At 44.2% G+C, this 58,921-nt stretch overlaps 3 protein-coding genes across 4 annotated transcripts; all 3 read left to right on the top strand.

Annotated features, from left to right (window-relative positions):
- Positions 1 to 3,396: 3,396 nt before the first annotated feature.
- On the top strand, positions 3,397 to 15,816 carry LOC117050947 (cyclin-L1-like). Its single transcript, XM_033156916.1, is given in 12 exon segments — positions 3,397 to 3,414; positions 4,529 to 4,603; positions 5,271 to 5,380; positions 5,978 to 6,098; positions 8,206 to 8,270; positions 10,808 to 10,907; positions 11,297 to 11,401; positions 11,772 to 11,913; positions 12,928 to 13,045; positions 13,514 to 13,606; positions 14,429 to 14,513; positions 14,515 to 15,816. Coding segments are annotated over 12 exon segments (1,305 nt in total). The 3' UTR covers positions 14,788 to 15,816.
- Positions 15,817 to 35,854: 20,038 nt separating this feature from the next.
- LOC117050625 (C-factor-like) lies at positions 35,855 to 48,303 on the top strand. The gene is made up of 6 exons (XM_033156331.1): positions 35,855 to 36,002; positions 40,006 to 40,057; positions 41,291 to 41,478; positions 42,743 to 42,898; positions 45,535 to 45,645; positions 46,963 to 48,303. Exons 1-6 carry the CDS (start codon positions 35,862 to 35,864, stop codon positions 47,074 to 47,076), a joined length of 762 nt encoding a protein of 253 aa, XP_033012222.1. The 5' UTR covers positions 35,855 to 35,861; the 3' UTR covers positions 47,077 to 48,303.
- Positions 48,304 to 50,403: 2,100 nt separating this feature from the next.
- Positions 50,404 to 54,436, top strand: AURKAIP1 (aurora kinase A interacting protein 1). Of its 2 annotated transcripts, none has more exons than XM_033156329.1 (4): positions 50,404 to 50,445; positions 51,752 to 51,817; positions 52,906 to 53,375; positions 54,278 to 54,436. In XM_033156329.1, the coding sequence occupies exons 2-4, from the start codon at positions 51,766 to 51,768 to the stop codon at positions 54,386 to 54,388; spliced, it is 633 nt and encodes a 210-aa protein (XP_033012220.1). In that variant the 5' UTR covers positions 50,404 to 50,445; positions 51,752 to 51,765; the 3' UTR covers positions 54,389 to 54,436. The 2 variants fall into 2 exon arrangements, with proteins under 2 accessions (XP_033012220.1, XP_033012221.1); XM_033156330.1 differs by having other exon boundaries at positions 50,425 to 50,561.
- Positions 54,437 to 58,921: the final 4,485 nt, after the last annotated feature.

The raw sequence follows: 58,921 nt of genomic DNA, 5'->3' as shown, positions 1-58,921 counted from the left end.
CAGTGATTTCATTGAATGGAAATTAGAGCCTGGGTCTTTCTGACCTGGTCCAAGTTTAATACTATACCACCACACTGGATCTCTTTTAGCTAATTATTGCAGCTAGTTTATTTTACAATAAAAGTGCTACCATGCTATATATCTATACAGTCATACCTTGGGATACAATAGCTGTGGGTTGCGTTTTTTTCAGGTTCCGAACGCGTCTGGGTTTCACCGCACGCGCAGAAGCGTTATGCACAGTTCGCGCATGCGCAGAAGCACGATAGCGCGCTTTGGCGCATGCGTGATATTGCCACTTGAGCTGCGGACTTTTCAGGGGTGAACAGCATCCTGGAACAGATCGTGTCCGCAACCTGAGGTACCACTGTATATATGATTAAAAAGCATGACTCCAGTGTCTGAATATATTAATACATATCCAGAAAAAAAGTGGAGAAGCCTGTTTTTATATAGAGAGCAATAAAAGCATGGTGCCAATAAAGTTCAAGCTTGTTTGTTTTTATTCCCCACCCCACTTCTCTTTCTGGTCACCTTAGCTTTTTCTCTGATTATCTGAATTAGCTTTTTTGAGAGGGGTAGCCTTGTTAATAAGCAAGAGAGACCTGTGACACTTCAAAAGAAAGTATTCTAGAACTTCTGGAGTTAGATCCAGAACTTGGTTCCCATTGAAATCTGTTGGAACCTAAGCACAACTAATTTCATCTGGATCTAATATTTACCATTTAAGGTGTTACAATACAATACTTTGTTGTTAAAATTGGTGTTGAAATTCAAAAAAATAGTCATATACCAGGTTGTTCTGTCCATTCTGGACTAGAATAGTACACCATCACACACACACTTTTTGAGTGGCTTATTCAAGAAGGAGAGTGGATTTAAGTGGACCTCTGGCTTGATTCATCAAGGCAATTTTTGACTTTTGGAGGTCTCACTTATCGAATTTTGAATACTTTGTAGCCATCGCAGTAACAGCAGTCTCTTAAGCTAGTTATTTTCTATCCCCCGAGGGGAAAGAGGCAGGCTCCCTTTCCAAGTGTCTCCCAGGTCGTCATCAAAGCGCAAAAACAAATCAAATCCAATACTCACGACACCGGGATTCTTTCGCTCGAACTTTGACAGGTAGAACATTAACGCTCATCGCGGGGGCAACCGCCGCTCCACGTCCCGGTTGGGGCATGTCCCCTGAAGCCCGGCTCCGTTTTCCCTTCACCCCCACTCCCCCTTTACAGGGGGAGCGAGGGAAGGGTACGGAGCCACAGTGGGCATAGCCGGGGAGCCCAGGGTGCGGGACGCTCTTCCCGCACCCCATCGGAGCCCCGCTTTGCGGTAGCGGGGCTCCAACCCCCGGGACGGACTGGGTCGCCTCGCAGCCGAGGCAACCCACGACCGCTCCGCAATGGCGTCGCCGCCGGAAGTCAATTTTTGACTTTTGGAGGATAAGTCTGTCTGTGGTAATTTAACAAGTTATTTTATAGCATTAAGCAACCTTCATTAATTTGCCTGGTATGATGTCTGCATCAAAACACTTAGGTTTGTGGGTGGTATCCAAGTTACAGAAGCAAAATTGGGGCTTTTGCATTCAGAGCAAAGTGGAGCCCCCAGGGGAGAGGACTGTTGCTCTCGTGCCTTGCTTATGTGGTTTCTGGAAGTATTTGATTGGTCACAGTTGGAAACTGGCTACCAAACTAGGTGGATCTTTGGACAGATACAGAAATACTGTTGCCTGTAATGGATTAAATAAAACTATGAAGGCTGGATTCATGAACACATAGCTGTCAACCTTTCCCTTTTTTGCGGGAAATTCCCTTATTATAGCATTGGGAAACAGCAGGGCAGGTTGACAGCTATGTATATAGCAGTGGGGAATAGCAGGGAGGGTTGACAGCTATGATGAACAGGAGAAATGCATGGGCAGCTGGTTGACTGCTGTGTCAAACAGAACATTAGACTAAATGAACCATTGGACTGGCAAAGCAAGGCACATTAGATTTTTTGGCCGGGGGTAGGTGGGTAAGGATTTGGATAGATACATGGTGTGCAGGTCTGTCTTTAGTTCTTAGCACTGAAAGCTTAGTGGAACCCCCATGCCCAGAGGCAGTATAACTCTGGATACTAAGAGCTGGATGCCAATTTACAAATACTGTAATGGTTTTCACTATAAACTGGACTGATACTGTTGGGAGGATAATGCTGTAATACATGGACTGATGCTTTGATCTGGGATTGGGGCAGGATATTCTTAAAGGGAAAGAGTTCTATAGGGAGGAGTATGTGTTTGTGTAATGAGGTAGGATTTGCATTAAAAATTGAACATAGGGCCTTTTTTAAAGCTTGCTGAGAGGTGGTAGAATTGTGTTGTTGGGGCAGGGGTTATAACACACATTTCCCCAAGCAGAAACCATTTTGGAAGAGTAGTTTAGTGGCTTTCTGGAGAAAACAAGTTAGCATTATGTGTGTAATATGTGTGATTTTATATTTAAGCTATAATACACAGATGCGGTAGAAATAATGTACTGTTGTAATTGTGCTTTATGCTGGGGCTCCAGTTGGGAGGGTTCCTAAGAAGCTGCTGTATTTTAAGGGAAAAGGAGAGTAGGTGGTCTTTTCCAAAAGCAAGGAAAACAACTTGGAGAAGCATTGTTTTGAGACTGTCTGACCTGGTCTTGATAAAGGAAAGCCTGCTGACTGGAACTCCATGTTTTGGATGTAAATGTTTGAGGAATAGGAGAAAGGTGGTTGATTGGATTTGCTGTTTTGTTCAGTTTCCCTCACTAGCACTGGAGGGGGGGTGTTCTTCCTCCTGGACAGTTGAGCCCTAGAACTGAGGACCCGAGGCTGCCAAGCATGAGTAGATCTTAAAGATTCCTATAAGGACCCCTTCCTACCCTGACACGGGGATTTCAGGGTCCCAAGAAAAGGAGGAAGGCAGAGAGGGGAAAACCCTGCTTAATCGAGGTTCTCAAGCCCGTAGTTCTATTCCAGGAAATGAGTGATGTAACAGCTCTTGCCCGGAAATGACGCTATCCCCTCCCTTGCTAGTCTTGTATGTTTGCCAAGACATTCCAGCAAGCCTGCTGGTTACCACCCTTTTGAGGAGGATGTGTTGTTGTTTTTTCTGTTCCAACTAGAAGAGTTTTTGGTAACATTTCTCTGACGCTGAAACTGTGACGAGTTCCCTGTGGCTGATTCATCCTGCCTTGTATCTAGCAACTTGTTTTTGTTCTCATGTTTTTAGGGGAATCTGCTCTTGGTTTCTCCTTCCGGGCTGCCTGTGATCAAATGTTTTGTGCTCACTGATTGACTTTTGAAAGGACTGTGTTGCCTTGTTTTGAACTACTATCTCTTTCATTTAGCTCTTAAATTTAACTGCTGGCTCTTTGGGGGGAAGTTTACATGAGCAAAGCAATATGGGTGGGTAAACTTTGTATGGTCTGAAAACTGTATTAACACCAAGCAAATGTTTCAAACTCACTAGTCATGTTAGAGTCATTGGATGAGGATGGTTACAATTTGGCTAGTTTTGTACCAAAAAATACTTGTGACTCCCACCTTCTCATCATACAATTGACAGAGCACCAAGAAGTTCTTTTGAGTTCACTCCGCCCCTTTTTAATTATGTTGCTGTTTCTATTTTATTGTAATTCACTCTGGTATCATGAAATTGATGAAGAGCAAGATAGAAATGGTGTAAACATTGTGGAGGAGGAAGGGTATCTTTTGAGTGTCTTCAATGACAGTTTCTTTCCTCTAGCAAGTGCTTGGCTTCACAGTACTAGGGCAGTCACACATAGAAGGCATATTGTGTGACTAGGATTCTGGATCCATGCTGGAGTATTGGGCTACAATCATAACTCACTTACCTGGGAGTAAGCCGTATTAAATTTAGCTGGACTTATTTCAGAGTAGGCATGGTTAATATTGCAATGTTGAATAGGAAAGATTTGCTAAAACACCTTAGCTCACTGCTGCATTAGTGCAAAGCTAAAAACGCGGGTGGCGCTGGCAGTTCGAATCCCCGCAACGGGGTGAGCTCCCGTTGTTTGGTCCCAGCTCCTGCCCACCTAGCAGTTTGAAAGCACGTCAAGTGCAAGTAGATAAATAGGTACCGCTCTGGTGGGAAGGTAAATGGCGTTTCCATGCACTGCTCTGGTTCGCCAGAAGTGGCTTCATGCTGGCCACATGATCTGGAAGTTGTCTGCGTACAAACGCTGGCTCCCTCGGCCTATAGAGCGAGATGAGCGCCGCAACCCCAGAGTCGTCCGCGACTGGACCTAATGGTCAGGGGTACCTTTACCTTTTACCTTTAAGAAAGAAAGTAAGGTATGGGGATAAAAGGAAATAAATGTGCCTCCCCAACTATATAGTCAACATTTCTTAAATATCCATGGCTTGTAATTGGTCAGGGCTTAAATCATTTATAGTGGTCTTACAGGTGCCGAATCGAATCAGTTGTGGTCTGTTAGCATTCCTTTGAACATCTCTATTTACTGTCATATTAATATAGATTCTCACTTTTCTTTCTTAGGTGGCCATGGCTACGGGGCAGGTGTTATTCCAGCGTTTCTTTTATACAAAATCATTTGTGAAGCATTCCATGGAGGTATGGGATTTGTTCTATGCAATTAATAATTGGTATCCATTTGATTTTATTGATTAAACATGGAAAACTAGTTTGCTGAGCTTTCTGCATGTTAGCCTAGTGTTAGCACACTGATTTGCAAATAATTCCTATTGATCTCAACTGTACTTATTCCAGCAAGTGTTCTGAAGTGTTAGTTTGTCATTGAAATGTATTCTACAAGCTATTCTGCCATCTCTGTAACATAGTGATTCTTAATCCGGAGATTCTAGAAAACTTTTTAAAAATGGTTTTCTGCCATAGTTTGCATTTGAGGCAAAAAGTTCCAGAAATCTATTGGGGGTCTCTTCAAGGATACAAAAAAAAAAATGTGTCATTTGGCTCTCCTTTAGAGGGGAGTTCCACAGTTGGGACTCAGCCATAGAAAAGAAGCTCTCTGAAGGAGCGTCCCTGATAAGGTCAAATCTGAACTGATGGTCTTTCAAGCACCCTGGTCCCAAGCTGTTCAGGGCTTTCAAAGATAATGTATATCCGTTTCTCAATGTGCCCATAAATGCATGGTGAATCTCCTTGTACAAGATGCTTACACTAGTCTAATGGCCATATTCTGCATGTTATTGCTCCTTCAACTGTTGGAGATAGTAAGAGATCAGAATAAAACTTAGCTATGTTCCATATGCTTTTACAGCATGTGTCGATGGCCTGTGTTCACTTGGCATCGAAAATTGAAGAAGCCCCAAGGCGGATAAGAGATGTCATTAATGTGTTCCATAGACTTCGGTATCTGAGAGAGAAAAAGTAAGTCAACTGTTACTCCAACTGTGTGCCTTCACACAGTATCTGTTTCCAGAGATCGTGGTAATTACTCAAGGGCCATTTGTGACTTCCATTACCCCCTGCCAAAACTCTGGAGGATTTCATGCAACCCCAAAGAAGGTCCCTGAATCTCCCCCCCCCCAACAAAAAAACCCTAATTGGAATTAAAGTTTCAGTGAGTTCAAACTCTTCCAGCCCTCGTTGCATCCTCAACTGGTGGCCATAATTCAGTGGCGCCTGGGTGAAATTTTACAATTTCCAACTGTAATAGGATAACTTCAGAGGGTTGAAAGATTGCTTAGGTGGGTGCTTCCTCTCTGAAGGGAAGTTTGGGATTCAAAAAGGAGACCAGTGCCAGTGTTGCCTAGACAGCTACAGACTTGGAAATGTCCACAGTCAATTCTCCAGTTCCTTGGTTAACTTGGTCCAAATTTAATCTTCTCATGCTGTTCCCATGAGACACCAAAGTTGAGGTATGTCCAGTGAGGTATGCCCATTGTTGCTCTACTTTTGTAGGAGGACTTTAAACTGATATTTTTCTATTCTCTTCTCCCCCCCCCCCTTTTTTTTAAATCCCAGGAAGCCTGTACCTTTGATATTGGATCAAGAGTACGTTAACTTGAAGAACCAAATTATAAAGGCTGAGAGGAGAGTTCTGAAGGAGTTAGGATTTTGCGTACACGTGAAGCATCCCCACAAGGTTTGTATTTCTTTTGTATTTTTAAGTTTGCCTTCTGAGCAGTGGATAAGAAATTGGCCTGTTCTTAATGTAGCCAAACCATTTGCAGTCTTTGTTTCTCATTTCAAGAATTGCCTGCTAGTTGATCCTGTCTCATTTGGTGAATGAAGACTGGTTGCTTCAGGTATTAGGTGCTGCTTAGACTTAGCTATGCTTGATTTCTCCATTCCAAGTCCTTGGCATGAAAGCAGCTTATTCTTGTGCAAGCAGGTAACAACACCATTGTGTATCTATTGGGTAGTGTGTGATAAGACTTTGGCGGGTCAGCCCTACGTGTGGCACAGTGCAAAACTACATTTATGTTGCTAAGATGTTCCTACTTCAGAGAGGACTGGTGGCTGCTTCTTTTCCTCCCACTTTGTATGCTTTAGTGTTTGGCTTACTTTTGTCCTGAAAATAATTGAGACAAGTTCTATCACTTTAAAGAAGCAGGGAGACAGTTTTCGTTGGCTGCTTTCAATTTATTTTGTTTCGATTGTGCAGTCATGGCTGGTACGTCACTTACCACATCCTGCTTCATAGGTGGCACCACTCTAGCATCTCTTGATTATGTCTGATTAACTGTGCCAGTAAGCGGGCAGCACTGGAGAGGTAATCAGGTGTATGGACCCAATTCTGTTCCCAATTGAAGCTTACAGGCCTCCCTCGTTCCATTCAGGCATAGCACGATCCCCTTCTCTTCCTCTACCTCAGCTACCCTTGGTGCTCATGTTCTAGCTTTGCCACTTGCATCATTACTTCAGCATTAGTCACTCATAGCTGGCTCCCCCAGGATGCTCAAGAGGTTAAAGCCCAGATGATGTCTTAGGTTTGCTGGATCGTCTTGGACAGGGCATGCTACAAAACCTGACATACCTCACAAGTCTTGATTGTAAGATTGAATTCTGCCCTGTAAAGGAAGGGCAGGATTTAAAAATGGGCAGGATACATTGTAGCATTTTCTAAGGTTAATTAAATCTGGTTTGACACCTGTCAGCTGTGGAAATGTGAGCCCTTCAGTAGTAGGTAGGGTTACCATGAGTAAAAGCTTATGATAACCCTGTAGTGCAGGCTCCCATCTTCTCTGACATTTTCAGTCCTCAGATCTCCACCATCCTTCACGATCTTTTTGCCTTCATTTGTTGTAACATCCTGGTGGTTCTGGGTCTTTTTTAAAAAAATGATTTTTATTATTTCCCATTTAATAATATATAATCACACCCTTATTATCCACTTTACGTCTCTGGCTCTTTAGAGCCCTTCGACTTCTTTCCCTCTTGCCTTGTGGCTTTCATAATTAACCTTTATATTATTGCATTTTGTACATTTTCAAGTTCTAATAAACTCCTTACCAAAAAACTCAAAATTTAAATAAAAAAGGGAGAAAATTTCTCATTAGAAGTCTTCAGACAACCCTGCTAGTGATGTTAATTGCTTACAATAATCTTTTAAATAGCCTATAAATTTACTCCAGTCTTTTTGGAATACTTGATCATGCTGGTTTTGGATTTTTCCTGTTACCTTTGCCAGTTCCACAGAGTCCATCATTTTCATCTGCCACTCTTCTTTCCTTGATACTTTTTGTATTTTCTATTTTTGAAAAAATGAAAAATTGTGGTTCTGAGTCTTGATTCAGTAGATCATTTACTCTTCTCTCTACCTCCCCCCAAAAATCTGACCTGTGTTACTAATACATTGCAACAAATCTTTGTATAGAAGTGCTTCCACCATTTCCCTCTTTGTTGCTCCTATATCTTTGAAGCAAGTACTGAAGAAGGAAAGCTGCCATATAATATTGGGGTAAAATAAGAGACACTTGTGAGCAGATTAAAATTGTACATTTGAGAGCCAGTAGCTGCAGACTTCAGTGCAGAGGAAAGAAGCTTTGTTGCACACATACTCTCATGAGTACCACTTCTCTGACACCCTAAAACATACTCTTAACATTTTATACACACCGTGGAGTCTTATCAGGCCATTGATCCAGAGTAGAATAACCTGCATTGCATGGGTACCCTCCTCTATCTATATGAAAACCTCTTTCCACTACTTGGATCACCTGTATAACTCAATCACCCGTATCTTCCAGATAATCGTTATGTACCTTCAGGTATTAGAATGTGAACGTAACCAACACCTGGTCCAGACCTCATGGTAAGTTGATGTTTCTTGTTTTTATTGAGGCCAGCGGGGCAGTGGCAAAAATATGTCATGTGTGGGTCAGTGCTTTTCTCCTCCACTGCCATGTTCATGGCATGAGTATGGTTCCAGTCTTAGCCTGGAATGCCGCTTCTATCACCCCAAGTTGACGGGCCTCTTTGTTAAAGATTCAGACACTGTCTTAAATGGTAAGAGAGCTTTAAACCCTCACAAATGCACCCTTTGCTCTTTCTTCCTTTTACTCCTGCCCATTCAAGTTATTGCTCAGGAGCAGGGCGTGAAGGCACCCGCCCTCCCCTGTTTGCCCAACAGCATGTATCATTCAGAACTATGCTGCCTCTGAATAAGGTGTTAACTGTAGATATACCCCCTTCATTCCTAATGTGGGGGGTGGTCACTTCTGCCATACCGTCATTTTACTTGAAAATTATTGGAAAAACAACCCTGCTCATACATTTTTCAGCTTCTTGATATTGGTTATGCAATGTATTGTGTCCATATGTAGTCTACCTGCCCCTTTCTTGGAATGGGTATTAAATATCTGCCCCGCCCCACCCCCGTGCTCCCAAGAAAGCATACATTGACAAATGGTAACCTGTGAAAACTGACATGATGTAAAAATTGACCTGAAAGCAAAGTTTGTGTTTCTACTGACTAAAACTGTCTGGCTGTTTTGAAGGAGAACCTCTTTTGACTCTTCTTTTCTGTACTCTTTTGATCAAAGGGTAGCCTCTGAGGGTAAGTGACTAAGACTTCTCCTCTGCTGCCCAAGCGCTATGGTGCAGGGATAACTGCCGTCTTCAGTCAAACCCAAGCAGGCTCCACAGAGAGAAGGCTGGCTCTAGACAGGTGGTATGCGTACACGAGTCGAGTTAAAACTGGCCGACTGCTGCTTGTGATTTTTTTTTTAAACTTGTTAAATTTTATTTGTGCATTTTTCAGATAAGTGTGTTACTGTCAGGATGCTTTGTTCCTATTTTATGTCCTTTAAAAAAAACCACAGACTCTTTTATTAAACTTGGGTTTAAAATCTTTGTGGGGTTGGGTTTTTAAAAACTTAATTCATACTTGAAAGCATAAGCATTGCAATAAGAAGATACATTACTTCATAGCACATCAATTTTTTTCTGTTGTACTTTTTAAACTATGTTTTGGGGTCCTGCTCATATCTACTGCTGTATATCCAGTAAAACTTGAATGTATTTCTGCAGCGGGTTCCTTCCTCCACACATAATAACAAATGCTTTTGGAACTTGGATTATATTGTGAGAAACTGCAGTTCAGTGTGGGGAAATAAATACAGGACCATCCAGGCAGTCCCTTTGGTTGCACCTAAACTAGGACTTTCAAGGTCCCTGAAACACTTTTAAAGAACGATGTAAGCCTTTAAAAGGCTGGCCTACTCTTCAAAATCCCAGCTCATCTGGGTTAGTCTAAATGGCAGTGGAAACATTTTGGATCCAATTAACCACAGTATTTTTTCAAAACCTGCTAATTGAAGACTAAAAATCATTGCTACCCAAAGCCAGAGACCCTGTATTCTTCAGCTGCTTTGGTTTTGAACAAATTATGTAGGAATTATGTGCATAGCCTGATTGGGTATAGTGACATTGGTCACATATTAATTTGCACCTTTATGACAGGCAAAATCCATAGGCCCATTCCATTTTACAACTGTTTAAACTTTGTTCTGGGTTTTGTCCACTGTGCATTTTGGTTTGTTGTAAGGAATTATCCTTCAGATTTCCATTTTAAGGTCACAGAAATGCGTGAAATGTTCTGGCTGGGCTTTGTGCAATATTTTTACAGTGCAATATTTTTTACAGTTGCCTCATTCTATGAACATTTGTGTTGCGAAACCTTGTTACAGTGGGGCAGTCTGGAAGCGGCTCAATGACAACCCAGTGAAGAACCTTTGGTCCTTCAGCAGTGACAATACCAGACACCTGGACTGAATAGCTGTGATGCTCTCTTGCTCTCTAAAAGCGATTTGTGTGTCGGATGCTTTCCTGAGTGGAGACTGGTCCCTCCAAAAGAAGCTTGCGACAGAAGATTCTGAATGCTTGGGAAAAGCCCCATTCCTACGACAAAGAACTTCTAGCCGGACCTGTGACTTCAGACTGTCCGTTTCCAAGTTTGCATGTCGCTTGCGTGACTGGTGAGGATAAAACATAGATTTTGACAGAATTCTTCAAATTATGCTTCAAAAGTTGTGCCTACCATAAAATAAAATGAATTTTGATGTTCTTTTGCATGTGAACAGGCCAGTAGCTCATAGCAGGGAGAAAAGTGAAGTTAAAATTGGTTCTCTTTCATAAAATGCCAACATCCAGTAAATAAATACTTGGCAGTTGTCCTTCCTGTCAGATCTGTGCACTCCAACTTCTTGTCAGGTTTCACAGGATTATCTAGGATTCAAACAGCTGTAGAATGCCCTAGACAGCTAGCTACAGTGTGCCTTAAAACAGCATAGCCAAAGCAGGGGATTTCAGCAGACTTCTGCAACTTTCCCCCTCCTTTTGTCTTCTCAGGAACTACATGAATGACAGCCTGCGGACAGATGTCTTTGTAAGGTTCCACCCTGAGAGCATTGCTTGCGCCTGCATCTACCTTGCTGCTAGGACCCTGGAGGTTGGTGTTAACCTGGCTCATGCTATATAAGATGCTCTTGTTTTCCTTGTGGAGTTTTTACTGCTGCAATGAGTGTGTTTAATGAACAAATATGGAGGATTTAGTAGTGGCTGCCTTTTTATTTTTGCTCTCATGTGCAGAAGGAAAATAGTGACTTAAGTAGACATTTCCCCCTTTCCCAAGTTAGTACCCTCCTTCATACACAGAAGGAAAGTGGGAGCTCAGACCTAAGGAGAAAGGTAGCCTTGATGTAAATCACACAACTTAACTCCCTCACAACCACCTATCTCCTTGGTTATAAACAGTAAAAGGCTGAGAGTGATTAAGGTCTGAGAGTGATGGGTTGGGTTTTTTTGGGTGACTAATGGTGAATGGTGTCTTGCTTACAGATTCCACTTCCAAACCGCCCTCACTGGTTCCTGCTGTTTGGAGCTACGGAAGAGGAAATCCAGGAGATATGCACAAAAATTTTGCAATTATACACACGTAAAAAGGTTGGTCCTGCTTATTCTTTTGAGTTTTTCAAATGGATGGGAAAGCACACTGGCGTGTTTTAAGTCTTCTGGGGACCAGAATCTAAACTTCTTTTTTTCATCTTGAGTACCCGGAGAAATTTGTTCCATCCTCCCTGCCACAGATTTGGGATTTGTGTTGCAGCCCAAATTGTGCACATAACAATAGCAATATTGCTTAATAAAGAAGGTAACCTTGCCAGTAGCACGTCTCATAAAAGTGCCTGGTGTTTTGTTCCCTTCCCTTACCTCGCATTTCCCATTGTAAGGCTGTGGGGGAAAGGCTTCTGTGCAATGCTCTTATGTAGGTGCCAGATCAATATTTTGCTAAAGCACACACCCGTTTCCACAGGTTGATCTAGCTATCCTGGAAAGCCGAGTAGAGAAGAAAAAGCTCGCCATCGAAGAGGCAAAAGCGCAAGCCAAAGGCCTCTTACCAGACGGAACACCCAATTTGGATACTGTTTCAGGGTTTTCTCCTGCTCCCAAAACTGGTTGGTATCCCTGGTCCTGTATGTGTGGTTCCTCACACTATCTCAGAACAGCCAGGAATGTGGGTGCAGTATCATTTTTGAATGCCCTCCCACCTTAATAACAAAACTCCTATCCCTACCCTATCACTGGGAAGGTTCTAGTTCTTTATATGCAGTGCTGGTTTCTCCTTGCAAGGAGTTATTAGGGTAGAGCATTAAGAAATGGACCCCCAAACTAAACCTGTGCATGTCATTCATTGTGCTGCCTACCTGCTCTGTGTTGGCCAGGCCTAATTCTCTAGATATGGGCCGAATCCCCCCATCCTATTAAGGTTTAGGCCTTAATTGTACCAAATTATATGTCTGCCTCACATGTGCTGCCTTTTATAGGAGGAGGATGGCTTTAGTCCTCACTTCAACACAGTAACCCAATTGAAATTGATGGCTGGGCATGTAGGAAGCCGGTACAGCATTCCATCTGGTTGGTGTCTCATTAAATCTGGTTCTCTGCAGCTGCACATGCAAAATGAAATGCTTCCCAGGCTAGAGTAATAATAAACAAATGGGTGGTGGCAACCTAGTTTTAAAGGAGCTGTCAGCCACATGGAATGTCACACAGGTAAATTACACATGCAGGATCACATTTGAAGTTTATCCCATTTAGCATGTACTCTGCACCCTAACATGCTAAGTAAAGTAGGACCTGTTGTCTTGATAGTAGTTGTCAGCCTTTCTGATCAAAGCTCTCGTTATGGTGAATTGCAGATTTGTGTCAGCACTCCTGGGTTCTTCTGGACATGGAATATTGTAATCTGAAGGCCCTGGCTTGTCTCCAATGCTGGCCCTTCGCTGAATATACCCACTGAAGTTACTGGACATGGTTGAACTATGGTCCATTCATTTCAGTGGGTCTACTCTGAGTAGAACTTACTTGGATATGACCCCCTATCTGTAAAAGTGCATTGTGGGTGATGGTACATAGAAGCATGTCATCCCCTAAGTTTTGACTGGACTTTCCTTTTTTCGCATCTCTAGAGTCTCCAAAGAAAATAAAGGCACCAAGCCTTCCCCACTTGCTGTGGCAGGTGGTAAAAAATGCCAAGCGGAAAATGGAAGGGACGAAGCGGGTGAAATCCAACAGTCCCGTCAATGGGTAAGGGCCTTGCACGATAAACTGGTCTCTTTCCCCCCTGTATCAATTTCTTTGAATGCTTTTGTAGCAGTGCAGGTCACTGTTCCATAAGGCCATGAGGGACTATAGGCATGGCTTTGGCATAGTCCAAAGCTTCTTTCCAGGGCTACTGCCTCCTGTCTGACTTAAATTACGTTGTGGGCAAAAGGGTCTCTGAGCCTCTTTGGAGCGATATTTGCACAGGCTAAAGTAGCTTTAAGGATTTGGGACACGCTTTCTGGAAACCCAAGTCACCACATCTCTAGATCATATTGGTTTCAGATAACTGTGACCTGCTTCTGATAACTTTATCCTAGCCTTATTGTGACAGTGTTGCCCCAGAAGTGGGTTATCCTGATTTTTTGCCTTGGGCATATGTGTACCTAGGTTGAGGGGGTGACTAGGCCGTTTTTTGCTTTGACATCAAATTCTCTTGTTTTAACCTTCCAGCGTTCAGAAAGGCCGAGACAGCAGGAGTCGGAGCGGAAGCAGAGACCAGAGTTACTCCAGGTCTCCCTCAAGGTCACCATCTCCAAAGCAGAGGTATGTATTGCAGTGCGCTCTGGAAGTGACTAGAATTCCGACTCTACCAATACCTAAACTGGAAAGAGAGCAACCCCGTACCTCCCTAGAGCAGTGTCTCAGTTGAATGTAGTGGTAGTGATTGGCCACCACTCTGTCTCTGGCATTTCAGATGATTTTGGGGCCTTGTCCTCACAGAGGCTGCAACACTTGACTGTATTCCACCACAGAAAGAGAATCTCTGCATTTAGGGAAAAGCATTCCTGTTAGATGTCCCAAGGGAAAGGGATTTACCCTAGACTTTTCCTTGACCTGCTAGTTTTTCATGTGTTCGATTCAGTCATGTGAGTCCATAGCATTGCTTGCTTCACCCGTTAATGTAGCTATACAAGGAGAAGTTGAAACAGGCATTTTTAATTTCCAGCATGGATTTAAAAGCTGGGAGGGAAGGGAGATTTTGCTGAAATCATGGGGAACGTGTGTGGGGATAGGCACAATTGCTTGGTGATTTGCAGGCCAACCACATTAAGCCCAGAGAGACTCTGCTTCTCTCTTCCCCAAGCCCCACTGTTGCCAGAGCCACAGCAGTATCTCTGCAGCCATTGCAATGTTTCTGCTGCACCTGATGATGATGACAACATCATTAATGTCAAAACGTGCCTGATCTGAGCTACAGCACAGCTCTGTGATAGGACTTGGAGCACCCATCCACAGGTGCCTAGAAATGCTGTTGTCCCTATGGGGTGTACCAGCCTGTTCTTGTTCCACAATTGGAGCCACAAGTGTGTCTTTCTCAAATTTGCTAGCAAACTGAAGCCTTTTCCCCCTTGTCCTCTCGAACAGGAAAAGTGAAAGCTATTCCCCATCGAGCGGCTCCAAATCCACAGCCGCTCAAGGAGCCGAAGTGGACTCTCCCCCGCGGCAGGTTCAACCATGGCAGCTCGAGCTACAAAGCCTCCAAGATGAGGAGCTACAAGAAGGCCAAGGGGTACAAATACACCTCTCCCAAGCAACGGAAATCCCGCAGCAGGAGCTCATCGCGATCCCGGAGCCGCTCACGAGAACGCTCGGATCACTCCGGGAAGTACAAGAAGAAGAGCCACTACTACAGGGATCAGAGGCCCGAACGGCCCCACTCCTATGAGAGGCCGGGCCACCGCTACGAGAGGGAGCATCCAGGCCACAGCCGGCATCGCAGATGAGCAGCACCAGAGAACAGCCAACGCGAGCTCTTGCTCTGTCTTCCAGGGGCTCACAGACTTAAAACTCTTGGTGCCTGCTTGGTGCAAGGAAGGATAGTTAGAAGGACTTAATTGTGACATGTCCCATTTACTATGGTTGGGGTTTTTTTTTTGGAAGGGCGGGTATCTTTTGAGTCTCCTCATAGTGTGGGAGAGCCTCCCTCTCTTCCTGGATCATCTGTCTGCTCGACAGGCGATGCTCCTTTGCTGCTACAGAAGCAGGACTGTTTCCAAATAATATTGGACTCTGTGGAGAGAATTGCCTTATGAGGCTGGTCAGAGTGTTCAAACATTGCCCTTCCCAGCCCCAAAGGATTTTGGACACTCGACCATACAGCATTGCTTGGTGCTAACAGCAGTCCTTGTTCGTTTATTTCGCAGTGGACTTGATTGCGTTGTAGAACACAAGGTGGTTTTTTGTTTTTTTTAAAATCAATGCCTATATTAGGCGGCCTTTTTGTGTGTGTATATATCTGGTGTTGGAACAGTAAGGACAGAGAAAGGCCTTAACCTGTTAAATTTCACCCACAAAGTGCAAATGCATTGAATTAAACTGGGGGTGGGTGGGCTTTGTAACCTGCATACTGAATATTGAGAAATTCGAATTCCTCAACTAAAGACTTCTCCTCACCCCCTTCTTTCTTTTTGCATAAAGAACTCTGTGGAAATGTGAAAGTATTTAGATTCAGTGTGTTGGAAGTGGTCTATTTTTTAAAAAGTGGTGAAATGCCTGGTGCTGGCCACCAGCTCAGGACTTCGGATGCTTTCATATAATATAACGTTTTATGTGGTTTAGATAAACTCTCTACTCAGGATCTTTAAAAACTCTTGAAGAACTGATAGTTTGCCCTCCCGTTGCTTGCTTATAAGAAGGTGTTTATATTAAGAGAGAAATTGTATGCAGTGCAGGAATATCCGTTTTAGTGGTATATCTGAGCTGTCTTCCTGTTCCCAGATTTTCATTAAAGTATTTGATTTTATATTTAAAAACCACCTGCCTCTGTCCTCGCCTAGGATGGTTGTTTAGTATCAGCATTGGAAATGAGACGGCTTTGTTCTTAGCCTGTGCATAACCCCAGGGGGCTTTTTTCCAACACCAAATCTTAACTAAGGAATAGTTAATAAGGATTTCTCCACTGGTGGACAGGTGAAGAATGCAGTACAGTGTTACCTTGGGTTACAAAAGCTTCAGGTTACAAACACTTCGGGTTACAGACTCTGCCAACCTGGAAGTAGTACCTCGGGTTAAATTTTTTACCCCAGGATGAGAACAGAAATTGCGCAACAGCGGGAGGCCCCATTAGCTAAAGTGGTACCTCGGGTTAAGAACGGACTTCAGGAATGAATTAACTACGTAACCAGAGGTGCCACTGTATGGGGTGTTGAACTTGGCTTCCTGTACATCTCTACTCCTTTTAAAGCCTCATTTTATTTTATGTAGCAATGTCTGAGTGCATAGGCAAAAATGCAGTTTCCCGCTCCAAGAAATCAGCAGGGAGGTGTAGAGAAGCAGGGGGCTGTGGTGGGAGTGGCTTGCCTAAGGTCACCAAGTGAGATGAACACTGACCTGAGATCCAAAGTTCTGCAGGACAGTTCATGCCATGTGTGTAAGAGCAGGACTGCAGAACCTCTGGCCTGTGGGCCATTCTTGGCTGGTAAGGTCATTTCTCCCAAAACCATGCCCAGCTGTCCCAAGTGTTGTCAGTTGCTGATGTTGGGATGGGGTTCAATCCTGCTGGGGTCTATTTTGCTAATGGGTTCCCTGAAGGAGTGCCCTGGTGGAACCATTCCCACATGTGAGCTTCGACGGGTGCATGATGGAACTGCCGTCCAGGTTCCATCCTGACATCTGGTCAGGTGATGGGCAGGACTGCTCGCTTGTCAACATTAGCCCATGAGGGAAGATAAAGATCTAGCCTGTGAAGCTAAAGAGGTTCTCCATGCTTGTCTTTAAAATTATTGTGGCATTTGTAAGTTGAGGATTAAGAGGGATAAACCAAAGGCTTTTAAAGGGAGGTGGGAATGGAAGGCAGGTGACACCACATGCACATTTCACAAGTTTCATGCTGGGGAGGGGGGCAGTAAAAGAGAATGGGTGGGGTCATACAATAACATGGGAGAGACTTGAGGGCAGCAGATGGGAGGAATCCTTAGGCATGGAAAGATGGGCCTCTCAGTGAGTGGTGGGTGAGTAACATTGCCAGTAGCGTTGGGAGCTTTCCTTATGCATTACAGGCGGCAGCTTTTCTTGGTGCCAAATTTACAACAGCAGAGTAGAAGTGGATTCTGCTCCTGGTTCCAACTACCATTTTGCTGAAGTGTAGTGGCGAGGGTTTCTAGTTATAGGTGAGGCTTTGGTTTCTGAAATTTTAAGACCATCTGCTTTAATGTGAGACTCCCCCACTTTAGCTTCTGCCTCCTAAAGTTCTGCTGAAAGGTGGAAGCTCAAAGAAATTTCTGAAAACGAAGTCTCGCCTACTCTAGAAGCCCTCGCCACAACACTTCCCTGTTTGACCTACTTTAGAGGGCAAGCTGCGGCTCTAGCATGCCTTGAAATGCATGCTGACCCATTTGGCAGCTGAGCTAGTCACTGCTTAGGCTATATATTTAGCAAAGAGTCCTTTATGGATAGCTTTGTTTGTATATTTAAAATAAGACACCTGGCTAAAAATAACCACAAATGTTTCTAGCTATATCCGTGGAATATTTGGGTTCTACAATCCAATGCTAGTCGTCTTCAGATTAGACCCGTTCAAATTAAAAGGCATGACTAACTTAGGTCTATTAATTTGAACGGGTGTACGCTTAAAAAAAAAAACTTAGTTGGCTCCAACCCTCTGTTTGCAACTGGAAGAACTTAACCAGGTTCACCTGCCAGGTGAAGCACTGGTAGGTCCTGGCTGCCAGCTTAACAGGTGGAGCAGCGTTTCAACTGCTCTACAACCACAGCATTGAGATGAGCAATCGGGGAATGAGCACTAGTGGCTGCTGTTGAGCTTCTAAACTGTCTACAGTGGATCTTGATGCTGCTGCAAGGAGCAGATTGGAAAGGGAGCCTGACATGGACAAGCTGGGATGTAGTAGTGGCTGTTTCAGTCACCATGCAGAGGAATTACATATTTATATAGGCGTTTTGAGCCCTAAGGTGAAAACTGCAGGGTAGAAATTCTAAAAGGTTATTCCATGGTTGGCGCAGGTCAGTCAAGGTCAGTACATCCCAAAGTGACTTGCAAGAATTATTTATTTATTGCATTTATACCCCACCCTTTTATCGAAGGCACTCAAGGTGGTAGACATAGTTCACCCTGCCTTCGGTGAATCCCCACAACCATAATCCTGTGACCTGCATGATAAAGTGGGGATTTGAACCCTGGTATGTGGCTATGAGAGAAGGTGAGCCCTCCAGAACTGGACACAATATGGGAGTTGCACCATAAATTTCTGGGCTGAAAACCTCTTGAATGCCAGTGGAATCTGCATTGTTACAACTTGGGAGTGGCTCTCTCCTGTACTTGAGGCTGAGATGCAGAATAAGGGGGACCAAATCTGAGCAGTACCACCGTGCCCTTAAAAGGTCTCTGTAAACATCCTTTCACAAATCCGCAATGTGAGTCTTTGCTCTCGAGTTCATCTTTGCACAGGCTCAGTCCCCTGCACGGAACATGGTCACATTTTCATTGGCTGTCAGGACTGCACATCCATCTGCCTTTCTGTTCCAAGCAGAAGAGGGATGCAAAGAGCTTCTCTTTGTGAGAGATCGTGGTAGCTGAGGTCGGTGCCTTTCCTGTGGACGGACATGCCCGTACCATCTTGCGGTCTTTTTCTGTCTCATGCCATTCTCTTCCGGCAGCCGTTTTGTGACTGGCACCCATGATGCTTTCTCAGCACCCTAAAGGCACCCACTAGCCCGAAAAGCTTGACCACCCCTGTAAAAATTAAGCTAATGATCACGCTGGTGCACTGTTTGCAGGCAGACCTTCCAGGTTTCGGAGGTCCAGGAAATGAGAATAGACTTGCCCTAGTGTGTGCTATTTATTTTTAACTCGATAATCAACCTTCCCTTTTGATTCCCCACACATCCTGGGACAATAGTAGGTTATGGCTCAGTCCCAGCAGTTGTTGGCGCCAGCTCACAGAGTGCTTTAAAAAGCAGAAGCTTTCAGGACAAACCAGGGAATCCACATAATTGCTGGGTTCTTTGATAGGGCTCACCCTTAATGGTGGCAGCTGTGTGTTGGTTGTGGACAGCCCTGTCTCTGGAGCCTCAGTCAGCTTGCAGATAGAGCTGTTGGATTCAGGAGAACAAAGGGACTTGTGGGATCTCTAGGCCGCTTTAGCCAAAATAAAACCCCAAGCCCTTGGAGCCTAAAATCTGCCTTTACATGTGTGTCAAGAATTGGTGGTTCCCATAAGAAAAGGATTGGACAAGCTGGGGGGGGGGGGTGGAGAGAGAGAGAGAACATCTTGTTCCAGGAGAGAATGTCCGTCTGCACATGTTTCTAGTCCTATAATTGGATCCCTGCCATCTCCACCTGAAAAAGGATTTTAAGTAGCATAAAAACATCCCTGCAAAGAAAGCAAGATGATGATCCAGCCAGCAGATTGAAAGATTGTGTTCTAGATCCTGCTTGGGACTACGATTTCCATCGTACTGGCTGGTTTTAAAATTTCTCCATTCTCCCAAAGGAGCCCATGACAGCGCACAACAATGTAGCAAAACACTGCAATTAAAAGCATTAAGAATTATCTCAAAATGTTTTTTAGTATTTATTTTTAATAGTCAAACAGCCTTACAGCTAATCACCTAATGTACCTGCCCCATTGCAGGGGTTGCTCCTGTATAGCTTAGTTTCAATGGTCATTGAAACGGAGCGTCTCTGACTGGCAACTTCTGCGTTCCTGTGGACTACTTTCGGCTGAAAAAACCTACTGAAAAAATCTCCTGGAAACCTTGTCGCTGAAGAAGCCCAATGGGCGAAAACAGAGTGTATCCTGAGAACTGCCTTGTTACTAAGTAGTTCCGTTTGTTACACTCTCAAGACATAGGACAATGAAAAAGGAAGATATCAGTATGAAATGTCATTGTCAACAGGAACTGTACGTTGTAATCGTTGGACTTGACAATCTCTTGACTTGACAATACTTGAACATTACGACAATAAATACATATAGAAGGTTAATACTGTAGTAATATGATATGTTATTGCCATCAGGAACTGTGCTTTGCCATTTTTTGATAGGACGATTAAATTACAGTTTTATTATATATAATGTTATGTTACTTTATAACACATTATGTGTGTGTTGTGGTGTTCTAAACATGATTTACGTGATGAGGCAATTATGGTGTGTGATATCCGGTTCTATGCTTGACAGTGTAGTTACGATGCTTGGCTGATCTCGTGTTTCGTTCATCCTTTCTGCTGCGCTTGGAACTGTAAGAGCGCATAGACTTGTGCATAAAAAAGGTAAAGGTACCCCTGACCATTAGATCCAGTCGCGGACAACTCTGGGTTCAAAATATGCTTGTGCATACTTCCACTTAAAAACAGTTCACTTGCTCTTTTAGGAAACATTTAGTAACTGTGCAGCTCTAACTGCGCAAAATGGTTTTACAGATGAAATAAAATGGGGAGAGTCTCCTACAGATACACCTCCCCAGAGAGAACATTCCACAAAATGGGGAGCCACCACTAAGGAGGCCCTGTCAATGATCAGCACTAACCAGGTAGCAACAGCACCACCAAGAGGTCTGTGCTGGCAGGGGCTGATGGGAGCTGGAGGTCCACAAGTTCTCCATGTCTGAGTGGGGGAAAACTTTGATTCAGTTCTTAATGCACAATTCCCAAAACGATACATGAACCAAAACACAGCCAGTCTTTGAGATTTGCCTTGCTCTGAATTTAGCAGTGCTGCTCTCCGGCCAAGTAATCTTTACCAACATGCCTATGCTAGGGTAAATCATGCATCTAAATGCATGTAAAATAACACACAAAAGCACATTACATGAGGCAAATATGCATACAAAAATGTGCCTATTATTGAAATAATGATGAACCGTCAGGAGGAATTTTTTTTTTTTTTAAAGCAAAGCGATGAGGAAATTTGGAGAGCTGAACTCAAGATTGGAAAAATAAGGAACTGAGGGAAGTTGAAAGTGACAGATTTGCCCACCCCTAGCTGTGCCCAATCCAGACCCTATGTTCTTTTGCCTGTTATCCTTAGATAGCCTTTTCTTTTGTTCTTTATTGCGGCTGGGCATTTTTCTCCACCTTTATCAGGTGTTGAATCTCGCCACATAATTGTGCTTGGCAGAACACAGTGTTACAAGAAAGGTGACTCATCTCGAAGCAGATGCTCCCATGCTTTGTCACATACCTGTGGCAAGCGATAGTTCTGGCGACGTGGACTTCGGGGTCGGATTACCGCAATGTGCTGGGTGCAGGGCTTCCCTTGCGCTCAGTCCAGAAGCAGAGTGCTGCGTCACAGTTGCTGACAGGCATGATACCCTCTCAGCATATAACACCTCTCTGCTCATGATTTCTGCAGTGGCGGCCCAAGTTCAATGTGTTATCAAAGGTATATAAAGCCCTAAACAGCTTGGGACCAGTTTACTTGAAGGATTGCCTTCCCCCCGTACATGCCCACTCAAACACTTGATCTGCAGAGGTGGCGCCACATTGGCTCCCAGTACGTTTCCGAGCATAATTCAAAGTGTTGGTGCTGACCTAAACGGCCTCGGCCCAGTATACCTGAAGGAGCGTCTCAACCCCCATCATTCAGCCGGGACACTGAGGTCCAGCGCCAAGGGCCTTCTGGCGGTTCCCTCCTTGCGAGAAGTGAGGTTACAGGGAACCAGGCAAAGGGTATTCTCGGTGGTGGCACCCGCCCTGTGGAACCCCCTCCCTTCAGATGTCAAGGAAATAAACAACTATCTGACTTTTAGAAGACATCTGAAGGCAGCCCTGTTTAGGGAAGTTTTTCAATGTTTGATGTTTCATTGTGTTTTTAATATTTTGTTGGGAGTAGCCCAGAATGGCTGGGAAAACCCAGTCAGATGGGCAGGGTATAAATAAAAAATAAAAATTATTATTATTATTATTTATTTTTAAATACTCGTTCTGCGCTTGTAAGAAATTGGCCTTGTAACATACACTATGGAACTCCCTGCCTATTGACACCACGCAGGAGCCTTCAATATACTCTTTTCAGCACCTGCTTAAAACATTTTTTTATGTATAGGCAAGCCTATGCAGTCATGTCAAAATTAACGAGTGTTTATTTCTTTATTGCCCTCTGCAAGAAAGAATAGCTGCTGGCAATTCTATAGACTCCACAATTCTATAGACTCCGTTTGACCATAGCATTCACACCGTTTTGGTTGTTTGGTGTGGTGGAGTATTGTCAGCCCTCCAGATGCTGCTGAACTACAACTCCCATCACCCCGGGGCATTGCCCACACTTGCCGGGGCTGATGGGAGTTGTAGTTCACGAACACTGGGAGGGCCAAAAGCTACCTGCGCCTGGAGTGAGAGGATAAAATGTTGAAGTGAAGGCTAGAGAAGAGAGAGCGCGACAGGAATGTATTCTGTGTGAGTTCTACTTGATGTAGTTCCTTCGATGTTAGTTTTGGAGACTTGCAGAAGTCAGTTGTTAGTTCGCTACACCACAACCAGGGCAGAGGATGCAGAGACCCAGCAGAGGATGCAGATATCTCCTGCTCCCAGCAGAGCGACTTCTTCCAGAGTCCCCAGTTAAGAGGAAAACTCTTCCACGCAGTTCAAAGCAGCAAAATGTTTATTGTTTCTAGACACAAGACGGAGCTAAACACTGCAATCTACTATAGACAGCTCTTCTGGTCTTTGAACGAAAGAGACATATGTATGCATAGGTCCTCAAAAACTATCCCCATGCTAGCTAACGCTGCTATGTAAAACTCGCAGCCTCTCACAGATTCAGAGTCAGATCCAGGCAGCAAACAGGACATGCCACAATTTTATCATATGTGGTGGTCTTGTAAAGCAATAAAGGCTTTCTGGGAAATGAACTGGGGGGGGGGAATGTTTAAAATAACTTTTGATCAAAAAACAACAACCCAGAAGCCTTTCTATTAGGAATTATAGGCACCGACATCCCAAAGGAACAGAAAAAGACTTTTTATGTACGTATGGATGCTGCTGGCCTAGAGATGGAAAGAAGAAAGAAGAAACTAAGCTGTTAGACTACGCTGAAATGGCAAAACTGACGGGGAAACTCAGGGACCAAGAAGACAAGCAATTCAAGAAAGAATGGATAAAGTTTATAATTTATTTAGGATACCATTGTAAGCAGATGAAAACATTAGCAGGATTTTAATACCACTTGTAACAAATATTATGGATAATATGGATGGATACAAAATGCAGACTATGAAATAATATGCAGTTGGGAATGTTGACAATAGGACCCATGGAGGGGATTTAGTCGTGAGATTCAGAGAAATCTCATCTTATGGATATGCATTTGGTATTGTAACTAATTTGCACTTGTAAAATCAAATAAAAATGATTTCCAAAAAAAAAAGGACATGCCACAGGACATAATGAAAGCAATGCCCTAGAGACTATTATGCCCATATCTACATTCCTGAACCAATGGAAAGGTGAATGACTTGGCAAGTCATACACTCGACCTCGGCTCTGTTGCCGTGGTAACCCAGTGCACCTGACACCCTTATTTCAGAACATCCAGACATGGAGGATGTGCTTTGCTGGAACTCGGATCGTGCCTCTTGCTCGCTTGAATGTACAGAGGAAGTTATGTGCAGGTAAAATTCATCTTGGTTGCTCCACCCACTTTTGACTCTGACCCCGCCCACCACTGGCATGTGATGGGGGGTATGTGGCCCTCTGACTGGGAAAGGTCCACCACCTCTGCTCTATGGGGTGATTTGAGGCTGGTCACTATTTCTCTTCCCAGCCTACTTCACAGGGCTGTTGTGATGATAGAAGGGAGCTGTTATGTGTGCTGCTTCTGCCACCACCAGGCCAAGGTAGACCTCTCTGTAGTGATGCTAGTCAGGGCTTGTTCTTGCTCTTTCTGTCTTCAGTGCTTAACAGAGGCACAGTTTATCCAGGAGATTACCCAGCTGTGACTCAGGGAAATCCAGCATGTATTATTTGTCTTTGAACTGGAGGATTTGGGGTACGTTATGTGAATGCTTTGATTTGAACCAGGCTGCTGGCATGCCAAATACCTGATTATTATTATTTTTTGCTTAATGACACTGCGTATTTGTATTTTTAAGTCATGTTCAATGAAGATAAAACTCCTCTGGTGGTTTCGGTTTTGCTAAGAACAACTCAAAAGATGCTTCCTTGAAATGGGTATTGTCATCCAGCAAACCCAGAGGGCAATTGAGGGCTAGGAGCTTCTAGCCAGGGCAAACACCTACCAGCCAGTTTGGTGGCTAGGGGTAGTGATCTAGGAACATATTGAGAAGCAATAAAACCGCTGGGATATTTGCAAAGCTAAGCAAACCGGTGTGGTTTCAAATTGGATCCGTTAAGGTCATCTTGAATCCCAAATCTGTCTTCCACAGCACTGACTACCCCTCCCAGTTTCGTGTCATATGCAAAATGAATGAGCATTCTTTCAATTCCTTCATCTAAGTCATTGATAAATATGTTGAATAGCAACAGGCCCAGGACTGAACCCCACCAGGCCTTCTGGACCACAAGACATTGCTGGGAGATAAGCCTTTAGTTGGGAACAAAGATTGATGAGACCAATCATCAGCTCTTAGAGGAAGTCCTCATGGTCTAAGCCTGTGAGGGACAAGGACAGGTGAGGCTCCCCCTTCAGCTATGTGTGTTCGTGGGCAGGGAAAGACAGATTTAGGTTTTCAGCTAGGATGGTGTAGGCTGAAGGAAAATTGTGGCATTTTCCAAGTAGCAAAGAGACAGCCAGAATGGCCGGCTCCTCTGTAGACCTAAGCCTGCCTGCTCCTATGAGAGGAGCAAAGAACCATCTTGAGATGTGAACGCTGAGAGCCCTCTCTCCACTGTCGTCTTCTTCTTTGGCGATGACTCGTAGCCGAGTAAGATTGTCTTCCATAAACACGGTCTTTTTTTAATAAATATTTTATTTGTTGAATATAAGAACAACATATAATCAAATACAAGCAATCAAATACAGTGTTCACCTACCCCCCCCCCCAAAAAAAAACAGCCCCAACTATGTCCAGGTAATTACATTAGTACTATAATCAACCAAAAAATTATTTCTACAGTTGCTGGTTTAAAAAATATCATTCCACATGTTCCCATGTGTTATAGGTGGTTTAAATGCATGTTCTTTCTTTGATGCATATGTAATAAAGGAGGACCACATTATGTAAAAGTTATGTAATTTCTTACGTTGTTTTCTTTCACGTACCCTTTCTGTTAACTTTTCCATCAAAATTAATTCCCAGACATAAGCATACCAAACTTCATATAGGTTCACGTTTAATGTCCTCCAGTGTCTAGCAACAGCAAGACGTGCTGCAGTAATAAAACACGGTCTTAACAGTGAGTCCGTCAGTGACTGTGGAGGCCAATTCTGGATACACATTACACACGTTTTCCACAGTGGGGACAAAGTTGATCATGGTGAGGCTTTGCCAAATGTGCCTTCCTCTTAGCACGTTTCTCCCTTTTGTCCTGAGTTTGAGCGTCTTCAAAGCCCATGACACCTTTGGTAAAGGCTGTTTTCCAATTGGAGCGCTTGCAGGCCACTGTTTTCCAGTTTGTCTGTGTTTATATTACATTTTTTTTTCTTTTTAGATTTGCCTTCCTTCCTGTTATGTCTTTCGGCACATGCAAAAGCCAGGGAAAGGGCTGCTGTGGAAGAACTCGGGCGTCTTCACAAATCCTTCCTTATTCATGTGAAATTCCTCCCCGCTTCCCTTTCTTCTCCAAACAGTCTGCGGTAGAGAATTGGTACATGTCACAGATGGGGATGGGTGCTGAGTGCCAGTTCTCAGCGCAAGTGTGTGCAAATATTTCAAGGCACGTCAAGCACCGTAACCATCAAGGGTAATATTTTGATGGGAAGCCGCTGGAAGGAGTTTGGGGAGCAGAGATGTGTGTGAAATTGTCGAAGCATCTCGGATGAGGAAGGACTGCAGAAGCTGGTGGCAGTTGTTTCAAGTGGTGTTAATTATTATCAAGGATCAGGAAGGAGTCTTTTAAAACAATAAACATTATTTAAACAAACTCTCACGAACCCTCCTCTGCTCTCTCCCCATACTTTAAGTGCCGAATCACTTCCTAGCAGCTGTTCCCTTAACCTGTGCTCTCTCTCTCATTGGCACTAAGGGCTCACATGTAATTGCCTTTGCTCTACATTTCTAGGCAGAGGTCCAGGATTTCCAGGTCTGTGTCCAAGCTCTTATTTCCCACCCCCACCCCCTGCATAGCTGTCAACCCTCCCTGCTGTCCCCCACTGCTATATACATAGCTGTCAACCCTCCCTGCTGTTTTCCAATGCTATAATAAGGGAATTTCCCGCAAAAAGGGAAAAGGTTGACAGCTATGACCCCCTGCTGTTTCCCCTGCAAAAATCCGCTCTTTAATGCAGGACCGGAACAAACAGCAGTCCGCGGAAAACCCACAATGTTGCTTGCTCTGATTCAGCAGTAGAGATTGGGTTTTCCTGGGGAAAGCGGACGGTTGAAAGAAAAACACTCAGACATAGACCAAGACAAAGCACAGAGCAAAAAGGTGAGTGTGCAGAGCCCTGAGGTTCTCTTCTTTACTACTGTCCTAACTCCTCACCCTCTTATGTAGTACTATATAACATGGACACACCTTTCCTTTATAACTTTAACAAAAGAAACCAATTATTACAGCTAACTATATAGTTTAAAAAGTCCATATGCCCCCTTGGATGTAGACATCATCTTTTAAGTGATGGGGTTCCTGTACTAGCTAACCTACCCGGGTCTTTATCAGTTTTGCAACGGGAGACGTAATTCTTTCCTGGTGGTGCTTGAAATCTGTGGTATCCAAACAGGATGGAGATAAGTGTGAACGCTCATTCTACTTGTGCACGATAAGTCTCCAGGTTGTGGGTCAACTGCTATGGGTCAACTCTGCCTGCCAGGTGTCTGGTCAAAACTGATTTATTTTAGGAGGCCTGAATTGCTTCTTGGGTGTTGTATTCCCACCACCTTGTTGTTGTTGTTGTTGTTGTTGTTGTTGTTGTTGTTGTTGAGATTTTAAATTTCAGAGGTTTTAAATTGTGAAGGGTTGACTTGTTTTATATTTTGTATATTGTGTCATTATAGGGCTGGGGGTTGGTTTGGATGTTGCCTGTGGGTCCCAACCAAGCCAGTGATTTAGTATTTGGTTAGAGTGTACAGTGGTACCTTGGTTCTCAAACTTAACCCGTTCTGGATGTCCGTTCCAAAGCCAAAGCGTTCCAAAACCAAGATGCGCTTTCCCATAGAAAGTAATGCAAAACGGATCAATCCGTTCCAGACTTTTAAAAACAACCCCTGAAACAGCAATATAACAGGAATTTGACTATCTAACAAGATCATTGATCCATAAAATGAAAGCAATAAACAATGTACTGCAGTCAAACAATCAATCAATCAGTAGCTGAACTGGGTTCCTCCACACAGTCAACCCAAAAATAAAAAACAGCCCCAAAAACAAAAATGCAAAATAAATAGCAAAAACAGACAGACCTCAGCATAACACTCAAAACGGAAGCGTAAGACTCAAATCGTCAGCATAACACTCAAAACGGAAGTGTGGCACTGAAATCGACTTCCGGAAAAAGTTCACAAACTGGAACACTTACTTCCGGTTACAGGTAGGTAGCCGTGTTGGTCTGCCATAGTCAAAACAAAATACAAAATCAAAAAATCCTTCCAGTAGCACTTTACTTCCGCGTTTGCAGTGTTTGCGTTCCAAGTTGTTTGAGTACCAAGGCATTTGAGAACCAAGGTAACACTGTAGTTTGTAGTAGGGGGAAACTGGCGGAACTGGCGGAACCAGTTTCTTTGTTAAGGTACTTTCCGCCACACCTCCTCTGTCCTTTTCTATAGGCACCTTGCCTTTATAGATGGGCCACTTTCCTTTGTCTCCTTTTGTGCCTGCAAGGAGGTGACGCCATTTCCCTTGCTTTTGTTTTTATAGAGCATGAAGTGAGAGAATGAGGGATTAAAAAGTACAAAAACCAGTCCTGTAAAGTTGCAGTCCTTTGGTGTTTAATTTATTGTGGTTTCTTTGGGAGCGCGGGCAGGGTTGTGATTGCTTTTAAATTAGCACAATTTTAATAGTATAGAACAATATCCTCCTCATTTCATAGAGGAGAGTCTGAAGTAAAAAAAAAAAAAAGGCAAGCCCAAAATATTAATCCGTCAGTACAAGCCATCAGGAAGTACGTATCAAAATTCAAGTCCACAATGTTCATAGCTGCCAATAAGTTTTTCATCACCTGGGAGATGGTTTTGTATTTCATCTTAGCTCATCTAAACAATAACACCAGGCCACAAAAGAACCTTTATACTGCATTCTTTTAGTCAGAGGTTGATTATTTGTGATTTTTTTTTCCATCAACGCGACTTGCCAAATCTTATACCAGTTATCAAACTTTTCAACATCAAACAACTAGCCAGGCAGCTAGGGAAAGGTAGCCAATTCGAGGTTTAAAATGACAAATCTCCCACTGCCATTTTTTAAAAATGGTTTCACAAGGCCAATTATAGCGGAGGTTTCCAATAGTTGCCGGCCCCTTTGCTTTAGGGATTTCTGCAAAGAACACAGTCCCAAACTGCCACATTTCCCCACATATGTTGGAATGACCCTGGTTCCTTACATCCTCCCACAAATACTCTTGAATTAGGGCCAGCTTCTCACCCTTTAAAGAACTATCACACCACTTTAAGCAAGTCATGGCACACACCCCCAAAATAATTATGGGAAGCAGATCCAGATTAAGACCTTTAAACACTGAAAATATTATGGTGTCCCCCATAATAAAAATTAAAACCATGAAGAGCAAATCAAAACTTATCAGCTACATAGAACTCAGAATAACTTACCGTATTTTTTGCTCCATAAGACACACATTTTCCCTCCTGAAAAGTACGGGGAAATATCTGTGCATCTTATGGAGCGAGTGGTGGTCCCTGGAGCTGAATTGCCCAGGGGCCAAAAGAGGACCATGCTTTTTATTTTACAAAGAGAAAAGGGGGTGTTGAAAGGACCCCGCTCAGCAGCTGATCAGCAAGAGATCAGGAGAGAGATAAGAGTCCCGGCTCCCTTTCAGCCCCGCCCTCCTTTGTTGAATGTGCTGCAGAGGGAGGTTGTTTGTTTCCCCAGCGACATGTGAGTGGCTGATTAGATTATCTGTCTGGAAACTGTAGAAAAGACTCCCTTTCCTTTAGAAGCTGCAGAAATGTGAGTTGAACCCCATAAAAACGGGGCTTTTCCTCTTTGCTTTCCCCCCTTTGCAAAAAAAGCTGCAAAACTTTTAGCTGATCCTCAAAAAAACATGGTTTTTCTCTTTGCAAAAAAAGCTGCAAAACTTTTAGCTGATCCTCAAAAAAACCCAGGGCTTTTAGAGGAGGAAACCCAGAAAAAAATTCTGGGTTTCCTCCTCTAAAAACGAGGTGCGCCCTATGGTCCGGTGCACCCTATGGAGCGAAAAATACAGTATATAGCATGAGTAATAGAGAACATGAAAATTGGGGAACAGTTTGTAGTGGAGAGTGAGGAAATCTATCAAAATTCTGATTATTCCAACAATGACCACTTTAGGGGATTTTTTAATTTTAAAAAATATCAAATTATTTTTTTAAAAAAAAACAAACCCAAACAATTATCTCACATTTGTGTGGGTGCCCTTGCATTGCAGGTGTCCTAGGCATGTCCTTAGTATGCCTATTGGGTAATCCAGCCCTTTTGGGAAGGGTAGATTGTTAAGGGTACCGAGAGACATGAGGAAACCTACACCCTTTCCTCACAGAGCTACAATTTGCAGAGTTCCCTGTGAAGAACGGACTGCTAAACCACTCTTTAATTTATTGTGGGTCAACTCTTATACTTGTTGCTTTAATTGTATAGTCCAAATGGGGCCAAAGAGTTGACCCGCTGAAATTAATGGGGCTAAGTTAGTTGTGTCAGTTAATTCCAGTGAATCTCCCCTAAGCATTGGCTTCAACGCGCAAAGGGCTGTGCTATTAACCTCCCCACATCATACATTTAAAACGCCGCAACACCACTTTAAACAGTCATGGCTTCCCTCAAAACATTCTGGGAATTGTAGTTTAAGAGAACTGAGAGTGCTAAGGAGGCCCCTATTCCCCTCACAAAGCTACAATTTCCAGAGCGGTTTAACAGTAAACCATTGGGGAGAGTCTCCTCACAACTCTCGTCGCCCTTAACAAACTACAACTCCCAGAATTTTGGAAGGGAAGCCATGACTGTCTGTATCAGGCACCCCCAACCTGCGGCCCGCCAGATGTATTGGCCTACAACTCCCATGATCTCTAGCTAACAGTGGTCAGGGATGATGGGAATTGTAGTCCAAAACATCCGGAGGGCCGAAGGCTGGGGGATGCCTGGTCTATATCATGGCGCTTTAAAATGGATGGCGTGACTGACCCCAAGGACTCTTCTATATTTCGCAAAGAAAAAATGCTTCATATGTGTTGTTTATACATTTGAACATGGTGACACCAGATAGCGCCGCGGAGTTCTGTTTTTGCCAACCCAATTTCTCATACAAAGTTTGCAACGTGTTTATCCGAAACGCTTATTGGATGTGACTAGATCTAGTCCATGTGGTTCAAACATGCACCGAACAACACAACAGCCACTTTCTCTTGACTCAGTGCTTCAGACGACTAATGTTAACAGAGAAAACGGCCTGGTTAAGTGATCAGGGAGAGTGGCCACAGGTCCTGTCCGAAAGAGGGCTGTCCTCTATTTGAAGAAGTCCCCTCTTAGAAAGGTGGCCTGGTTTGCGAGTGATTTAAAGATAAAGAAGCCTAAGGAGGGAGGGGCTACCCTCTGTGTGTGTGTGTGTGTGTGTGTGTGTAATGTAATACAGAGAGAGAGAGAGAGAGAGAGTGTATCCCGTACTTTCCTGTGTATAGGCTGTTATAAGAATTACGAGGGGGGGAAGGCGATGCCAGGGCATGTCCAGTTTTACCATTTCAGGCATGAACAGAGAGGGGTAACTGGACTGGATATGATGCCCAATTCTCCAGTTCCCAGAATCCTCCTCTTTGACGCCATGATCCACTGGCACAGCTTTCAAACATCTTCCTCTTCATTCCACTTGCAAATCACCCCTCAGGAATTTATCACCTATCACCCCTCAGGAAGGAAATTCTCAGCAGGGCTGTCAATCTACTCCTTTGATGAGCTAGCAGCTATTGTCTCGCATAGGAAGGGGGGGGGAACTCATCTCAAAATGACAGCTGTCAGACTCAAAAACCATAATATTATTGTAAATATCCCTTGCCCTGCTGAGTGATACTGGAGTTATATTTTGTTCTCTTAATTGCTTTATTGATACACTGATGCTCTCTATTTGAAACAATGTATAACGCTACAAAATTTCCCCTTCCGAGTGTAACCAATGTTTATGTCAGACCTCCCTTTCTGAATCTTTTCTATTTAGCTGATACTGTAACCTTAATGCTATAACCCCAATACGTTAGAATTGTTTTGCTATATTTGACAGATGTTTTAAGAGTGTAATTTTTATAACCATGTTAGATTTCTCTTCTGTAATAAGGGAATTATATTGTTTGAAACCTACCACTCCCATACCACGGTGAAACCTAGTGTGTCTGCTTAGATAGGACACAATTACACATGGACAGTAATGTTATTCATCAATGAAGAAAAACATCCTGAACATGACTTTCACACCCACCCATATTGGAAGCCATTGCCGGAAAGGTGTGAGAACTCCAGACAGTCGCTAATCGCTCCACCATTTCAAAGGTCCGCTCCAGAAAGGAAGATAAGGGGAAGAACATTTGACACCCCTCCACATGAAAAGGACACCCATTATTTCCATGAACTATCCAATTTCTGTGTAAGACCCTTGTTTTTCACACCTTCCAGCCACCATTGGATTGTATGGGAATAGGAGGGTATAAAATATTAAGGGTTTCCCATTTATCGGGGCCCCTTTCCCTTTTCTTAGAAGGCAGGGACCCTACAGCTGTAGTTTTTTTTCCTGTGTCTAAATAAAGGATCAGTATTGTTTTGCCTGATCAACTTGTTGGTCTCTGTCATTTTCCCGACCGGAGCTTTGAACCTAGAATCAACTATTGAGTCTCCGTATCGCCACAGACTTCCATATGAAGCAGTGGCATTTCAGGTAATTCTTATAACAAGGCCTTGGGATTTTTTTACTTTAAAATAAGGTTAAAAATCTGGAGGCGTCTTATGCACTGATAGTGCATATGCCCATATTCTAAATTTGGGGTCCCCAAAAGTATACACAGAAAAATACGGTGTGCGTATGTGTATGTGTGTGTGTGTGTGGTAAAGACGGTTAAGTCCATTCAAAGACGACTATGGGGTTGCGGTGCTCATCTCACTTTCAGGCCAAGGGAGCCGGCGTTTGTCCACAGACAGCTTTCTGGGTCATGTGGCCGGCATGACTAAACCGTTTCTGGCACAACGGGACACCGTGACGGAAACCAGAGCGCACGGAAACGCCGTTTACCTTCCCACCGCAGTGGTACCTATTTATCTACTTGCACTGGCATGCTTTCCAACTGCTAGGTTGGCAGGAGCTGGGACCTAGCAACGGGAGCCCACCCCATTGCAGGGATCGGCAAGCCCAAAGAGGGTCAGTGGTTTAGAACACAGCGCCACCCACATACTGGGCTGTATCCAGTGCTGGTCTTCCTCAGAGGGGTCTCACTGGTTGCTCTATCCCTGCCCAAGCAGGAGAAATGCCCTCTGGATAACCTTGTGGTCCTTGTTTCTTTGGGGGAGGATGCCTTGAGCAGGAAAGGCCTGTCCTTAAATCACAGGTCCGCCGTGTTCCCTGTTGTTGGTTTTGCTGTCCAGATTGAGCTCAAGCGCACACAACATGTGTGAGCATGCAGCACCCTCCAACAGCTGGCATCCCCGAACCGTTCCTGTTGTGTCAACAGACTCTTGGAGAATGCCAGCGTGTCTGGCACCAGAGAGCTTGACTGGTGTGCTGACAGCCAGGATTAAGCCAAGAGCAGATTCAAAGGCATCTTAAGCCATTAATGCATGCTCCGATTGGCAAGGCGGCAAAAGCTGTCACCAAAACAGACCGACGACGTGGGGAAAGGCTGTGGTTTTTGTTGTTATGTAGGATCTAGCTTTGGTGTGAGGAAATGATGGACATTCAGATGTGGCTGAACTACGACTCCCATCATCCCCGGCCATTGGGCCTGCTTGCAAGGGCTGATGGGAATTGCAGTTCAGCAACATCTGGAGGGTAAAGGTTCCGCCCCTCAACCTTGGCCAACCTGCTGCCCAACAGGTATTTTGGACTTCAGCTCCCCACAATCCCAGCCACAGGACAGGGATAGCTTAACGACTGTTATCTATGCTCTGGTAACCTCAAGGTTAGATTCCTGCAATGCGTTCTACGGAGGGCTGCCTCTGAAGACGGTTTGGAAACTTCAGCTAGTGCAGAATTCAGCGGCCAGGTTGCTCACCGGAGCAAGACATTTTGAGCATATCACACAGATTCTGGTCCGACTGCACTGGCTACCAATTAGTTTCCGAGCCCAGTTCAAAATGCTGATCTATAAAGCTTTAAGCGGCTCAGGGCTCCAATAACTCAAGGACCATAGAGTTAGCCTATCAAGCTCAGTAATGCCTACACTGACTGGCAGCGGCTCTCTGAGGTTTTAGGCCAGCCGTCTCTTCCAGAGCATGCCAGGGATTGAACCTAGAACTTTCTGCATGCAAATATGCCCCAATATGCCCCAGGCTGAAGCTGCTGAACATACTCTGGGGCTAGGGGAAATTCTGGGGATCTGCCACGGTTGACATGTCAAGAGGGACTATGCTCCGGCAGGTTCCCTGTTTCGTTGACCCCGGGTTTGCTCACGGGTGGATAAGCATAGATCTGTAGCTATAAAGAGTCATGGTGACTCCTGCCAATTGTTGTCTTTATGGGCTGAGATCTTTTGGAGTTGGCAAGGTGTTTGGCATTGCATGCCAGCCGCCCTTTACCATAGGTGGGTCACTGTTTGCGAACCATGCTGAGTGAGGACAGTCATTCGTGCTGAGTGAGGACAGTCATTTTTCCCCGGCAAGGCTGAGTTGGATTCTTAGAAAAAAAGGGGGGGAGAGCACCCTGCTGATTTCAACATCAAATAGTTTAAAACTTCTTTTCACCGATAATTTTTCACTGTTCTTTTTGTAAACCGCTTTGAGGCTTGCTTGTTTTACAATCACATTGCAAGAAAGATAATTAAAAAATGGATATATCTCAGAAGGAGGTTGGTGGTGCTTACATTTTTGGACACACGCCATACCCTCCAACATTACTCCCATGAAAATAGGGACGTCCCATTCTATAATGGTAATTTTACTATTTATACCCCACACATCTTACTGGGTTGCCCCAGCCACTCTAGGCAGCTTCCAACATATATAAAAACATAATTAAACATTAATAAAACTTCCCTATATACACAGATAGGAAAAAATATCAACAACCTCAGATATGCTGATGATACTACCTTGATGGCAGAAAGTGAGGAGGAATTAAAGAACCTTTTAATGAGGGTGAAAGAGGAGAGCGCAAAATATGGTCTGAAGCTCAACATCAAAAAAACAAAGATCATGGCCACTGGTCCCATCACCTCCTGGCAAATAGAAGGGGAAGAAATGGAGGCAGTGAGAGATTTCACTTTCTTGGGTTCCATGATCACTGCAGATGGTGACAGCAGTCACAAAATTAGAAGACGCCTGCTTCTTGGGAGAGAAGCGATGACAAACCTAGACAGCATCTTAAAAAGCAAAGACATCACCTTGCCGACAAAGGTCCGTATAGTTAAAGCTATGGTTTTCCCAGTAGTAATGTACGGAAGTGAGAGCTGGACCATAAAGAAGGCTAATCGCCGAAGAATTGATGCTTTTGAATTATGGTGCTGGAGGAGACTCTTGAGAGTCCCATGGACTGCAAGAAGATCAAACCTATCCATTCTCAAAGAAATCAGCCCTGAGTGCTCACTAGAAGGACAGATCCTGAAGTTGAGGCTCCAGTACTTTGGCCACCTCATGAGAAGAGAAGACTCCCTGGAAAAGACCCTGATGTTGGGAAAGATGGAGGGCACAAGGAGAAGGGGACGACAGAGGATGAGATGGTTAGACAGTGTTCTCGAAGCGACTGGCATGAGTTTGGCCAAACTGCGAGAGGCAGTGAAGGATAGGCGTGCCTGGCGTGCTCTGGTCCATGGGGTCACAAAGAGTCGGACACGACTGAACTACTGAACAACAACAACAACAACATACACAGATAACTCCAGTGCCTTTTTTTTTCTTTTGAAAAATGTTTAGGAGTACTCTCATTTTCCTACTCATATTGAAATACTGTACTGCCCCCTCAATGAGGCCAAACTTAGATTCACAAAATGTTTAGGGGGGTCTGTGTACCCCCAGGAAAAAAGCAGTGGATAACTCCATACCTTCCAATATTTCTCCAGTGAAAATAGGGGCATCCTAAGGAAAAGCGGGACAATCTGGAATCAAATCAGAAATCAGGGATTCTCTAAATCAGGGAAAATAGAGACGCTTGGAGGGTCTGACAGGGCTACATATGCAGAGTGCATAAAGGCATCAACCAGAGCTCACGTGGGATCCCTTTTTCAGGACATTTTCTTGCCTGGCTCATCATCACGATGTTTGTCGAACGGCGTCAAGAATCGGAGAGGGGGGGGGTTGGGGCGGGGCGGGGCCACGCGGGAGGGAGGCGTGGCCCAGCTTTTAAAAAGCCTTCAAGGCGCTCCAAGAAGTGGATGCTACCTGCGCGCTGCGATGGATCAACCGCTTTGCCGCTCCGTGCTCATCACCGGCGCCAACCGGGGCATCGGCCTGGGCTTGGTCCAGGGGCTCCTGGCTGCCTCCCCCTGCCCAGAAGTCATCATCGCCACCTGCCGGTGCCCTGAAAGCGCTCAGGTAAGGCGGACACGTTTCCCTGCACCTGCACGCACCCAAATCCCCCAAGCCCATCTGGTCCAGGATCCTGATCCCCTAGTGGCCAGCCAGGTAACAGAGTGGTGTAGTGGTTAGAGGCAACGCCGGCAAACTGGGGTTCGGATTCTGCTCCCCGCCCCCGGTCCGGTACCCTGCCGTGAAGATCACTGGGCGACTTTGGACTAGTCACCGTCTCTACCAGATCAGGGCTTTTTTGTGAGGATGAAACAGAGGGCGGGGGGGAGATGAGAACTGCGGAGATCGCCTTGAGTTCCTTGGGAGGAAAGGGAGGGTATAAATAAATATTGAGACCCTCCTCTCTCCTCGCCCCCCCCCCCAAATCCCAGATCTGGAGAGAGCATCCTAAATCACGCTCCTTATGCAGATAGTTTGGGGGGACACCTTACCCTCCCTACAGTAGCGCTATAAGCCCTTCCGAAGATTTCCCCTTTGCTCCAGAATGGGGAGACCCTCAAGTTCCCCCTTTCCAACACATTGCATTCCTGTAGTATGAGAAACCCCCCCCCCCCACAACACACACACTGCTTATATCAGCAGTGGGGTTCTGGGGGGTCTACTATCTGCATTTCCATAGCTGCTAAGGAAAACGACACAGATTCCCCCCCCCCCATAAAATTATTATCGGGCTCTCTAGGATAAGTGAGGTGAACAAAACCAGTTAGTCTTCCAGTGAGTTATATAACGGCTAGATGACCTTCCCAGTTTTATTTAAAATCTCTTCCTTTAACTTTACCCAATGCAGACTTTGCCTGTTGCCATTGCTCTTTCTGAGTGAGATTTAATTGGAATACCGGCAAATTCAGGATTGCGCAGTTAAAGTTGATTATGTCCATACATATGTATTTTTATCTGTACTTCTTCTTTTTTTTTTTTGCTGCTGCCTTTCCAAAGATCAAACCATGTTCAAGGTGGTTTGCAACATGAAAAAAATACATAATTATGACGTAACAGAAGTAGTCACAAACTCGTTAATAAAACATTTAAAAATGCATAACCAAACAGAACAATTTCCACATAAATCACAAGAAGATCTAAAATAAAGATGCAGAAAAAAATAAAATTCCAGCAGCAACATCCCCCCCCAAAAAAAACACAAACACCCCAGACCAAGAGGCTGTTCAGCACCCTCAGCTTTTGTAGCTGGAGTCTGTCCAGGCCCCACTCCCCCAAACTAGGTGGAACAGGCCTGCAAGACAGGGAGAAAATATTCCAGGACTAACAGACAATATAGTCTTTGGCCACTTCCGCCTCAGTTTTTTTTTTATTGGCAGGTCTTGCGCAACAAACCCGCTTCCCCAAAATGTAGGACTTTTTGAGCTAACAAAAGTGGAAAATGCAGGCTATTGCTTGCTTTGAGGCAACATCGTCCAGGCTCCCCAGAAACAAGTGGGTATGAATGCTCATCATGCCAGCGTCATCTAATCTCCCCACAAGCAAATCAGAATGAATCCTTGGTGAACAGATTCCTGGAAGCGCCTGCTTTCATCAACCTAAGCCGGTGTTTCTCAAACTTGGGTCTCCAGCTGTTGTTGGACTACAACTCCCACCATGCCTAGCTAGCAGGACCAGTGGTAAGGGATGATGGGGGCTGTAGTCCAACAACAGCTGGAGACCCAAGTTTGAGAAACACTGATGATCCCAGGAACTGTTTCCTGGCCAGTCCCTCCCAAGTCAGATCTCACCAATTGGGATAATTTCTCTCCAATTTACCCCACTCTACACTCGCTTAGTACACTGAACCCTCTCTGCTATTTTAATCCCTGTTCCCCTGGTTTGGTGAGATCCTTTTTTGCACCTCACTGCTGTCAGATGAGTTCTGTCTATTTTGCTGGGAGGAAAGCACACTCTGTGCATCCTCAGAGGCCCTCTTGTGATTGATCAGTACTTTCCAGTTCCCCGGGCTGCGAATTCCATTGGGAAGAGCTGCCACTCAGTGTGGTAGAACAGTAGCTTCGCTTCCAAAGGTCCCAGGTTCAATAGCTTACATCTCCAGGTGGGGCTGGGAGAGACTCTCAGATTTCCAAACTCAGGAAAAATGACTTGCAGTAGAGAGAAGGACTTGCAAAGTAGATGTTAAGATTGTAATTAGCATTTATTGCCTAGGAGGAAAAGGTGGAATCCAAATAATTATTTAGGGTGGTATTGAACAAAAGTGTTTCACCACAAAGCACAAAGATTTCTGCTTTCATTGACTTGCGTACTGCAATCCCAAAATTTGTTTCCTGGTCAGTCCTTGCCAGCTCGGTGTGTGTGTGTGTGAAGTTGGGATTCTTTTTACCTTGACCTGCCTCACTCCACGCTCTCTTAGTACATTGTACTAAGTGCATCAGTTAGCTAAATATTAAACATACAGTAAAGGTAAAGGACCCCTGACGGCTAAGTTCAGTTGAGGACCTCTCTGGGGTTGTGGCACTCACCTAGATTTACAGGCCAAGGGAGCTCTGCCCCTGGGTCCACAGACAGTTTTTCTGGGTTATGGGGCCATCATGACCAAGCCGCGTCTGGTGCAACGGAACACCGCAACCAGAGCGGTGCACGGAAACGCCGTTTACCTTCCCACCGGAGTGGTACCTATTTATCTACTTGCACTTTTGGGCGTGCTTTTAAACTACTAGGTTGACAGGAGCTGGGACCGAGCAATGGGAGCTCAACCTGTCATGGGGATTTGAACCGCCGACCTTCTGATTGGCAAGCCCAAGAGGCTCAGCGGTTTAGACCACAGCGCCACCCGCGTCCCTAGCTAAATATTAGGGGTGTGCAATTCTCCCTAGGGGGTGGAAAGGCGACAGCCCAGTTAAACCATCCACAGGAGAAGATCGGTCTTGCCTAGGCTGGATGCAAACGAAGATAAAAATTGAGAGGGAGGTGGTTGCAGTCCCTTGCCGCTGCCCCATACAGACATGCAGCATATTGGGGGTCCTGTTGCGTTACGTCAGGATTGCAATACCGTAAGCACCGCCTCTCTCCATATGAACCTGAGATCATCTAAGGCCCTTTTCTGTGTGCCTCTGCCACAAGAGGTGCAGAGGGTGGCAACATGAGAATGGGCCTTTACTGTGGTGGCTCCCTGCTTGTGGAATGCTCTCCCCAGGAAGGCTCACTTGGCACCTTCATTATAAAATGCCCCTCTTCAACCGAGCCTTTGGCTGATTAACACCCAGTGCCCTTTGAAATGTGTTGTAGGTGGGTGGGTGGATTATTGATTCCCCCCTCCCTTGTAGCCCACTGGCTGAGTATTGAGGGGGTCCAGCCTGCCAGCCCAGAAAACCCACCCCCAGGTGAGTCGCCCACTTTGGTTGATTCCCACGAATCTGATGGGAAGCTTTCAGCGTTACTTTCTGCAGGGTTCGATTGGTGCTCTTTTACGACCTTTAATTAACAAGGGTTGCCCATGTTTATGACGTATACAGCAGAACCTTCCTTTTCAAGACAAGCCTCGCCCCAAACCTGGAACAAGACTTTGTACTCTGATAACACTACTCATATTATTTTTCAGATCTTTGCACCTGGGCTCGTTTCACATGCCCGCTTTATGGTTTTGTTTTTCATCCTTTAATTTTTGTTTTGTTTGTTTTTCCCTTTTTGTTCATTGATACTTGCTCAAAAATATACAGAAGTTTGTACCCATTACAAAGTGTACTTTTATAATACGCTGGAATTAAAGCAGCTACTTAATATAACAAAGGGAAAAAGGAAGAAAGAAGCAAAGGGGAAAAAGAGACCGAAAGAGAGAGAAAGCAAAAGAAGAGGAGGAGAGAGGAGATTAAAGAAACATTTTTATTATGTATTTTGTGGTTTTTGTATTGTATTTTTATGTTGTGAAGCGCCCAGGAATCTACGGAAGAAGGGCAGTAAATACATTTAATAAATAAAAGACAAATAATAATACTTTTTGCTATCCTATGGGCGGAGGAAGGCTGGCGAGGGTTGCCATTAAAATGTTGGTCTTGTTCTTTCTTTCTAGGAGCTGCAGAAACTCTGCAAGCAGTACAGCAACATCAGGGTTCTGCCGCTTGGTAAGCGAAAAGTTTCCTCTTCTGCTCTGTGACTGATGGCCCCCATGAAGGTATCTGAAGCTCGGGTCCCCAGTTGCTGGACTACAACTCCCATCATCCCTGACCACTGGCCCTACTAGCTAGGGATGATGGGAGTTGTAGTCCAACAACAGTTTGGAGGGGGCACCCAAGTTTGAGAGACACTGAAAGAAACGGGATTGTATCCAGCGTTAGTCCTGCTCAGAGTAAACCCGTTGGAACTGAAGGACAAGGGGGATGTGACGACTCCCCTATTAGGAAGTACAGTATGGGATTTTCTAATTGAGAGAAAGGTGAATCAGAGGTGGCATGACGGAAATTTACAAAATGGCATGGAGGTAGTGGATAAAGAAATGTTTAGGACAGGTGAAAGGATGTGCTACTTCATGCAGTGCATAGTTTAGCTATGGAACTCACTACCACTGGAGGCAACGATGGCCTGCCACCAACTTGGATGGCTGTAAAGAAGGGCTGGACTGATTCCTGGAAGGTAGGGCTATCAGTGGGCTACTAGCCACGATGGCTGTATTCTTCCTCCACTGTTGGAGTCAGCAATGCTTCTGAATGCCAGTTGCTGGAAATCACAGGTGGCGAGTTAGGCATTTGTGCTTGGGTCCTGTTTGTGGACTTGGGGGCACCTGGTTGGCCACTGTAAGAACAGGATGCTGGACTCGATGATCCCCTGGCCTGATCCAGCAGAGTCTTCTTATGTTCTTAGCATAACTAAGACGGGCCCATTAATTTCCATGCGTCTACTTTGGGTAAAACATTGGTTACAAACAGCCGTAGGAGAAAGGCCATGAATTACACATCAGTTGTGAGCGCAAAGAACAACAACGAAGAGAACACATCCCAATCATTGATTGATTTCCATTCTTGCACACAGACCGGCATGTGAACTGCAGCAAATTCCATTCACCGGCATGTGAACTGCAGAATTCTCTGACATCCCTAGTTGCCAGTCTATGGATAGCCTATGGATCATTGTTCTGGAGCAGTTACTCCTCAACTGCTCTCTCTTCCTCCTCTCAGTGAGAGGGCTTCTGCTTTGCATGCAGAAGTTGACAGGTTCGATCCCCAGGTAGGGCTGGGGATGTCTACTGTCTGAAAATCCCCGGAGAGCTGCTGCCAGTCAATGTAGACAGTATTGGGCTAGCTAGACCAGCAGTCTGACTCTCTGTTATGCAGTATCTTCTCCTGTGTTCTCGAATCCAGACGTGGTTTCCGAAAACAGCATCAAGGAAACGGTCAAGAAGGTGGAAGACATTGTTGGGGAGAAAGGGCTGAACTGCCTGATCAACAACGCCGGCATCAATGTATTCGGCTCTCTGGAAGATGTCACCATGGAAGCCATGCTCACGACCTTCAAGACTAACACTGTTGCCCAGCTAATGCTCTCCAAAGTAAGAACACAGTCGGTAAATCTGGCATCTACAGTGTTTGCCTGGGGCGAACAGCCAGGGACATTTAACCTATGGTAGTTCTTCTGTTTGGTAGCTAAGCTGCCTGTTGCTTAACCTGCATTTATTTCATAAGATTTATATATCGCTAGAGTGTAAAAAAAAAAAAGTTCAAAAGTGCTCAAAGCTGTGTGTGGACCTGTCAGTTTTGCAGTCTTAAGGCTGAGTTAACAGGGAATGGCCTGGGAAGAAAGTAGATTGGGGTCCGCGGGTGGTTTTCTCTAGTAGATAGTCGTAGAAGGAAGGGCTGTAGCTCAGTGGTAAAACATTTGCTTTGTGTGCGGAAGGTCTCTGGTTCAATCCCTACCAGCATCTGCAGGCCAGGCTAGGAAATATTCCCTATCTGAAATCCTGAAGCGCTGCTTCTAGTCAGTGGAGGCAATACTGGTTAGTTGAGTCAATGGTCTGATTTGGTGCAACACAGCCTCCCATATGTCTATGATTGGCAAGAGTTTCTGACTCCCAAGTTGTTCTAAACAATTATTGTATTCCCTCCCCCACCCCCATCTAAACTATGCTCCTAGAATTCCTTATACACGATAGCTCAGATAAAAGTTAGACTTCAGTTCGTAGGTCAACCCAGTGTATCGCTCACATTCGCTTGGCACAGATTTTGTATCTGCCTCCACACCCAGCTGCCGTATCACACACCTGGCTCCCGTAGATGGAGTCTGGGGCTCTAGTAGAGAGGCAGTCAGTCATGGGTGTCTTGGGGACTCCTCATTGCAGCTCTGTTTCACACAGGTGGTCACGAGAAACAGTCAACTGTGAAATTGGCTGCAGTATTTCACTTCAGTGAGAAATCACAACTTTTGAACTTATTTTTCCAAAATCAAGTTTCTAGTCCTTATGTTTAGCTTCCCCCCCCCCCAATAAATTAATATATAGATAGATAAATAAATAAATCAAGTTTCTATTCCTTCGGACCCGGAGGATCTGTTTGCATCTCAGAATTGCCTGAATCTCAGAAGCTGGAAGAGTTTCCAAATAAGATTTCTCAGGGCAAGAGGTGGGAAATGAGAGGATATGCAAATCTGCTTTAACTTGCAGAGTGTATTTCCCCTTTTGTAGGATTTGCTAACTTGCTGAAAGGTTATGTTTTTATTTATTTTAACAAAATGCTAACCGCGTGCTGTTTTTAAAAAATACGTTGCCTGTGCAGACGTCACCTTCCCATTTCCCATTAAAACTAAATAAGTTCCTTTAGGCATTTCTGCCGCTTTTGAAGAAAGCTGCCAAGCAAAGTGCCACCATGGGGTGTCATCGTGCTGCAATTGTCAACATGTCATCCATCTCAGCCTCCATAGCGCTTGCAAAACCCAATGACAATTTCCACGTGATATACCCTTACAGAACTTCGAAGGTGAGTGTTCTTAGTAGGTAATTATATTGCGAGAATGGAGAGGGGGCGGGCGGGGGGAGTGGTGGGAAGAGATGTAAGATAACTTTCAAAGTTATGAGTTGCATCTGATGATACTCCTAACTTGGTGTACACCTGTTGAAGTTAATGGATCTACTCAGCAGTGCTCCAAACCATCAATCCTTAGAATGAATGGGCTCTAACTCAGTGTTGGAGCATCTGCTTTGCATGCAGAAGGTCCCTGGGCTCAATCGCCACCATTTCCAGGAAGAGATGGGACAGATCTTATTAATCTGCAGGAGGCAACTGGACCTATTTCACCTATTGACTGGGAAGAAAATCGGAATATAGCTCTGAAGGTAGCTTTAGATACAGCTTAGGCTCAGTCTATTTGAAGGATTATGCTCTCCCATAAGAACCTGATCAGGCTCTGAGATCTTCAGGGGAGGCCCTTCTCTCTTTCCCACCACCCTCACAGGCACCCTTGGTGGGGATACGGGAGAAGGCCTTCTTGGTGGTGGCTCCCAGACTTTGGAACTCCTTCCCTAGAGAAGCTAGACTGGTTCCCTCCTGGCTTGTCCCTCTGCTGGCAGTTGCTGTGAACCACAGGAGAGGAGAGGGCTCTGGTGTTCAAACCCTGCTTGCGGGTTTTCCACGTACATCTGTTTGGCCACTGTGAGAGAACAGGATACGGGACTCAATGGACCATTGGCCTCATCCAACAGGCTCTTCTTATGTCCTTGATGGGATGGGAACCTAACTGCACAATAAGAAAGGAAGTCGGCAAGGTAGAAGGTAGTGAACCAGGACAGAGAGGTGACTGGGTTTGAACAAGAGAGTATCTCAAATTCCGAAGAGCTAGCATATTACCATAGCTTGATGTCTTCTGCACAGCCAGCAAACGTTGATTTCCAAAAAGTGGTTCCAGTTGATATTATCCCTCTGGTTAGATCTGCGGAGCTGGGTTCCCAACAAACAGATCTAGTTTGACACACACCTTAATCTCCAAAGGGCCATCAAGGTTTTTTTTTTAGCACTTCTTGCACGGAGATGAGATTTTCAGAAGCAAACAAAATAACTCCTCCCGATGCATGCTCAGTGAGTCAGCTACAAACGCCTAACATTCCCTAGCCAGCCAGGGATTCAAATATTAGGTGTTCCCTTGACAGGAATGATATTGTATGAGTTGAGGAAGGTTGCAGCACATCCTCTGCAAATTTAAGAGCTGGAGAAAAATATGTATGACAGAATAGGGGACAAAGAGCTGAGCTCTCTTATCGCCTCTTGACGCAACGTGAGATTTTAGGGTCAGATAGGAATCGCCGGTATTCTTCAGCCTTTTATGGAGGGGCATCACTTCAGACTTTTATTGTAGGTAAATCTCTTGGAATGTGGCAGGACTATCTAACAAAATACCGGTAACTGATAAGGTGGTTACCCTTTTAAAGAAATATTACATGACCGGCCTCCAAGAAACCAGGATAGGCTTGGACCAGACTGACATTAATACGAAGGGGTTTAATTATTGGATAAAACCTGCCCACAAGTTGCTAAAATATGGTCTTGGGGTTTAATCACATGTGTATCTTCTAGGTATGATGCATTATATGATTTGTGCTGTATTTGTGATGTTCTCTTATGGTTTATTATGCTATTGTTATTTATTGTTTGTAAGCTGCTCTGGGATTCATTTGAATGAAAAGCAGTATAGAAATGCAATCCGTCAATCAATCCTGATTATTCAGCAGCTTTTGATTCACTCAGTCACTTTATCCCAATTGTCCTTGCGATAAAGATTGATAGAAGATTGCTGATGTTGATGCAAGGACTTCATTGGGATACCAACATCCAAATTATGATAGTATTTATCTCTAGGAAGAGATCAGTAGTCGCCACTTGAAACTATGCTTTCTTCCTTTGTTTTATTTATATTTTAAATGAAAATACTCTGTCTGACCTTGATAGTTTAGGATAAAAGTCAGAGAGTGAATTGGTTCACATTAGCTGAAATGCCACATAACCTCCTTATAATAATTTATTCTGAGTTCTTTTTAAAAGGTGGTGGACTGCTGCCAACATTAGTCTTACTCAGAGTAGACCCATTCAAATTCATGGGCAGGATTTAAGCTAGCTTCGTTAATTTGGATGTGTCTTATCTGAGCAAAATTTAGCTGTAACTCTATATCAAGATATGTGGGGGGAGTGTTAATGCATAATTGCTATTATTAGAAATTAAAAAATGAATAATTATCACTGGGAACTCCTATGAGTTGCGTCCAATGAAGTTTTACTCAGAAGACTCATTCAGATTAATGAACGTGATGAAGTTAGGTCTATTGACTCCAATGAGTCTGCTTTGAGTAGGACAAGCATTGGCTTTGACCTGATGTTTCGAATTCCTGATATTACTGGTGTGTTGCTTAAAAGTGGTTTATTGTTCAATAATAAAATAATTTTGCGAAAAGAAAAAAAGATGAGTTTTCATAGAATTGTAGAGATCACGAGGGTCATCAGATCCACACCCCCCCCCTGCAATGCAGGAATCTTTTGCCAGACGTGGGGCTCAAACCCACCACCCAGAGGTTGAGAGCCTGGTGTCATCTAACTCTTTCCACTTCTCTCCCTGACCTCCCTCCAAGGCGGCACTAAACATGGTCACGAAGTCCCTTGCTACAGACCTGAAATTGGAAGGGATTCTCTGCATCGCCCTCCATCCAGGCTGGATCCAAACGGATATGGGAGGGACAATGGTCAGTAAAGTCAATCTTTTCTCCCCTCACTCTCGTTTAAGCAAGTTCTTTGCCCACCATGTGTTGTTGTTCCCTCCGTTTTTGAAGTTTGGGGTGGGGTCGGACGAGTGTAGATTCTTTACGTCGCCGTTCCATGAGCTTTTTTGCAAGGTGGCGTGTGCCGAAGACACAAATTCCCTTTCCCTTAAAAAAACTGGAAATCTGGCAGACTTCCATCTACGCAAGATTGGATCCAAAAATTGACTGAATATGTGGAGTTAGATAAAACTTGTCTGAAAAAAATAAAGAATAAACCAAAACAGGTGTTCGTTTCAAAATGGGAAGTCGTTAAAATTTATCTGAAAAAAAATTACAGAAGTTTAAACTCTGTTGAAGCATTTGACTCATTTCAGTAGTAGTATCAAGAATGATGTGAGATCAAAGAAAAACTAAGAATCAGTTAAACCATGATAATAGTTTTTACTGGCAATAAATTATATATAATTGAATTAAGGAGTAGACGGGAGGTCAGGTCTGTAGTCAAAAGACCTCTTTTCTTTTTGTTATAATGCTTTGTGTTTTTTGTTTTGTATTTTACTTCATTTATTATTTCTACTTTTTTGTTCCGTTTTGATGTATGGCTTTTTAAATTGTGCATTAATAATAATAATAATAATATTTTTTTTAAAGGAAAGGGACGGACTGATCAGTGTCCTATGAACACGTAACATTGCCTTGCACTGATCCAGCCCATTTATCCTTCCCATCAATGGAGGCTGATACACTGGGGTGTAGGGGGCACTGCCCCACCAGCTTCAGTCTGCCCTCTGCCAGGTCCCGCCTGCCTACTAACTTACAACCAGTCTAGGGGGTGGCCCTGCCTGCCAGCTTCTTCCTCCATAGTCCCAGTGTTGCCCCTTGTAGAATTCAGTATCGTTGGCTCTAGTGCCACCTACTGTTGGCCTCCCTGCCTTCCGCCCTACCAGTTGCCACTGCCTTCCAGCGCTGTCCTGGCCCCAAAATGGCAACTAGGCATTCTGTTTTGGCGACTCTAACCCTGGTTTAAGGAGCCATTTGGTGCCTAGCTTATATATCTTGAGTTTCTAACACTGGCTACCAATGGACTTCTAACCGAGGGCATTTAGGGCTTTAAAGGTCAGCACCAACACTTTGAATTGTGCCCGGAAACATGCTGTGACCCAATGTGGGTCTTTCGGAACCGGTGTTATGTGTTTTATGTGTGGGTCTCCTTTATTTTATTTTGAAGGACACGGCTGCTATAATAAGCTTTCTCTCTCTCTCTCTCCCCCTCCCTCCCCTTCTCCTCTGTTCTCCTAGGCTCCGTTGAAGGTGCATGATGCCATACCTGCGATCATCTCTCTTTTAGCTCAGCTCAGTGAAAAAGACAATGGTGCTTTCCTGGATTGGCAAGGGAATATTTTGCCCTGGTAGCAGTAGCTCCTAGATTCCATGAACCTGAACCAACATCTTAAATCTGGCTATATACATTTTAACAAGATTGGACTTTGATTTGCTCCCTGGTGTTCCGCCTCACTATGTTTTTAACATACACATAGCAATAGCTGTATTGAATGTGGTCCAAAGTCCACCTCCGTCAATCGTAGCTAGTAGCTGTTGGCGGGCCTCCCACATAGGAAGCTGCCTCGTATCATGTCAGACATTGGTCCATCTAGTTCAGTATTGTCTACACTGACCGGCAGCAGCTCTATAGGGTTTCAGGAATGGGACATTCCCAGCCCTCCCTCTGAGTCAGGCCAGGCTGCATCCATAGCTGGGATAAGTATTCTACCACACAAGCAATCAGAAAACTCTCTCAGCCTATCAAAGCATGGATTACCTCAGCAAGGATCATGCCAATATGATTAGTTGTTTGACAACACCTCCACTCTCTGACAGTTCATCTGCCTAACTGTCAATAATTAACACTTAGCTTACTAATTGAATGATCCCTGCTGTTGTATTCCCAACAAGGTCATGGTGAATAGTGTCCAAGAGGACTCAGATTTATTTGGATACTCAAGGCAGAAAATCCCACTGATGTATTTCCTCTTTCCTGGTAGTAAAAATACAAAAATAAAATAAAATAATTTATTAATTGCTTCCCACGAGGCATCTCAAAGCAATTTACAACATATAGTCCATAAATTCTAGCCAGAGGCCATGACAAACATGTAGCAATAGTATTAATAAAATAATACAGAACACACACCTATAATATAGGCTAACATGCATGAGATAACAGAGGCAAGATAGCAGAGATACCAAAAAAGCTTCAATCTAGCTTGATTTCAGATTAAACCTCCGAATCACCACCACAATTTATAGTGATTTCATCTAACTCATTTTTCCTGATTTAGTTTGCACCCAGTGCACAGAGGGCCACTCTGTGTGCTGAAAAGCTATTGTTGTCCCTCAAAAGAAATGGAACCATTTCTGCCAGGGTGTACCTGCTTGCTTGTGTGAACAAAGGTTTCAGAAAGTGATATTGGGTCTATATAAAGGGCAGGCTAACAGATAATGAATGATGTCTTCCATCGGAGGTTGACCACAAATACAAAGTCTGTCTGTGTACAGGACCTTGTAGCAGCCATCCAAAACTGCAATGGGAATCACTTGGAAATGCAGCTCAATAAATACATTTCTTAAGGAAACTAGTGAGAGTCTGGTCAGATAACTATCTCTAAAATGCTCTGTTCTCAAGAGCAGATGCCAAGGGGGAAATCTGGTGTTTCTAATTACCGTAGTTGCGGGTCCCTTCTGGATTCTATGCGGAAGTGCCAATCCCGTAGCTGACACTTACTCAAAGTCAATGCAGAGCTCAGTTCTGGAAAATAACAATAGTCTGAAACATCTTGACAAGCTGCTTTACAGAGTTGCTTATCACTCAATTCCATATTGCACAGCAGGGGGGGGGGGAAATGATTGGCATGGTAGCAATTATTTTAATATACATTAACTAAGCACAGTCCGCTCTTGCCTTAATTGTTGGCCACCTGGATTCTGTATGAAGAAGAGATGCTGATATTCCTGATGGTAGAGTGTATTCTGCATGGTATCCAAAATTTAAATGGAGTTTGAATCAGAGCACCAGATCTCAACACCACAGAGCATTTGAGTAAGCACTTTACTACCGAATACCTTTTGGGTTCAATCAGCTGCCCTCCCTTTATGTAATAAAACTTCATCAATGCCCCCATAGTTTGCTTTGCGTTGACTTTCACTGCCTCCATATGCCACTTCCAAGAGAGGGTTTCACTAAATACACCCTGATATCTAAATGAGGAAGCTTGTTCTAGAGCTTGCTGTTCTTAGTATAGTTCCTTATCATATGGTTCCGAGTGAAGCATTGGTCAATGGTACTGTGTCCTCCTCTGACCCCTGCTTGTTCTTCATGAATAATAATGTAACTTTGCAACAAATGTGATAATTTTTGAAAGAGATACACCATGCACATAGCTTTGGTGAGATATCTAACAATCTAATTGACTAATAGTTTTGTGGGTTATTCCTATCCCCTTTCTTATAAATTGGGGAAATGATACTCATACCATCCAGAGGGCATTTGGCCTGTGTTGTTTTACTGGTAAATAAGCCAGCCAGGCTAGGCATCCACCATTCTATGTATTCTTTATAGAGCAGGCAGAAGCACATCTTCTCCAGGAGGTTTATTTGATTTCAGGCAGGAAATAAGGACCTTTATCTCATTACAGGAGACTGGCTGCTATTCAGGTCGATTAGCGAAATCCTTACACACTGTTAGTGCATGTGATTGACCAGACTGACCACTGAAAATATTGCAAAAACATTTAACCCAATTGGAGGCGGGGATTGAACCTTCCTCTGATGATCTCCCACTAATGCACTGTTATTGTGTCAATGACATATTGCGGAAGACACTCTGGAGTAAAGGGAAAACAAACCCAGTCTGGAGAGGCCCTTAATCAGCCCGTCCAAGATTTCCTTTAATCCGGGGAGGTGCTGGACGATTTCAAGTTAATTCTTCATAAACAACTTTAGTAACAAAGCAACAAGACAACCACAACTTCATACAGTGGTGCTGTTTGGTAATTATATGGTTGCCATATTTAAAAAAGTAAGAACCAGGAAAACCCGAAAGTTCATCAGGACGAAACGCTGCCTTTCAGAAATTCCGCCCAGACGTCAATTCCGCCATTGAAATTCCGGTAGTGTCCAGGAAAATCTGGACGTATGGCAGCCCTAGTTTGTGGAGTTAATGGTCTGGGGAGTGTGATCTTTCAATGGGATTCCTTCAAAGCATTGCAAGCAGCCAGCTCTGCCATTTAGCATGCATGCGTGCACACACAAACCTTTCTGCTGAGTGGAGCCCTGGACCTCTTCCCATTAAGTCCACCTTATATTATGAGTCACACCGTTCATCAATCTAGCCATGAGATGGGGAACCTGTGTGACCCTCCAGACGTTGATGGACTCCAGTTCCCATCACTTCCAGCCAGCACAGCCAATGGAATCAGGGATGGTGGGTCGGTGTTGGAGTCTAGCAACATATTCTGGAGGATTCCGACTGGCAATACCTCTCCTGCTCCTGAGCTGCGTTCCTGCCTGGTTGCCAGGGCGGGGATAAGCTCGCTGCGTTGCTATCCCACGGACTACCGCCAGAGGGGAGCAGCGGCAAATGGGGAAAGAAATGTAGGAACTTTTATCGCGCCGGAACTTCCGGATGACCGGGAGGGACCGAGCTGCTCTGCCGGAAGTTACCCGTTCAAACAACCACCCCCCCCCCCAAATCGTCGTGAACGGGATGGTAAGCCCTTGTGGATGGTAAGTTAATATCGATGAGCAGCGCTTCTTCTCTCCCTGCACCCGAAAGTAGGGCAGATTGACTTTGACAGAAGCCGTGTATTCATTTTGGAGGCTACATTAGTGCGTTATTTATTGTAAGAGTGTTAATAAGAGTGGCTGTTAATACTGTATATACGGGAAAGCTTTAATAGGCGGGAAGAGGCTGAGTTGGGGTCCTATCTTATTAAGGGGTCGCCAGTGATAGGTGGTTTATGGTAGCCTACGGTAGGGAGGGTATAATTCTGGGGGGATTGACTGGGCAGTAGGGGCTCACCATGAGGAATGATGTTTCTGGGTGCGTGTCTGTGTAGTAGTAGTAGTAGTAGTAGTAGTATTGATTGATTGATTGATTGATTGATTGATTTATACCCTGCCAATCTGGCTAGGTTTCCCCAGCCACTCTGGGCGGCTCCCAACAGAATATTAAAAACACGATAAAGCATCAAACATTAAAAACTTCTCTAAACAGGGCTGCCTTTAGATGTCTTCTAAAAGTCAGTTACAGGTGGGTAGCTGTGTTGGTCTGCCATAGTCGAAACAAAATAGGAAACAAAATAGGAAATTCTTTCCAGTAGCACCTTAGAGACCAACTGAGTTGGTCTCTAGGGTGCTACTGGAAAGAATTTCCTATTTTGTTTCCTATTTTGTTTCTAAAAGTCAGACATTGTTTATTTCCTTGACATCAGAAGGGAGGGCGTTGCACACGGCGGGCGCCACTACCGAGAAGGCCCTCTACCTGGTTCCCTTGTAACCTCACTTCTCACATAAAACATCAGACATTAAAAACTTCCCTAAACATATGACCTTTAACACATCTGCATAGGGAGGCTCCTTACACATCTCCCAAAAAAAGAAGGCAGAGAATGATATGTGTATCAAAATCCGCCTGTTAATTTTGAAAACAAGTGCTGAAATTTACACATACATCGCAGTGGGTTGGGGAAGATTTTGGCTCCGTAACCTGCATTCCTGCCTACTCGGTATATTGTTCAGGTGCTTAACTTTTAACTTGGGACACAGGAAGTTGCTTTGTGCACAGTCGGTTCATTGTGCCATCCAGTCTACACCGGCGGGCAGCCAAAAAGCCCTGGATTTCAAACGGGCACTGCTCCATCTCTTTCTAAAGATGGCAGGCATGCAAAGAAGGTACTCCGTCACTGAGCTACAGCCCATGATTTCTGATGGCGTGTGGTTACGGGCACTGTATTTGGGGAAGGAGGGAACGCAGTCCTATAACATTTAAAGGTTGTTTTTCCCTAAAAAAATAAATCTTCATTTCTGCTAGAGTGGTCCTCCAGTATGCTGCTACCACGACTTACGTCTCAGATAGCGAGGGCCTCTCGATTTGCAGGTAAGCGCAGCCGTTCTTTGGGAACATCGAGTAGATGCCATGCACCAGGTCAGACTGTTTGCCCATCCAGATTAGTATTGTCTACCCTGGCTGGCAGAGGCTCTCCAGGGATTCGGACAGACATCAATTGCTGCCTGATCCTTTAAAATTGTTGGGACCTTCTGCATATGAAGAACTGCTCAATGGCAAAACTGAGTTACTCTCCAGCAGAGTTTTCTTGTGTGTATGATTTTTAGATATACTGTACTATGAACTTTAGTGTAGGAAACCTTTTTCTGTGGGGGTCGGGAGTAATTCCAGCAAAACTCTTCCGTTTCATACAAGCTGGGGTGCAACTTGGACTACTTTGTTCTTCCTTCGAAGAGTGGGATAGGATTTGTACTTTTTAATAGTATTGTTGGGTGAGCACTTTAGGAATTTTGTGTGTTTGTGTAAAGCAGGAAATAAATGCTGCTAATAATAATAGTAAAATCCAGGATCGTGTAATACAGAGAATAGATTTTCTATAGCTGGGGTCACTAGGATAGAGAGGCGGCTGGGTACCCACCGCATTCCAGGGTACCCATCTGTGGTTGTGTGCTGGCTCATGTACACTGAATTGTACATGATCTCTCAGTCATAGCTTCATTATACACACAGCCTGTCATTATGCAAGCCATTTTGTTTCCATGTGGGCATTAAACCAGCCTTTCCCTAACTTTATGTCCTTCAGATATTAGACTCCAACTCCCATCATCCCCAGCTAGCACTGCCAATAGTCAGAGATGATGGGAGTTGGAGTCCAAAACTTCTGGAGTTGGTTAGGTTGAACCCGGTCACTGTGCACTTTTTGTGACATGAAATGTTCCCTGCAGAATTTGTTTTATTTAATCATTTTTCTTTATTTAATTTATTAACAAACTTGCTTGTAAGAAAACCTCAAAGCGGTTTACAAAAACATAACATGAAATGTCAAAATTAGTGATTTAAAATGGTTTTAAAAAGGCGTTTAAAAGCATTCGAAAGATTATTGAAATAGTAGCTCATGCGCTGTTTTTCTTTAATAAATAATGAACGTTCACATACTTGCAAACCGTGCTTCCACACAGAACGCTTTTTGTCGAGATCGGCCATCTCGCTTCCGGTTCCTAGACTTGCCGCTTCCGCAAATTACAGCACATTTCCCTCAAACAGAAATGGAGCCCAACCCCAGCAGTGGTACGCGTTGGACCCTGAGCTGGAAGAAATCCTGGTGCCAAGGAAGATGTCGATCTCCCCCCTTGAAAGCTGGTTGACAGTCCAGTATGTCCTCCCTAAAGGTGGAGGCGCCATCAATGTTTATGAGAAGCTAGGCTATGAACCCAACCATCAGTATGACCTCCCCGCATCTTCCTGGGGTGCAGAGGCTGAAGATGACAATGAAGAGGGGGGAAGCGAGCTGAACCGGGGCAAAATGGAATGCAAGAACGTTTTGAAGATCCGGAGAAGGAAGATGAACAGACACAAGTATAGGAAGCTGATGAAGCGGACAAAGTTTTTGCGGAAGAAGGTCAGGGAAGGTCGGCGCCGGAGGAAACAAGTGAGTGTGGAAAGGGACGATTCTGGGAACTGGTGCTGGCATAGTCTGTTTAGCTCAGGGATGGGGAGCGTCAGACCTGGGTGCTGAAACGTGGCCCTCCAGGCATCTTTCTCTAGTGCTTTCACTAGGCTGCACCTCCTCTCTCTATGCCGCACCTCGTACATGCCCTGCTTCTTGCCCTGGAGTGTTTTTGCCTGGCCGGAATACATCCTCGAACTCTGATACAGCCTGTCGCTTATCTGGATGGAAGATAGAAAGGTTTGCATGTGTGTATAGGAACTAGGCTGCAGAATGAAGGCAAAATTCACATTTGTTGCTATACCCACTTTTGCTTCTGGCCCTGCCCAATACTGGCATGTGGCCCTTGGAAGGCTGCCCAGAGGGGAATGTGGCCCTTGGCCTGAATTCGTTCACACCTAACCACTTCCTGATTGCGCCCAGTCCCATAGTTGAGCATTATCATAGAATCCTAGAATTGTAGAGTTGGAAAGGACCACAAGGATCAGTTGGTCTAACCCCCTGCAATGCAGGAATCTTTTGCCCAACTTGGGTCTCGAACCCATGACCCTGAGATTAAGAGTCTCATGCTCTAGCCACCAAGGTATTTCCCACTATAGTGCAAATAGATGTGTCAGAAGTGGGATATGAACCTATGCCTCTTAATGTTCCTGTGTGATACTGGTTCTTCACACCATACCTCATTATCCAGTTGTCAATTTCCTATAGACCTTCTATTTCAGTTTTGATGCCCATTCATTATTTTCTTGACCCACACATAATTCTGCAATTCCTAGTTCTGCACATTAATGGACTGCATCACTGCCATCCAGGACTTGCTGCTCCAAAGTACACAATATCCTAGGGGAGATGTCACTAGATCTTGGTTTTTTATATCTTTATAGAAAAGGTTTGAACGAGATCTGGAACGCATCTGGAGGAGAGCCGGACTGAAGAAGGCTCCTGAGGGATGGAAGGCACCCAAGATATATCTCAAGAATGTGAAGTCTGATTGACGTCACCATGAACTTTTTTTTTTTAATTAAACAATATTTAAAGCAGAAGGGCAATTTCTTACTTATTTATTCATTTTTTGTTTTTATATATCTCTACTACCAAGACACACAAGGCAGTTTACAATTTAAGGCACTAAGACAAATGATATAACATATAAAAGTGGGATGGGAGTAGTCTGACTAGAGCAGGCCCTGTTGTCTGTTGTCCCCTTGCATTCTTTCCCCTCTTCATAGGGCAAGATGTGTCCCCTGTGGTGGTGGGAATGGGACAGTCTGAATGGAATATGCTGTTTTTTTCCAGAATCGGTGAAGAAATCTAGCTGGGATTGGGCAATCGGCGTGTCCACCCAACATCTGCAAATGAATAAAATAACAACTCTGGAACAGGGTAATCTGTGACCTTGAACAGAACCACTTCCACACAGCAGCATTTTGTTAGAGGGCCTCACCTTTGTATGCAAATACAGTGGTACCTCGGTTCTCGAACGTAATCCATTCCGGAAGACCATTCGACTTCCAAAACGTTCAAAAATTGAGGTGCAAAGGACTGTCTCCGATTTCAATTGAGAAAATTGAAAAAACACGCAGCGGAAACCATTCGACTTCCAAGGTGCGTTCGAAAACGGAAGCATTTTTACTTCCGGGTTTTTGGCGTTCGGGTTCTGAAACGTTCATCAGCAGAGACGTTCGAGAACCGAGGTGCCACTGTACCGCACATGTTCTCAAAGTGTGGATCCTTAGATAGAAGAGGGATGCTGTCAGAAGGCTTTGGGATCCCCCAGAGTTTGCAGAAGTACAATAAATATTTAGGAAAAACCCATGGTGGGAAGGGGACAGCCCAAAAGAGCCTCACAAGGACAGAGCGTGTTCTGTGGGCACAGGATGGTGGTGGGATGGATGGAACAGGAACAAAACGGAGGAGGGCGAACGGAATGGAGTATACAGGAAGAAAACATGGCTAGCTGGCTATGCATCACACTGCAACATTTTGTAATATTTCTATATTATAAATGAGTCTTTTAAAAAAATATGATTTTCGTTTACCATGGGACCTGTCTCTCCCTGGCAGTGGGGCAGCCTCAACCCATGGTTGTACTGGAGGCCTGCCACCCTCGCCCCAGAAGGAGCATTCATGGTAAGTATCCAACGCACATTTGTATTGAAAGCTGCCGATTCAGTGTCCTGCACCTGCATTTTTTAAGTTCATGGGTGAAAGGTGGAAATGAAGCATAAAACCCCATGTTTAGCGACAGGTTTCATTACTTAGGAACTTTTTAGTTTAGAAAAATGGTAAGTTGGGGGGGGGGTGATAGACGACTATAAACTTGTGGTCCCTCCAGATGTTGCTGGAGTCCCAACTCCCACCATCCCCAGCCAGTGATGGGAATTGGGGAGATTCACCAACATTTATTGGAGGGCCACTGGCTACCAACCCCAGAAAATAATAACATTTTCTGTGGAAAAGTTAAGACTCCTTCCCCTTCTGTGGCTGACAGGATTGGTGAGTTTTGGCAAGGGAGCTCTTCTCTGTCTAGTGAGATTTTCCCCGCTCTTTTTGCCCTATAGCAGAAGAGGATTTTCCCGCTCTTTTTGGCCTGTGGCCAATAGGCAAGCAGAACTAGAACTAGAAGGTTTCTTCTTGTGGAGCTGCCTCTCTGGTCTCAGAAGCTCTGGTAACAGCTGCAGTTTAGATAAATAAGGATTACCTCAGGAGCTCATGAAGATTTGGAAAGGGTACATCCCCATAAGGGGCAGCACTGTAGTATATATATATTTGGAAGCATTCCCTAGAGGCAACAGTTAAAGAAAACCCCAGCTAGGTCTTCCAAATGGCTACAGTTAATTTTTTTTTTACCTCGAATCGAGTTTTCAAGGGTTCCCTTTGAGCAGAGGTGAGGAGCCTTAGGCCCTCCAGATGTTGATGGGACCACAGCACCCTGTCATGCCCGACCATTGGACATGCTAGCTGATTTTGGGTTTTGGGTTTTGGGGTTTGTTTTTTGTTTTTGTTTTTTTGAGGCAGACCGTATCTAGAGAGCCACAGATTCTGAACCTTTTAAAAAATAAAATTATTTATTTGGTTTTTCAGATTAAAGTTTTACAATCACATATCCATACAACATAAAAACAAGATTCCAAAGAATCTCCTGGACTTCCCTCCTCCCCTTTGTGGGTCCTATTGTTAATCATTCGCTCTTGGATCTTTTATAATAATCCAAATCTTTTACATGTCCGTTATATCCAAAATTCACCGTTAGATTCCAATCCTACTAACAATTTAAACTGTTTACAATGGTTTTTTAAGATAAATTACAAATTTCCCCCATTCCTAAGTAAAATTTTGGTGGTCCTGATTTCTGATTCTTCCGGTCATTTTAGCCATTTCCATCAACTTCATCTGCCATTCTTCTCTGGAAGGGACTTTTATCTTCTTCGCTTCTCTGGGCCTATAACATCTGTGCAGCTGTGGTCACATTCATAAATAGTCTTTTCTGCTCCCTTGGGATTTTGGCACCTAGAATTTCTAAAAGAAAAGCTTTGGTTGTTGTTGTTTTTTTAAAAAAGAAAAAGTTATTTTAAAAATGTTAAAAATAACAGATTCTGCGTTCTTGCTCCAGAGGATGGCCCGTTAAGTTTTGTGCTACCGCTAGATGATTTTGGGACAGCCACTCTTATAACTAACCTCCACTGGGTCGTTGGGAAGATAAAATGGGGTAAACTCTGTGCAAAGCTGTACCCTAACCCTGACCTCCTTAGAGGACAGGTAGCTTACAAAGCTGCACAAATTGTCCCAGAACTAAGCCAAGTGACCTTAGCAAGTAACTAGCAAAGTTTTGCCTCCTTGCAACACACAAAGAGAAGTGGGGTTAGAAATCCAGGAGAATTCAGGAGGGGAGCTCTTCAACAGATCACATCTCCCAGTGGCAGCTCTAGGGTGAAAGGGATCGACCATTAAGTTGCAGCTTCATATTTAAACTTCACCAAGGTGCTGGAAAGGTTGTAACACGGTATAACATTCCATGTGTGGTGGCTTTGTGAACATCTGCAGCCATTCTGGGAGACCTCACGGGGGAGAGGATCCGCTCATGGCAGAGGCCGGTCTATTTTACATCAGATCTGCCGGTCATTGACTCTGGCTTTGCCCTACTGCTGGTTTCATCTGCCTTATAGGCACCAGCCCTCACTGCCCTTCCGGCCCTTAATAATAATAATAATAATAATAATAATAATAATGTATTATTTATATTTTACCCATCTGACTGAGTTTCCCCAGCCACTCTGGGCGGCTCCCAACAGAATATTGAAAACACGATAAAACATCAGACATTAAAAACTTCCCTAAAAGTCAGAAAGTTGTTTATTTCCTTGACATCCACAGGGCGGGCACCACTACCAAGAAAGCCCTCTGCCTGGTTCCCTGTAACTTCACACAGTGAGGGAACTGCCAGAAGGCCCACAGCTGAATGATGGGAGTGGAGATACTCCGTTTAGGGCTTTCAAGGTCAGCACCAACACTTTGAATTGTGCTCAGAAATGTACTGAGAGCCAATGTAGATCTTTCAGGACTTCACATGGCTGTTTGCAAACTGGGGTGGTGAGGCAGAGTGGGGAGAAGATGCATGCATTCGTTTTGCTTTTAACTTTTTAAATGATTTTATTGTCTGGTTTTGCGTTTTTATATTGTTGCCAACCAGTGTAACAATTTTTTTCCATCATACAGCAGTATACATTTTTAAATAAACAAAAAAATAAATGCACAGAACAAAGGCACTTGTGACTTTCCAGGTGTTGCTCGGACTATAACTCCCCACATCCCTGAAGACTAGCCAGCCTCGCAAGCAATATAAGGAAGGGGTTTGGATGAGCAGCAGAGGGAGCCAAAGTCCAAGGAACCCAACAGCGGATAATCTGGAAGTTGCCTTCGAAGAGATCCTCTAGACAGCAGGTTTATTGAGCATTTATCATGATTTGCTTTGTAGGCTAGACTATAAGCCCTTCAAGGCTCTTGCTAATTTCTGGTGCGATTCAGTTGCATACTGGCAAATCCAGGCACATAATATTTATGATGTGGAAATGGTGTACAGATGGTTGAAGTCTGCGTTTTTCATTTGATGAGGCTGAAGAGAGGGGTTAAAAAGTATTTAGTGTTGTCGTGAGAAAGCTGAACAAATGTGCCCTGCATAGTTGCAGAATATGAAGCTGATTAAAATTGGCAACAAGCCTAGAACAGTGCATGCCTCTCAACCGTCCCGATAAAACTGGGACATCCCTTTTTTCACACGAGTGCACAACAGCCATTTTAGGCGCCATTATCTGGCCGCAATCTCGCATGGCACCCCAAAACACATGTTTTTTGGGCGCTGTGCCTGAAAAACCACTTTTTCCAGGGCCATGATCTTGTATGGATCACATGAGTCACATGGGAATGCAGCCCTGGAAGGTGGCATCTTGGTTTTTCACCACATCATGTTGGAGGGTGTGCAGCGTTTGAGATTTTTTTTTTTTTTTGCCAACCATGAAAAAGAAAATGAA

This window comes from Lacerta agilis, chromosome 8, assembly GCF_009819535.1.
Source record: "Lacerta agilis isolate rLacAgi1 chromosome 8, rLacAgi1.pri, whole genome shotgun sequence".
In the NCBI taxonomy this organism is placed as follows: Eukaryota; Metazoa; Chordata; class Lepidosauria; order Squamata; family Lacertidae; genus Lacerta; species Lacerta agilis.
Note: the sequence above shows the minus strand (reverse complement) of the source record. Positions and strands in the feature narration are given on the sequence as shown.

Coding starts and splice junctions, on each gene's coding strand:
- LOC117050625 (XM_033156331.1), top strand. CDS start 35,862: ATGGATCAACCGCTTTGCCGCTCCGTGCTCATCACCGGCGCCAACCGG. Junction 36,003..40,005: donor GGTGCCCTGAAAGCGCTCAG/GTAAGGCGGACA, acceptor CTTTCTTTCTAG/GAGCTGCAGAAACTCTGCAA. Junction 45,646..46,962: donor CGGATATGGGAGGGACAATG/GTCAGTAAAGTC, acceptor CTGTTCTCCTAG/GCTCCGTTGAAGGTGCATGA.
- AURKAIP1 (XM_033156329.1), top strand. CDS start 51,766: ATGCTGCTACCACGACTTACGTCTCAGATAGCGAGGGCCTCTCGATTT. Junction 51,818..52,905: donor GAGGGCCTCTCGATTTGCAG/GTAAGCGCAGCC, acceptor GCTTCCACACAG/AACGCTTTTTGTCGAGATCG. Junction 53,376..54,277: donor GTCGGCGCCGGAGGAAACAA/GTGAGTGTGGAA, acceptor ATATCTTTATAG/AAAAGGTTTGAACGAGATCT.